Genomic DNA, 72,089 nt, shown 5'->3' with positions numbered 1-72,089 from the left:
ATGTAAAAAGGGAAGTTTGTGAACACCTGGAAGGAGAGAAGCTACAAGGTGACAAGTTAGGACTTATAAGGGCATCTTTTTGGCACTCGTTTTTGCTGCCTCTTTTGTAGCAGAATCTCCCCTTCCTTTTCTGGCATGTTTATCCGAGAAAGACAGATGGATTTGTTTCTCCCTGGATACACTCTCAACACACACACACACACACACACACACACACACACACACACACACACACACACACACACACAGACACACACACAGGTTTGAGCTGCATTACCTAAACAGTGCTAGGGATAAGCGCCCTAACCTAACCACTATTCAGGACCAGGTTTTGGTCCCTCTGGAGTTTACTACTGGTCCTGACAAAGTCAGTGTTTATGCCAGAAACACTCCTGAATAGGTAACGCATACAATCACACACAAACATTCATTGTTTTCCTCTCTCACTGTAATTCCCATGCATATATAGTTTCACATATAGGGTAAGTAACACAGAACCAGAGGCACGAAATAACTTGCGCAGGCAGGCATAGTGACTTTGGCAAACAAATAGACTCCACTGGGCACAAACTCATACACTCAGCGCTTTGAAGATGGACAGCTGTGCAAATATGCCCGGCTCTCATTCCTGGGATCTGAATGGTGCACTAGCCACAACAGCAAATATTTCCCCCTGCTGTCATCCTCTCCATTTTCTCTCCCTTACTCGTCGGAAGCGTGCCCAGGAAGTGACAGGAAAGGTTCTGCAGCTTCATGGTTTAGCCAGGATCCAGCGTATCCCTCTTTCCCCTCCGTTTCCTACCCTTTACCTCCAGGAGCCAGATGCTTGTTGGGTGTTGGGGAGGGGATGGTGGTGAGGGGGGATGCCACCAGTTCCCCCGAGGAAGATTAAATGTAAATTTTGGGCTCATTTGGTGCAGTCTGGAGCTGTCTGATAGGACCTGACTGGAGGCTTATTTGATTAGCTTCCTTCCTTCCTCACGTGGACCACTACGGCAATGTTTCTGGAGCATTTATTAAAGCATTAGGCCTACAGTTAAAGGGACACTATGTAGTATTTATGGGTTTATATTACCCAAAATCCACTTTTTTATACATATTATGTGCTCCTGCATTGTCTAGTCGCTGTATAATAGTTTTTGTTTCATTTTCGTAGTGTTTCAAAAAGTCATGTAAAATAACACGGTCGCGGACCGCGGTTGCATAGTCACTGTTAGCAGCGAGACGCCATGTTTCTACCGGAGCCTGTAAGGACAAACGCGAGAGAACAAAACAAGCGTCTCTTTACTTGTAGCAGAAGTCCCGCCTCTCTCTCTCCGCTTCATCTGCTACGGTCGCGGTAGCTCGCCCTCTCCCTCGCCTCACGAACCTCATCTGCTGACACGGAGAAAGACGACGAGTTCGACATTTGACCGGCTGCGGATACCATAGCGCTCAGGGAAGGGAGGGGGTGAGCAGAGCAGCAGGTCTTTGTTGTAAATTTCAGCCTCTCCTCTAGATGGCACTATAAACTACTTACTTCACCTTTAATGTACAATTTGTTCTGTTGAGTGACGGAACCACATGAGCGACACTGATACAACCGAGCGTTCCGTGACAAAGGTTGTGCAGTTTTGACACCTGCCCAAGAAATAACAGCGGAGCACTTGTGACTATGAAAAGGTATTAATTTATTCTGTGCTCACATGATGGAAATAACAGCCATGTTAATGTCTCTCTGCTTGAATGAGGCCCCAATTTGATGGCTTGTACAGGTTTTGTATTTCCTCATTGTGACTGATGATAACTTGCATTGTGTCCGTTCCTGTGCATGCCAGTTGAATTCCCCCTGGAAGCGGTTCATCTCGCTGTAGGTGTTAAATATAACGAGGCCTGGTGAAAGGCTTCTCTTGCGATGAAGTCATCCCACACTCGCCAACAAGGTCCATCTTTCCTCACGTCACAGGTTACATTTCACCATGTGAAAAATAGCATGAGTCACAGCAGCACAAATACAATAAAACATAGTCACGAATCCCCCACAAATAAGAAAGTATTCTAATAAAATGCAGTCATTTGAAGTAATTAATGATTTTGGTTTCTGGACAACAGGTTAAGTTAAACTGCACCATGAGATGCAGACTGCTCTGTGTTTAGGGATGGTGGTGGTGGTGGTGAAGAAACCCATTATTCTGACTTGGAAGTCCATGACTCTGCCCACCTTTAATCTCTGGCTGAAGGAGATGTTGTCTATTGTACAAATGGAACAGTTATGCCTGCATAAACACAACACACAGGATAGATTATATGAATTTGATGAAGCTATGGGGACCCTTCTTGGCACAGTGTAACATTACCATGGACACATTGACCTGCTTGGCTGTGTGGGGAGATTGTGATTAATTAATTAATTAATTATATGTCAACACTCCCTGTTTTTCTGATTTGGTGCTTTGTTTTGTACCTTTCTTGAAAAATGTAAAAACATAAAGTATGTATATTTATATATATATATTTAAAAAAACAGAACAGTAAAGTTAAACTTAAAGACAATTTTCTGATATCACAATGTTTTTTTAGCCATATAATAATAATAATCTGTTAGGGCAAGCAATTGTTTGAACAGTAACTCCATACATTACTGCTATATAATAACATTCAACCCTGAAAGATAAGATTGAATAATATATCTGTGAATTATGAGATTCTAAAACACTGGTTTATAGCAGAAGTATCACTCCAATTTTTCGTCGTGAAACTGTAATTTCTCTTTTGTGTAATCATCACAGACGATAGTAGAATAATTTAAAGAGTAATGAGTTCAGCTGTTATTGACTGCAAGACGTGGACCCAATCAAATCCAAATAAATGTGCGATCACACTGGATTGTCGCACAGAATAATTTTGAAGCCACTTCACCGAATGTACTGGAAGCCACAGAAAGAAAACAAGTTTCAAGTTATTCACTTAATCCTGAGATAAATCAAGAAACCCATGTGAGTTTGAATAACATTTAATCAACTTTTACCCTCTATGTATGTGTCAGTTCTTCCTCAGTGAAACCTTGCAATTTCCAGTCTTTATTTTGACAAAGAGAAAAAATATTGACTTTTTATTCCAGTTTTAATCCAGACTACGAATGGACATTTTAGTCCAGATTTAAGAAAGTGCTTTCAAATAACATTTTATCCTACATTAAATCTGGAAAGATTCAACAACATTAGCAAATGTAATGTAATATGTCAATCAGATAATAACTTATCCCCTTGTTGTGAAGGCACTCAATTCAATCAACTCACTGCGATCAGGTGTGTGTGGCACTGAATGGTGTTGATGAAGCCCAGGTGAGGGAAGTGTTCATATACCCTGAGTCTCCAGTGCGCTGTGCTGACTCATTGTCTCACCTTCAGAGTTAGTGAGAGGTTCTCCTGCCTGTGGCTTCTAAAGTTGTCGGTGTATCTATAAACAGCAACTCAGAACTTTGTGTGTGTTCGATGCCAATTGCCTGTTTTCCCAGTGTATAACTTGTGGTGCTGGAGAGTTTATTGACTTCAGCCTTTTGGGTTATCAAAGGTCTCCTGGGCAGCCTTTGCATTTCGTTTCGTGTTTTCTGGGTCTCCTGGACAATTCTGGTTTTGATCAGCAGCTTGGCCGCGGTGGTTTGGTTAAAGGTCCCATATTATTGCACAATCAACTTTTTAATCATTTAAATCCTTATATTTGGGAATCTGGAGGCCCTATCAGTCGGCAAAGTGTGAAAAAAGATGACTCACTCATGTTTTTGTGGTCCTCCTCAGTCAAAGTAAAGGAGATAAAACATGCAACGTTCACTTCCACACTCATTTAAGGAATAATTTTAATGAATTTTTGAAATTCAGGAAATGATCCATTTGCCCTGATGCACTTTGACAGTGAGCTGACTTTCTTCTCAAAAACAAAAAGTATCTTGGAATGACTTGAAATTTACCATCATAATAGTCGGCATCGTCCTAAACAAGGATCCGTTGAAACTATTTGCAAACCTCTTAAGGAATCATTTTAATTAATTTTTGAAATTCAGGGAATGATCCATCCATTTGTCCTGTCCTGTAAGTCTCAAAAACAAAAAGTATCTCGGAATGACTTGAAATTTAGCATCTCCCTGAACAAGGATCCGTTGAAAATGTTTGCAAACCTCTTAAGGAATAATTGTAATTCATACATACTGGGCAAAACTGTAAATTTCAGTGACAGTAAAAATATGTTAGTTTTACAGTAACATAATGGCAACTCAGCTGCCAGTTCTTTACTGTTTTTTTACAGGAACATTTCTAACAGGGATATATAGTACGACAATGTGCCTGCTAGAGCCTGCAAATTATCACTTTTCGAAATGCTAACTGCTGTTAGCTCCCAGTAGCCTCTGTGGCTGATGTCATTTCCTGTCCCTTAATTTCGTTTTTTCTTAAGTCGGACCTAAAGAGATACTACTAAACCGAGCATTCTGAACGGGGCTGTTTTGGCAGGGTGATTGAACTGCTGTGGTGCTTCATCCTTATGATATTTTGACTAAAGCATGTCACAGACATGTTCATTAGGACACCAGGGAACTAGGTTAACTTGGAGAAATAGGGTATAATATGTCCCCTTTAAGGAAGGCTTCCTTAATGAAGTGGCTCTATATACAGTTCCTTTGTTTGTTTGTTTGCTGTGATCCACCCTAAACAAATCCATGCAAAGGCTATTCGTGCCAGAACCAACAAGCCTCATCGACTGAGGCCAAGTTGAACCTGTCCCGGATACAATGCTCAGACTCGAGCCACCACCTACAATATGATAACCAATAGATAGTTGCTGACATTAAATTTTATTTAGCAGTTTAGTTGTGTGTCTTTTGCCAACACCGCTGACTAACACTCGACTTTCAGTAAGATTTAACCTATATCTGGTCCCGTTTGTTGTATACAATGCAAATAAATAATGCTACACAGCGTAGTACTTTTGCTTAATATGGCTTTATAAGTAAAGTTATGTGTCTCCTCAGGTGTGTGGTTTTCGTGCCAGTTATTTTGTAGCCTCGGGGCTTTTCTCCTGAAAAAAAAAAAAACTACACTCACATTTTCTGTCTCAGCTGTATCATGTTTGAAGTTGGTCCAAATGTCAAACCGTTCTGTTGCCATCGTGTTCTTTTCCCTTTGCTGAATGTTTTCCCAGTTCCTACAGCCGTAGTGTTTGTAGGTGCATAGTGAGGCCCCGTTGGTGCACCATTGTCAGTGTGTCCATGATTGTGTCGTGTTGAGCAGAACAAACATGTTGAGCGAGCGGGAAGAGGAATGTGCAGCACAGCCGGTCAAAGGACTTCTAGATGTTGTCTTTGTTTGAAGAAATGCTCTGTGAATTTTCATTTTGAGGAGCAGAGACAGATTCCGGCAAGTTTTTTTTTTTTTTTTTTTTTTAAATTAAATAAAAAATAATAATACTCACGAACATGTGTGTTGACGAACGTATTTTAACATAGTTTTAGTTTAGGCTGAAAAATTAATCTCCGTTCTTCCTGTACATATAATGTTCAGTTTCTCTCCTCCCCCTCTGCCCTTCCTCCTTCCTCATCCTCCTCCTCCTCCCCCTCCTCTGGCCCGCCACTCTCTCATTTGTCACATTTACAATGAAAACATCCAAATTTACAGATGCTATCAATTAATCACCTCCGTTCTAATTACAATCCAATTAACCTCTGTTTCCACGCACCATGCTGCAGGACAGGCAGCACCCTCCCTACTCAATCACGCTGCTCAGAGAGAGACAGACAGGGAGACGGAGAGAGGGAGCGAGACTGAAGAGAAGGAGAAGAAGAAGAAGAGTGGGATTTAATGAAGGAAAAACTTATTGAGACATGGAGAAAGATATTGAAGATGGCTAGATAGATATATTATATGGCCAAAAGTGGGTAGACACCCCTGTGCACATAATAACGGTCTGAGATATTTTTATCTGGGTTGGTCTAGGGCCATTAATTACAATTTAGGGAAATCTTAACATTGCAGCGCCCAGTGATATTTTAGAAAATGCATGTAATGACTCCAATCGGGGGTGAAATCCATGACAAAGGTGGAAGAACTTATCTGGTGGCTTAAGAATGAAACTTCTCTCAGTGGAAGTAGCAATTTGGAACAGTGCAATTAGCATAACATGCTATGTAGTAATAGTAAATATTATCGCAAAGCCTGCTAATTTATTATGTATTCTTTATTGTTATATGTTCTATGCAGTTGATATTGAGTATGTACCCCAATTATGTATATATTTAAATTATCATTCAAAGTCGTAATATTGTGAGAAGTTTTATGCAGTGCATCCCCCGTTCCAGAGGGGGGAGCTGTGCTTCTGGGAGCTGGTGTGCTGAATATGTCACTTTTGGGTATTGGCCAATCACAAGACAGTTGGGAAGCCGGGGTGAGAGTTGAGTCTGAAATATCGCGGCTGGGAAACGGCGTCAGAAAAGAGGATTTCTATCGGCTCGTTTACAGCAACTAGTAGGTTTTTGACCATAAAAACAAGTTAATGTATGTAAGTAGACCTCCATAACTAACATATAACAAAGCAAAATATAAATTCACAAAATGCCCCCACGTTCCTCATCTTGACGCAGGTATAGCATGACTTTTTTCTCATAATATTACAACTTTATTCTCGAAAGATTACAACTTTATTCTTATAATTAACAACTTTATTCTCATTCTAATTTTTTTTCTTATTTGCAATCACAACATCTGTCAGAAAAATTATAGTTGGATCATTTGTCCAAATTCAGCCCTATTATCTGGCCTGCACACATTTTTGGATAGAATGGAACCACACCTGTGAGCCCTTGACACATATCTCTATGCATTGTATCAATACATAGTATGCACACACTTTGATGAACAAAAAAAAATGAGAGGAGACAAGATAGGTGGCAGACTGCCAGGGAAAATAGGATCATAGGAGAAGGGGAAAAACATCAGGCTCAGCTCAAGAGCTGATATCTCAGCGGAGCATCACAGGTGTGACTTGTGCAAAGACAAAGAAGGGACACCTGGAGGAAGAGAGAGGGAGATGGAGAGAGCTGTTGCTGCTGTCGTCAGGTGGTTTGAAGAAAGACGAAAGTATGTGTCCATTACAGATGAGACTGTTCTTCTGTTCACACACACGCAAACATAACAGCAATCTATACCAAAAGTGGCTCGTGTACCTAAGAATACACACAGCTCTTAACATTTCACACGCATGCACTCACTACAAGCATGAACATCATGAACGTGTGCGCACATGCATCAGAGCAAAGACCCAAACGCACACAGACACACGCTCACACTCAAATCCAGCCCTAACACAGATGGAAAGACACTACCACTATTAGCAGCTGTAGATTTACAGTGGCCTGTCAGCCCTCAGCTTTTAATGCCATGTGGGACCTGATTTACAGCTCTGCCCCAGGGCCCCAATCGGCTTTCAATTAGCAGGTGAGCTGCAGCCCTGTTTCCAATCGATAGCCCCATACAGACAGGATGCAGGCACCCAGGGGCCCCCAGTTTGGAGGGAAGAGTGAGGAGAGAGGAGAGGGAGGAAGCAATGAACGGCTGAGGTTGTATCATGCCGTGCCGCCAGGCCAGAGGGCTGTTTGAACGGGGCGAGACCTGTCACTTCCACTCGTTCAACACATATACTGAAGAACACTGCAAGGATTACACCCACCTTGCGAATTCAGCCGTCAAATCTGCCTCTTTTTTTCTTTTTTCTTTTTTTTATTAAACAAGGAAATGCGGGCTAATAAAATCAAAGCACTAAGTGAAGAGTATTAATGCACTGTTGGCAACCTCGGAGGAGGAAGCTGCCCTCCAGTCCAGCTTAGCAAATAAAAGCTGTATTTATCAGTGACTGTGAATGGGGACTTAGACTATATTAAAGTTAAATTTAATAACCTGGATTACATATCTTGTACAAATCTAAGTTTTGCGTTCATTAATTTAACAAAGTCTGGTGTTCATTTGGACAAATGCATGCATATTTTAATGTTAGTCTCTGAGAACCCGTGTAGCGCAGCATTTCATATTATGCATCTTGAAATCTTGACTTGAAAACTGCTTAATGATTTGGTGTGTTTGTCCCCTGAAAGTTAAACTGTTTAAATGTTAAGACAACTGATTAAAAGGGAGATAACAAGGTGAAATAATACATTATGGACATTTTTGGCAGTAGATCACTTTCTCCTCTTTCCAGGGAGATCAATAAAATCAACGTGAGACTCAAACTCAGCTGAAACTGCCTGGCAAGGGCACCAACTTTTTCCTCTATATGGAATGTTTCGATATCTCTCTCACACACACAGAAATATGCATCCAGCTGTCAAATCCGTACCCTCATCAAGGCTCAGCTTCAGTCCAGCTCCACAGAGAGAAGACACCGAGCAAAACAAAATTGAGTGTTTCAATTCTTATCCACCTCTCATAGACTCCATCGCATGGCAAAATAGCCAAGTCATTTTAATTAGACCCACAGAGCACCACATGCTTTGGTTCCTACCTTCAACCCATGAAAGAGAAAAATCCCATTTCCCTTAGTGACAACAGAAAGCAAGGGGGATCTGCCAAAGCAGTCAGCTTGGCACAGAACTGGCATTTAATGAAAAACTGATTTTTTTTTTACATTACGCTGTAATGATTTCCAGAAGAGCAACCTACATCAAGCAATTTCCTGTCTCGCTCTCTTTATTTTTTTATTTATTTCGTTTCGCTTATGTGTTTTGTACCATGTAATAAGCTGGTAATAAAAAGGGAGTATGATGCACGGGAGAGGAGAAGTTGGAGAGACGATTGGAAGATACCAGAGAAGAGAAGATGAAGGGGGAAGAATCTGAGGAGATGAGTTGCGGGGGTTACTGGAGTGACACGGCGTCTTTGAAGGAACTGCAGTGTGAGGGTGGCAGGGTGGAGGGGGTTGGATTGATAGGGGAGAGAAGAGATAACCAGTTCCCATCCGACACCATGCCCCCCTCTGCCATTCTCCCTGCACCAGCTTTATTTTAGGTGGGCAATGAGGGTCTTTGAAGGCGTCCAAGGAGGAGGTGTATGATTATGTATGTGTTGTTGTAGTGTATGTGCATATGGTAACATTAACGTGTGCATACAAGCAGTCCCCGAGTAAATGAGGCTAAGTAAATGACTTCAGGTGAACGCACAGTTCTGTTCATGTACGCATGCATGTGTTTTTCTGCCTGTCTGCGTGCACATGTGAGATGGGAGAGCAGCCCGTGACAGTACATCTTACTCTGAGTGTTGGAGACCTATAGAGCCCAAGCTGCTGGAAGGCAGGCAGCTCTTCCCTCCACATATCTCTGTTCAAAGGCGCCATCAAAGTCTGGCAGAAATGTCAGTGCTGCAGGCAGGGGACCGGCCTCTGAATGTCAGTCCTTCTCAGGTCAACACTGTGAGCCAGCCTGCCTCACACAGACAGGGAGGGGGTGTGGGGATGAAGATACAAAAAAAAAAAAAACACACAAAAAAAACGCAGGGACAGTGATTAGCAAAGCATTATGAAAATCATGTTAAAAGAAACAGTAAAGGTGGAATTGTGACGCCAAGAGAGAGACACGGGGGTAAAAAAAAAAAAAAAGCAGATAAAAGACCAAGGTTTGGTGTTTGGTCATTTGTGGTTAGACTAAACGTTTTAATTCCATCAGTGCGTGTTTGTGCGAGTACACCCTCATGTCAAGCGTCTGTTATTCGGGGGAGGAAAAAAAAATCAATATCAAGCAAAGCACATGATGCAAAAAGGTCCTGGCATCTTTATGCACCTGAAACACAGAGACACACACTCACAGAGACAGATACAACAATAGGCAGACACACGGGGACGAGACAGCAAGGGAGAGCGGCGCACTCACAACAACACACACACACACACACACACACACACACACACACACACACACACACACACACACACACACACACACACACACACACACACACACACCGATGATTGTCCCAGTGCTGGCCATGAGGAGCCTGTCAGATTACAGGAGGGTAATTGAATGGTAAGGGAGCAGACCACACATCTAGCACAGCCGGACTCCTGAGGCGGCTTCCATCGTACCAGAGCTCAGGGGAAATTCAGGCCCCACTTAATAATGGATTGGAGATGGGTCAGGACCAGCAGTCCTCATTGAGACCAAAACCTGGTTTGGCAGAGCCTAAATCCTAAGAAGCTGGTTTAAGTTTAAGGCTTAGATTTAAATTGTGGTTAGGTTATGGATAGCGCTTTGTTTAGGCTGTCCAAATGAATGGCAGCAGAATGTTATTTTATTTTATTTTTTTAATTTAAAGGAAGAAAGGAAAAAAGAAAGTGTATGAGGCAGAAAACATCATAGGACCAGAGGGAGAGGAAAAACCACAAACAAGCAACAACATTTATACGAGGAGCCGAGTGTCCATCTGCCAACGAACATCTCCAAGAGTACAGCAAATTGACACGTTAGCAGTGTGAAGGAGAGAAAGAGAAGCATTGCAAAGCACTTCACGAGGAAAGAAGACAAGTTCTAAATGACTGTTGATTTTTCTCCACTTGCACTCGAATGACAAAGACTGCTACAGGTGTAATTCTATTCCCATATGAATACAGATAGATGAGCTGACGTGACATGGACAGCGTATATACACCCACAGTATGAAATTGACTGAGACAGGATGTGTGTGTGTGTGTGTGTGTGTGTGTGTGTGTGTGTGTGTGTGTGTGTGTGTGTGTGTGTGTGTGTGTGTGTGTGTGTGTGTGTGTGTGTGTGTGTGTGTGTGTGTGTGTGTACCTGGTATTCCTTATGTTGTCAGGACCTAAATCGGTTTACATAGTCAGATTATAAGGGCTTGTCTTACTTATTGGACAAAAATCATGTCCCCATTTTAGTTAGGGTGAGGTTAAGGTTAGAGTCAGGATTAGGATTAGGATTAGGCCAGTAGTAATTATGGGTAAGGATAGAGTGTGTAATGTGAAACTAACAGTTGGGGAGAGTGAGATACTAGGAACAGGAAAAAGAGAGATGAAATTAAAAGTTGGAATGATTCAGACAGAAGGAGAGAGACGGGGAACGAGGAGAAAAACAAGAAAGTCTGCTGGGTGTAAAGTTTCCCCCATATATGATATGTGGATATGGGGATGTCATCAAGCCTGTGAAGTGGAAATAATAAAGAATTAGGATTGTCTCTGAAGACGGGGAGAATTAATCCAAAATGAATTATGAAGAGGAGGAGAGGAGGGTGAAAAAAAAAACAACATCAGCTATTTCCTTTTCCTCTGCTTCAAGGCAGATAGGGGGCGGTTTGTGCGAGTACTGTGAATCCCATAAAAATTAAATTAATAACAAAGGGAACACACACACACACACATAGAAAAGAAGTGGAAAAATTAGTGGCGTGGGGGTGGAGAGAGATAGTCATACAGAGAGCAAGGGTACGGATGGGAAAAAAAAAAAAGATGAGAGAGAGATTTTAGGGAATGGAGGGCGGGCACTGTTGCTACCAGATTGCTCTGCTCTTTTGTTCCCCCTCATCTTTCTGGAAAGAGCTGCCAGTGTTAAAGAGGAAATGCTGCCGAGGCCATTGTAATAAATGCCACTTGTAAATTGTGGAGTGGAATTATACAGCTTGCAGATGGATCCATACGCCTGAGCAAAACGTGGCCAAAAAACCAGGAACGATAATTAAGACTTAGGGGGTGAATGACAGAGCCATTTGTGACGACGGAATATGGCGTCTCCCAGCTCTCTGGGAAACAGAAGGGCTCAGAGAGGCTCGGTGTCACAAAACATTACCCACACAGCTGTTGGCTTTATGAGCAGCAATGGTGTACGCCGATTCTCCCTCCCTCTCCCTCTCATCCTCCTCTGTCTTTTTTCTACCCTCTTCTCCCTTCCGACACCCCAAACCCCCACCACCCACCTACACACACACACGCACTCCCGTCTCCCTTTGGTCACCGCGCAGTGGTGCTGTTCTTTCCCAGTTTGTGCCATTTTAACTCAACAACCCCCTCTTCCTCTCCCAAACACCACCACCATCAGCTACTCTTCGCTTCATACCACCATCCTTTCCATCACTGGGGGACTAGACAAGGACTTGTACTCCATCATTCATATCCAGGGAAAGGGAGGTAGGAGGAGGCACTCCGCATGCACACAAATATAGACTAACACCCGAGCTGAAAATTCAATAAAAAGCACTGACGCTGACAGAGCTTGGTACTGTTTTGAATGGGAGTTTGGGCTTACTGGGGCTCTGGGATGACTGTAAAGTAGGAAAATCGAATTCTGTTGTTTTTCTTCTATCTCTCCTTGTAAAAAAAAAAAAAAAAAAAAACCTTTTTGTATGCCATCCCTGTGCTCACAGTGTCCACATAAGTCCTTACGTGTGCTACACTTCCTGTCAGGTTCAGGAATCATGCTTGTGCTTTGTTCACACTGTTGTGTTTCTGTCTATAATCATTAGACGGCAGTTTCTCTTCCACTCCTGGGAATTCAACGCACCTGCTCAACAAATGCAGAGACACTGTCGTGTACCTGAATGCCTCCTTTTGTTTTTGTGTCTCTGTATAAATTTTCGTCTGGAGCTGCAGCACAAACGCTGCCGAGAGAAACCCAGCCGCACATTTATTTTGCTTAGCGAATAAAGTGCGTCCCCCAAACTTTGCCCTCTAAGTCTGTGTCTTCCTGTTAAGTCCATCTATCTCTCTGCCTGGCTGGCCATCCGGTCTTCTGGTCTCGTCTGCTTCTTTGCCTCTGTCCCAAGGGCCTCCACGGCGTGCAGAGTAGTCTTAACTCAAATGAGACCCCTTCGCGCCCCGTTAAACCACCGACCTTCCTTGTCACTCCTGTCGCCCGCTGCTGCCGATGATGGGGGCCTGAGCTGCAAGCTAAGAGACCCCGAGCTCAATAAAAAATGTGGGTGATTAAACAACTCCCTGTAATTGCTCCTTTTGTGCAGGAATCAAACGGTCACTCTTATTATGAGAGCACGAAAGAGCGAGGCTAAAGCGGTCCCTTCCGCTGAGGGCCAGACACCCTCTGTGACCCTCTGCCCTCCCGTCACTACTCCCTTATCTGACCAAACAACCACTCTGCTGTGTGTGTGTGTGTTTACCAGTATGTGTGTGTATGTCCTAATGCCCTGTGCCGCCAGAGTGTGTATTAAGTATGCAAAGAAAGTCATTGAAACAAACCAAAGTGGAATAACACTAGAGCTCCCCTCAGTGGTCAGTGATTAAATGACACAAGAAAAAAGCCACGGCTTAATCTAAGCAACATGCAGTTGTGTGCCACCAGCCAGCTGGCTTTGGTAATGGGGAACAAAGCTAAACTAGGGGACCATGTCCAACATGAGGGCTGGGTTTCAGGGATCATTGTGAACACGTGAACCATACACATCATCCACTAGTCACACACACACACACACACACACACATGCAAATATCAGTACAAGAGCTCAGCCATTGTCCCTGTCAAATGGGTCAGCTTATAAAAGGGGACGGGCCCAATTACCGTAGCCACAAATACACACATAAAGTGCCTTTCAAGGGTCCGTGAGTGCTTCGGCTTTCCAATGATTATGTCCACTTTCCACACACCCAGTACTTGTTGTATACATACAAGGCCCCCCTGTGCCAAAACAGCCATCAGCCTGGACTTCTGCAGCAGCAGCAGCAGCAGCAGCAACAGCGAGTTGTGTTTTGGCTGCTTTGAAAGAGGAGAGCTTTCTGTGGTCAGAGCAACACGGGAGCGAGTGAGTGAGTGAGCAATTGGCTGGTCAACAGCTATTAGTGATACGCTCGGCTACATGTAAACACGGAGATTAGATTTGAAGAAATCGATGGGAACTTGAATCAATTTGTGATGCAATAAAGTGCAAACATTAAGATGTAGTTTTGGCCTAAACGATCCGCTGTATATGGCAGTGCGTTGAGTCGTCTCGCACCACTTCCTCCCGAGGTAAATCAATTACATTTTGCTCACTTCAATTTGCACATAACATATAGCAGAGGACAGTAGTTTATGTGCGTGATATTTCATTGTGTACTGTCAGGATGATGATTATGATGATGGTCGCACTTGTTTTTCAAATCAGTCTGTAATTACTATTAAGCCGAGTTTCTTTCTTTATTCTGGGCCGGCATTAGTGTGTCTTATTTTCACATTAAAATCAGTGAATGGGCTTCATTTTGTTCTGTGTGACTAGCACGCGTTGTAAAACTCAAATTACACACAATTAAGTGTCTATGATGTTGCAACAAGTGCAGAACATTATGTGACCCATTATGTGCTGATGGAAGATTGATTATCAACCTCCAAAATATACAGGCTAAGTTGGGATTTGAATTAAATGTATTATTATACTTATTATGGTATTGGATTGAGATTAACTATTGACCAGAAATGACAGTGTTGTGAATATGGAGGGGAAAAAGTCTGCTTTTTAATCTTCAGAGAAGACTTGCATATCACAGATGGTGCAAAGATACATTGGTGGAGTAATGGTGCCCCCTTGTGACTGAAACGCCAGCTCAGGGCGTGAGCCACGTGTAACAACAACACTATTTTCCACAAAGAGACATAAAAAGAGACTGTATGTAAAACTGTGCAAAATCAGGCTTTATTTCTTTTTTTTTCTTCCTCCTGCATTCTCACCTTTCATAATAATCACAATCACCATCATCATCATCATCATCGTCCGTCATCAACATCGTCTTTGAAAACATCACTCGCCAGAGACGGGGAGCGAGAAAATAAGATTCTCAAAGAGACTCGTAGCTCCAACGTCTTGGCAAAAAAAACAAAAAAAAACAAGACATCAGTTGTTTGAGCAGTCCTGCAACACAATGAGTCAACTGTACACCTACATCTCCTTCTTTGAAGAAAAAAAAAAATAACACCTCTGTGAGTCCTCCCCGTGTCCTTATTTACAGTTCATTCTCCTTCTGAGTGTCAAAGTCCATTCAGTAGTCAAGGGTTTTTAGTTCCAGGAAACAGTGAAAGCCCATATTAGTAGATATAATTAACTTGTTGTTGGATATTATAGTTGTCCTGGCTCCATGAATCATATTTTCCCCCCCCTTCTTCTCCTCCAGTGCGTCCACTGCAGGTCCAAGGAAAGTCCATTTTCTCCAGCTTAGGCAAACGTTGAATAAGTGCAATGTCCAGTATAATGTCAAGAAAATACAAACCCACACATACAAACATACATACGTACATTACATGACTAACTGATAAACTTGATTAAGCTATACAAGGTTGCCATTCTCCGTTTTGAAACCAGGGAGCTGCACATTAATTTACCTCAGGTGTTTTGTTAGGTCAGGGTGGAGAGGACGTGAGCTCACCAGATGTCAATGATTCTTTTTTTTTTTTCTGTACAGTTAATTTTGTAACTTGTGAATCTGATGAGAATTGTTATTCACACACAAAGGAATTTATTCCAGAATAATGATAACAAGTGATAAGTGTCTACTTGAACAAACTGGTTTTTCACTGTATGAAAAATATCAAGCTGCTCAAACCTCTCTAGTACACGTAGCACCAGATACCAGTTTTATTGTAGGTGAGTGCCATGTTTCAGCTTCTCTAAAAGAATAAATTAAAAAAATAATACATAATTGTGAAATTAAAGCGATAGTAAGTGGAACACAAGTTAATCCAAAATAATGAATTACAAGTATCTAAAAATAGGAAATTAGGTGGGCGATAATTTTTCAGAGAAATCAGTTGGTTGTAAAAGCTATTTTTAATGGCAGGGTCTGAACAAGTATATGAAGAAATTAAGGACATTTTATGACCTTTCTTATTATTATTTAACTTGTTGTGTTAAATGTCTCTCCAGTCAGATGAAAGTTGAGGGGATTTTTTTTTAAATTATTATTTGAAAAGCCCTAACCCTTCAGTCATAAACCTGTAAAAATGACAACGATATTTATTTGATAGAGTTTGTGTTTTTACATGTGTAATCAAAGTGCCTATAGTTTATGCAGCTTCAAGCAACACCTTGCTCACTGGATTCTGGCAGCTTCATCCAGGGGACAAGGACTAAAGGACAGAGCAGTACCTGTACCACAGATAATTATGTCGCAGACCTTAATTCGAGACATTAATGAGTGAAAATTAAAAGAACGGATCAGAAACGATGCCTTTATAAACACAGTAAGGGAACTATGCATGTGCATGTAAATCCAACAACCACAGAGGGATTTGTTGTTTGGAATGATTCTTTTTTCTTTCTTCTTTTTTTTTTTTTTTAACTAGAAATTCACAAAGAGAAAATATAATTACAGATCATTAAGATCTGTATAGGTGGTAAATGTCATAAACTGAGAAACGCAGACTGGCGTTGACCAAGCTACACGCGGACGGACAGTTAAATAAACATGTAGTGTGTAACCGATGAAAGAATAGGAACAAAACAAGAGAGACGGACCAAGAAAAAAAAAAGACTCTAGACATAATAATGTGCTGAAGAGCTCCCTCAGTCGCTTCATTATCACGCCTGTGGTCGTCTTGTCTGAACATTCGCTCTCTCTGCCTGTCTGCCTGTGCGCCTCCTCCAGAGAGACAAATCCATCTATGTGTCGCTGGTGAATCTCCATTAGCTGGAGTAGATCTGAGTCCCAATCACACGCATGATCTCCTTCTGAACCTTTGGCTCCTGGGTGTTGATGTTGGCATCCCCTACTTGGCCATCTTCATACCTGTGCAAAGAAAATACATACAGATACAGAAAGCAATATTTTATTTGTTGGTATAAGGGGCCCAGATGAATACAGGATTCTTATTATTATTATTATTCATCAGCCAGTGTAGACTCATCTAGTTGTTTTAGTACATAATTGGGCTCCAAACATTACCTTAAAACACCATGAGCCACAAATGTGGAATGGTCACATCAATCAGACGTGAGCACAATAAATTCATGACCGCTTTAAAGTGATTAATGAGTGATGAGGGACAACAGCAGCAGCAGCAGCATCTAGTACAATCTGTTATTAAACAGCAGTTTAACAGGTGCAACTATGCAACTCCAGTAATGAGCTTCATAATTTAAGGGTTGATGATAATGAGTTTAGTTTAACCTTCTGCCTTGTTGATGCGCCCAGTCGTAATCAGGCATACATTTTGTGAAGTCGACGAAGGAGTTAAAGGGCTCGGGGAATACTTACACAAAAAAGAAGCGAGTACAGACGTGGTCGGATACCGGACACACCCAGATGTTCCCATGTTTCTGCAGATCTTTAGATGTGATAACTGTGTAAAAACAGAAGTCAAGGCTTTAAACTCATCATCCTGATCGATGCACTCTATATTAATCTGTAAGTGTTTTCCCCAGGACACATATTTTACATATTAATACATTGGCCACTTTGATTTAAAGGAGCTGTTTGTATGAATAAATAAATATATAAGAAAAATAAAATGAACATGGTATTTCGTCAGAGATTAGGGAAACAAATAATGGCTTCACTGACAATGGTACAGCCTGTATATTCACAATTTAAAATCTAATTACCAGACTATACTGGATTGCCAAACTATCTGGCAACCTTTTGTCTCTGGGGAGTAGGGCTAAAGGTAAACGCTCTCCAACAGTTTAAATTTTGATCGCAGTGCCCGTTTTAAACTCAAGAAATAACCACATTATACATAATGGGATTTTTTCATTGAATTGTGTTCACAGAAATCGCTTAATTAGTATGAATAATAGTTAGTATACATATTTATTTTTACATTGTATGTTTTTATTACAAATCACAATATAATAATCAAATACATGTATGTGCTCGTGCTCTTACCTTCGCACAGAGCGATGCAGTTCAGGTTTCGACTCTGAAGAAACCTTGATTGTATCGGACGGCTCTGTTGACAAAACAGACGACAACAGTGTTAACGGTGACGATCAACAAAGCTGCTGCAGTAATTACAATAATCTAAGCGAGCTGAGGGTAACAATTAGACATAGCGATTAGAAGACATCTCACTGTAAACGAAATGCATGCATGCCTATTGAATAACAGCTCTCACCTCTGAATGGACCTATGTCTCTGTCCTTTATTTATATATCAATCTATAAAGCAAGTTGCGTCTGTGTGTCTGTGACGGGCATATCTCGCTGACCGTTAGTCAGATCGCCCTAAGACTTTGGATATAGGTTGAGCATGGCCCGATGGTGTGCATCCTTGATTTTCAATTTTTGCTGATTTATCACGCTACACCAGGCAGGCAGCGGCTCATCAGCAGCAGCTGCGCTGTCTGGAGCAGGGAGGTTGGAGTGAATGGGCTGTCCTCACTGTGGGCGAGACATTTGCACGCGGTTCACCGCACTGTTATACTGAAACGTCGAAGTCGTTTCCATGTCCATTCACCAATGCGCGAGCACATGCTTATTTTGCATTAGCATGCTACTACTTTCCGGCTTACTTGGCAAACCTGTTTCCAAAGGTAAGCTAGCGAGGCTACAATTAGCATTAGCATAGGGCTAACATAATGCAAACGCTTTTCGATTAGCATTAGCGTAGCTAGCTGTGTAATGCTAGATCGAAAATGAAAACATTTGCAATGAGCCAAATGCCTAATGTGCCCCATAACTGAAAAATATTCTTCAGCTCCCACTATAGGAACACATACTTCCTACGGGCACTGCACTAGTCCTCTTTGATTTTTATATACTGCTGCCCAACAATATATTACTTCTCAAATTCACTATGCATATAAGGGGTGTAGTATGTTTTTTTCTCTCACCGGTGGTATGGTGTTCATGCGGTTGTAGCGCTGCACCAGTTCATCTTTGGTGGGCATGCGGTGCTGTCCTTTCCCCATTCCTGCAAGAAAGCAGCACACAGCGCTGAGTAAACAACTCTCCATCAGAATGACCCGACCTCGAGTCAATTATGCTGTGCAAAACTCTTCCTCTAATGGTCTCGAAAGTCTATTAAAGATAAATTATTGCCCGCAGTGCTAACCTTCATATGACGTTTACTGGTGCAATAATACTACTGAATTCTGCGTTAAAAAAAAACTGAGCTGCCAAATGAATTTCAAAAATGTAGGATCATAAACAAAATTGGGCACAGCAAGTATGGCTGTTAGCATGTTTTATTAGTAAGAAGCAGCTTGAATGCACAATTGTACAATTACCTCTATTGTTTTGATAATGTGCAATCTTACACATTAATAAACTTAATCTTCAGTCCGGAGCATTAATTTAAGTATTTCATACCCATTGCTAAAGTTGAGAAACCATTGACATAATGGCAAGGTGGGCCCTGCTGACAAACATTATACTATTTTATAGGATTAGAAACCCAACCTGAATTTGTGTTTTGGTAGAAATGCACATGTATGGTGTTTTAGGGTTTGGTTTAAATCGTGACCAAACCCTGACCAACAAAAAGAAAACAATGGAAATACAAGAGCACTCAAAAAGCGCAGACCTCCACCAAGGCTTTAACACTTTGTCATCTGCGTTTTACTTCCCAACACCTGACATTGGGATCGACTGGACTGAGAAGATTTTCTGGTTCTGTATAGACCTTACCTGCTTAAAACTAGTATTATTATTATTGAATTGCCACCAGATCAGGTCCAATTGAAACCATTCTTGCATACACATACCAAATTTCATTCTAATCCAGTTTTTTGAGTTATGATTTTACAGTTTTGCCCATTATAAGAAATAGGGATTTCTTGCAAATATCACAATGTTTTGTGAAGTCATCATTAGGTAGACTATTACCAAAATTGGGTGATCATCACAAAAATTCATTTTTTTATGTATCAATCAGCCAGGAAATTGCTAACAGAAAGAGACACTTACAGATAAACCCACGCCGATGAAAACATAACCTCCTTGGCGGAGGTAAAGAAAATAAGTCAATCAAAACACCCCAATCCACTAAAAGCCTATTTGCATACAGCTACAACAATGCATGGTATGGATAGGTGGAACACAAGTTTAGGGGCCCAAAGCCCAGCACCCAAAATGGACGTACGTGTACAACACAGTGCAGCACAACAGAGACGATAACATGAGCAGTTCTCACATGTGAAAATGAAATATTCCAGGATGATAAGCAGGCCATGTCACACACAGAAAACACTTGTTAACCAACATGGCGTAAAAAAAAAAAGAAAAAAAAAAGGAGGGCCGTCGGGGCCTGGGTGATGAGGAATGAGCCGTTCCTACCTGAGTATCCAAAAGATATGCTGGAGATGGGGCTCAGATAGATGCCCTTTCCATATGCTGCCCCATGCAGCTTGGGTAAGAGCAGGAAGGAAGGATTGAGTCACCGAGCAGTGGCACAACACAACTTCACATACACACATGGTATACGGGAGTACGCTCATATACAGAGCAACACGCACCAGACACAGTGTACTTCAATCATCGTAATTCAGTGATCTACCGTAATCTTTCTGTACATGTGACCTGGCAAAGCTCACTACAAAGCAAACTGAAGACACACACACACACACACAAATAATCCAAAGATGGGGTACAGCAAAGAGCTGGAGAAACAAAAATACGATAGTGATCTCCAACAATCCGCACAATCACAATTTGTGAATGAAATGTTCAGGTAATGCAAGGTATGCTGTGAAGTCAGAAATGAGACAACGGGGGCTGGTTTGAAGATGCAATATGAGGATGATTGACATCGATGAGCGTTCACGCAAGGATGTCCAATATGGAGAAAACAGTACGCCCGCAGGTGTGACATGAAGAACCAATTGAAGGAACAAAGACAAAAATAGTTTGGGAATAAAATAGGAGGAAGATGGCGGTCAGGATGTGACAAATCGGGGGAGAAATCAAAAGGAACGATAGACGATAGACTGGTGTGATGATGGCTGGCACACCACCACCTTCTCCTCCTCCTCCTCCTCCTGTTGAACACAATGGCCTGTGGGGAGTGGGAGTCGGGCGTCAACGCTCAAGGTGAAATGGAGAGGAGAAAGAGGAGGCAGACGAGCGCTGAGGCGAGATCAAAGATTGAGAGTTCAAAAAAAGTTGGAGAACAAAGGCGGCACAAATGAGGCACGTCACCATGATACAGCACTCACGGCCAGCACTGACGTTTCACAGATCCTTGAGATTTCAGATTCGTGTTTAATCTATTTTCAAAAACATGAAAATCCAAGCTGCAATTACCCGCCGCATTGTTCTCACTAGCTCGCACTTCGTCTTTTCTTGTTTTCTTAATTTACCTTTTGAAAAAAAGTATCTTTTCAAAAAGTGCAACACCATCCTTGGTTGATCATCGTTAGACAGATGCAGGAGAACAAGGACACATTTGGAAGAAATGCACGTTTTCTGTCCTCAAGTGGTCTTGATCATTCCAATTTGTGCAATCATTTATACCCATTTAATGATCTCTTCTATGACCTGAGGCAAATTTTTGACCCAGGTCTAAATAAATAACACGTGGTGCCACTTTATTTACTTCCTCGTTCACTGTAAGCACATGGAGCGTGTCCTTTGCATCCTTCAGATTTAGACCCATCCTACTTAATGCTCTAGGATATTAACCCCTACAGGACACACAAGGCAGCCTCCTGACAGCACAGCTGACACCACAGTCCCCTCCGTTTGTCCCACAATGGGAAGAAACGTGCCGTCTGCTGCTGTCGGAGAAGGAGACAGAGAGCAGCCGACATTAGGCCGGGCAAATCTCTCAGTGTGCCCTGCTCGCTGTGGTGCCAAATGCAACGCTGCTGAAAAGGGAAGCTGGCATCCATTAACTGCAAAATGAATGACCCGGACGACGAGCCTGCTCTAACCAAAAGCAGGTTTACTGTCCAAGAGGAGATGCATCATAAATTCCAGCCAACTGTCAGGGTTACGTACCTGTAGTTTTGTATAGGAGGCATTGACTAGTCCATTCCTCAGAACAGAGTGCCAGTTCTCTATATGGGAGCCACTAGAGCAAGTAGAGAGAGGGAGAAATAAGAAGAAGAAAAAAAAAAGTCATAAAATGAAGTGTAGTGTAATATGTGGACCTCTGACGTTTATTGGCCAGAACCATGCTTTTCAAGAACACTCGTAAAATCGTACTGGTGCATTTTATCTTGTGAGCTCTAATTCATTGTACGTTCCTTCCACAAAAGAATGTGAGAAATTAGGTGTTTGAAATCTAATTGAATCAAATAAAAGCAGCTTCATGAAGGAGAGGCAATTAATAGTTTAAGTGGTGATAGAGCAGTAACAGATCAGCAAATGGTCAAATACTAAAATGCTATTCATTATTTGTATATGGTATCTACAAAACATTATGATTATTATGATATTACTCTTGTGAAAAGAGTACAGAAATTGATGTATTACGTTTGCACTATAGCGGCACTACCTTTATAATCTCTATTTATTTCATATATTGCACATCACGGTGTTTTCTAAAACCTAGAACTTGAAATTCATGAGGGGCGAGACTGAAAGATTCAAACGTCGCTACATTCAGTCTACTCTATTAATGGATGTATAGCATTTGTGCAAAGACTTTCTGTACGCCAACATCCTCCAACGTCAAATCATTTAGCATTTGGCATACAGTAGGGATGCACAATATTATCGGCACGATATCGGTATTGGCATATATTAGCTTTAAATTTGTATTATAATTTTATGTATATCTACATTTGCACTAAGCAAAATATTATGTTCATGTAACTACAGAAGAAACTAAATGGCTTCTGCATTTGGGTGCTGGGAAAAAAAAACCTATATGTACAGTATTGGTATCGGTTATCGGCCCAAGCACTCCAGATATATCGGCATAAAGGATATGGGCAAAAAGTCCAACATCGTCAATCCCTATAATACAGATTATTATTATACAGTATACATTTTTAATCTGTGTATGTTTTCTTTCTTCCTACACCCTTGAATTGTATGAATAGTTCATTGATTATCTTCTCAATCTCCCCAACTGTCATTTAATATATATTACAATTTTGATACCATTTTAAGTACTAATCAGAGAGACTGCTAACACTGTTCCATGAGTGGGTTGCACCCTGGAAGTGCCCAGATAGGCCGTGTGTATCTAAAATATTCAGCAGAGCCCCATCTGCTACAGTACAAATGTCAAACTTGCAGTCATCGCTGGCTCCGAGTGCTGGCTAAGCAAGGTGCTCTCCCAGTCCTGGCCACGGCTCTGCGCTGTTGTTTGTTATAGTTCCATAAAATCTAGCTGGAGTGGGCCCTCTGTCCACAACATAATGAGGGGGTGTCACTCTGACACATGCTTATGTGTGAACCACTGCTATGTTAAATGATGTATGTATTTTAGTAAGCATCATCATTAACATCATTTACAGGAGAAGTACATTACAATTCTGAATGAATTAACTATTTCAATACGTACAATGAAAACCATGTTGAAAGCATGGGATCTGCAAAAGTGCAAAGTGGACTCACTGGAAGGCGAAGGTGCTGCCGTATAGCTTCTTGGCAGTGCGAAAACGAGCCTCCTTAGCCGGGGGACTGCTGAGCAGCAGGAACTGATGGGAGGTGTGCATGAATTTCAGTTGCTATACCACAATGAGATCACACGGGACGAGTAAGAGCCCAAGAGAGAGAAGGACAAACAAAAAGAGAGAAAAATTGAGCACTGACCATCAAACAATGAGGCAACACCATATTTAATAAAGGAGACTTGAGGGGATGTCCCTCTGGTGTCCTACCCTACTGAGAGGCAGCTTAACGATATGCGACCTGTTACTGGAGATAATCCTGCAGGTAGAAAGAAAGAAAGAATATATTATTAGATTCATTTTGATTCTGACTATATCACATAGAAATATTGCTATTGTTCACATACACAAATAAATCAACTTTTAGTATAATGTTCCGTCTACTCACCACTGTAGCAGGGGATGGGCCAAAGGGTCCAGTTTGTCCATCTGTTTCTTTATCTCCAGATATGAGCCCTAAGAAAAGCACACAATCCACATGTTGTTGTCAGATGTTTTGTTTCTGGTTTGTGATTAATGCAGTATACCTGTGTAGATCTTCATGCATCAAAGTGGAAGCAGATACTGTCACCATGATCACTAGACAAAGCCAGCAACCATGCAGTTTAGCACTACACTCCAAAAGGGTCCTTCTACAAGGGCTGAGGTTCTACCTGGAACCATTTGCTTCTGAAAAACCCTTTCCCGAAGAAAGGGTTTGTCAAGGGTTCTTGGTAACACTAATGGTTCCAGTAAGAACCATTTTGATCCAGAGAACCTTCCCGAATAAAGGGTTTTAAAAGGGTTCTTGGTGGAACCCTCCAAAAGGGTTCCAGGTGGAATCTTTCTACCTGGAGCCAAAAAGGGTTCTCCTATGAGGACAAGCGGAAGAACCGTATATGGTTCTACTTAGCACTTTTATTTCTAAAAGTGTATGAGGGAAAAGACTAAATACAGGACTTTATAATCAACAGTCTACGGTGGACACATATTAAGAATCTCATAGCTTTACAGATCTCAATGATCCTTCCCTTCTTCCCCTCCCATCTCCCACTCGTACCTGGGTCATTTCCCGGATGGACATGACACTGTCCAGTGCTTTCTGCAGTCTCTCATAATTCTTCTTCTGTGTTCATTGGTTGAGCCAATCGTCATTGTATGCAATGAAAGAGGGAAAAACATACAGACGTTAAATTACTAATCGAGGTTTGAAACGAATGTCGCACATTCCTCAGGTGAACAGCGACAGCACGGGTGAGGTCAAATACTGGTACATGTATTGACACGGTGAGTAATCATGATTCAAGCAGAGGGAGTGCTGACCTTTGGGTTGAAGGCCAGAGTCTTGGGATCATTGGGATCAACAACTGATGGGTAAGGTTCAAAGATGATGCTCTTACGGGGAGACTCGAGAGCAGCACGACACATGGCCACAAGTAGGTCCACCACCTGGGAAGACAGATTTTACATAATTGCATTTCCTGCCTTTAGACGATGCATATGTGAAACATGTAAGGAACAAATAATCAGAAATGCAAAACATTGTTGTGTCTCCCTCTGGAGCATCAGTGTTTGACTGTTGTGTTTTGTTGTGCTCTTACTTTTTTTATCTAAAACATTTGGGAAATAACAGTCAATTACTGCGCTGTGATTTATTATCCTTTAATATCTATCTGTTGTGTTGCAGTCACCTCTGCGCCGGTGGCCACTTCCTCTGCAGCTCCGGACATCACACCCAGAGTGTAAAAGGAGAACACACACAGCTCTCTGGTGCACACAGCGGGCTACATTAACACACCCAGACAAAGAATTATGTACATTAGAAACCTGCACGGAAATTAATAAATCCTCCCACACGTAAAATGTCAGGAAAAGGTTGGTTAGTGTTTCTTTTTTTCTTTTTTTCGGCTATGTTACCTTCAGCATGGATCCATTCTGAAAAACATGCTGTTCGTCACACACCACGCAGTACTCATTGAGTGTGGGGATCCTCTGCTCTGAGTACTTCATTATCTGTCAGGAGAAAAGCACAGTGGTGTTCCCACCTCCAGCACTGCTGTATATAGTGGCAGAAGAGTAGTAACAAATTACAACTTTTCTAGCAGGCACAAACATGCAGTGTTGGCCCCCCACTCCCTTTGCAGATGCACAGTCTATAACATAAACACCCAATAAACTCGGGCCACAGGTTGTGAGACAGGATGTAATTGTCTTGTGTTTACAAAGGATATGATGTACATTTGCTTTAAGTGAACTCGCATCTCCTCAGGGTCTAACCTGCACTAAGAAGCCATACTCCAAGGTAGGGATGTTCTTGCAGTGGCCGCCCGCCTGGGATGAGAAAAACAATTCAATCAGCTGCCTCGTGGTAATCTGCGCTGGGGCCCTGGCCGCCGGGACAGCCACAGTCTGATGAGTCAAGTGAAGACAAAGCATTATGGGAAACGGCGCAGCAGCCATGGAACGGTAGGGGCAGGGAAAAAGCTCAAGTGGGAAGAGTGCAGATGACAGGTGACTGAGCAGAGGGTCAGAGTGGGTCACAGTGGATTAAGACAGACAAGAGCAATATACAGTTCCATCAAAACAGCAAATAGCTCTTTCCTCACATTTAGCACAATCCTTAATGACACTGAACCCATTATGATTGAATCAGTATCACCAATGTTACAATTTGATCCAAGTAATGCAGTGTTTTCTATCCAACTAAAGACTCCAAAAACAACAACGCTAAACTAAGGTCTGTGGTTTTACAGCTGCACAATCGTCCCGTTGGGCACTGACCTGGCTGTTTGGGGGATAGCTGAACAGTTCCCCTTTAGGATTCTTCATGGTACAAGAGATGGAGCGGTTCATCAGGCGGGTCACTCTCAGCTCAGGGACACTCAGCTTCCCTTTAATAACTGTATCTTGGATCAGGGGAAAACTTGGAGACCTGTTGAACAGCAAGACACAAAACATGTGCATCACGTGTCATCATTCAAATATCTATGAGGCAATGCTAACATTGCGATCTTTATTCTAAAAGCGGTTACATTTATTATTACATTAACAATTCAATACATAATAGCATTTCAGCTGGTGCTGATTTTGTTGATTTTGTTGACTTTCCTTCTTCTCAAGCTTGATACAGAGATACACTTTCATTCTGAGCCTTGACTTGAGAACAGGGTCTGTCCACTGCCATAGCTTTGTGCCACAATATAGTTTACAACTGATGAAGAGAAACAGCAGCATTGCGCTAGTAAAGCAAGATGATTGCAGGCAGAAGTGAATTTTACAGCTCAAAAAACCCCAGGCGCTCAGCATTAAAGATAAATGCTCCTTGGCCCCGTCTGCCCTTGCGCTGCTCGTGTATACAAACAAATGCTCCCTCGGTCAGGCGTGATAGTATTGCTTGGCAGAGCCCGTTTTCAGATGACGGACGCGGCATACAAATAATATTATTTGTTTGGTTTCTGTTCACTGAGACCAAACAAAGGCAGAAAAATAACAACAACAAAATAAATCCCCCAAAGTTACACACTGCAGCTTTAATTGTCAGCGATATTTGCAAAAACTCTGTAGCTTTAACACAGTGAGCTCAGTCAACCTTGTATTATAATGGTCATAAAGTAGGTCATTTTATATTGACGTATACTGTATTAAAGAAATGTGGTCACTCACAAGAGACTGACAATATTATACTAAATCATATTACAAGAGCCAGTGTTCACTTCCACCATCACTGTTGGACTTTATCCGTGTTCCCTCTTGATATGTGACTTCTGTCAAGTCATGACAATGTCAAGATGACCTAATGGTTAGTGAGGCCGACATCGACTGAGGACCCATAACTGTAAAATCATCCTGAAGTGAGACCGAAGCCAGGAAGATTGCTTCCCCCTGGAGGAAATTGTTGAATTTAAGTCAATCTGCACCTTGTGCTGTGTCATAGCGTCCTTGACATTGCTCATCATCTTTGTTATGCCTTACCTTTTCACAGACACACCTTCATCACTATCTTTGATTGCACTTATGACCAGATATAACACTGACTGAGCTGCATCAGAAATCCCCTGTCTCTTTAAAACAGCTTGCTTTTAAGTACATTAAATCCTATGTTGCACATTCCCAGTGTAGATGTCACAAAGATGACAAAGAAAGACACACAGACAGAGACAGGATGATGTTAAAGTAAATATATATACTGTAACTGCTTAAAAACTGTACTGTTGTGTGATAAATACATTTATATTAATCTACAGAATTTAGAAATAAATATACTCTAGAAACATTTATCATGTAATTGCTCATGCAGGCCAGTCAGAGGCATTCATTTAAAATGGGACAGGTTTGATATGATGACAGAGTGCAGAATGGCAGTGCTGCTGAATCATTTTCCCTCACAACCAAGATGGCTGCCTCTGCTGAATCACTTCTGAAGAAGAACTGCTGTACACTGCAGTCTGTTTACATTAAAATGTCACATCATTGCACTAATTAGCGTGTAAATCTGCCCGTTGACCGGCGATATCACTCCAGTGAACGTGAAAGTAAACGAGGGGGGTTCCCAGACTTATTCACAAATGCAAAATGTGCCCGGCAAAGGCAGGCTGGCATAAATTAGGGCCAATGATGAATGCAGCGATGATTTTTAAGCATCACTATCAAAGCATCATAATGAGGAAATAAATATGTCCATGTGGGACAAAATGGCCTGTATCATTTTCCAGATATTGTCAAAATATGATCACGTGTTGCATCCGTACTTCTGTCAACACAGCACAGAGAATACAATGAGAGACCTACTTGGGTATGGGGGAGAAGATGCTGAGCCCTGCACGGAACTTCTTGATGGTCCCCCCGGCTTTGAACCAGCTGTGCCTCTTCTCCTGCTGAGCCTTGAGGAACTCATTACTGAGGTGCTTCCACTGCTGTGAGGTGAACGTGCTCAGGATCCTAAAGTGTTACAAAACAGTCAAGCAGGTGGGAAAAAAAAGTGAGCAGAACTGGCTGAGCTTCTGGTTTTTCAGTAGTGTGCATTGTTATCTTGTGTAAGTGGACCGGGCCAAGTACAAGATTACAGGACTAAACATTAAATATTCATGCATGATTCATCTATTCTGTACATTGTTTGGTGGTTTCTATTTCTCACGCAAAACTTCTGAATTTGCACTGTTATTTTGTTTATAGGAAACTGAGGTTAACCCTTTTCACCGAGCGTATGGTTTCTAAAAAGCTGAGAAGTTGCACGTTAAGCATGTGGTTATTATGGTAATTTCGCTCGTGCTGTTTCAGGAAGCAGGAGAATCAGCGTCTTTGTCGCCAGAGAGATGAGAGTGGGAAGAACACCTGCACGTAAATATAGTTTCCATTTTTCGGGCCTGTTTTGCACATTGAGAGACATAGTCTTAAATAATGTTTCTGTAAATATGTTGTATACTGTTCCGATTTCAAATTGAACACACACAATGTGTGTTTTTCTAAGTATTTTTTTTTGTTTTTCTTCATTTTAAAGGTGTATTATGTAATAAATTTAAAGCAACTGGCCATAAAATCCTCCTAATATGTCACAGAAACTCAGGAATAATATTCATATAACATCCTGAACTCATCAACAACAACAGTACAGCCAAAATATTCACATTAAAAAAAAATCTTTTGCAGACCGCTAATCATGTTTATGTTTTGAAACCATGTTTTGGCATGTGGCGCCACCTACCGCCGTCTACCGAGTCTCAGCTGCCGAGCAACCACGGGTTGCCAGTTACGTCTGAGCTACGAAAACGAAACCTAAAAGACCAAGGTATTTTGAATTTGAGTGTCGTAACATTACATATGGCGCCTTTAAATTGTTAAAACTGTAAATTGTAAGTACTTCTGGAAAAATGGACAAAAGCACTTACTCACAGGACATTTTCTTGGCCTTTTATGGTTAAATTAAGTTAAAGAGAAAAAAGTCCAGGGGGACATTTTGAGGGTTAGGTGTTAAAGGGTAAACTCGTGAAATCTTCAGTGTGTGAAATCGCAATGAAGGGTGATGGGGGGGGTGTTACACATAATAAATGACATAACTTACTTTTTGAGCTGCAGGCCCAAGCTGAATCCTTCTTTATTGGAGGGCTGGAACACTTCTACTGACGGCTCTGAGTGGAGATGACTAACATTATTACAAAGTGAACAGATTCACACTTTTCCTCTATCATACTGTCTTTCACTCTCCCTCTCGTGTAGCACATAGTGTACTCACCTCCCACGCTCAGTGAGTAGCACACATATCTAAAGTCCCTCCCAGAAAACCAACATCCACACTGACATCTTTTACTCACCAGGTCCATCGAGGTACTGAGAAAGAGAAAAGCGCAGTCTCAGAATAATGGGCTCTGTTCTGATAACTTTCCAAGCTGTCGCAACCTCCTCCTGAGTCAGACACACACACACACACACACACACACACATACACATACACATACACATACACACATACACATATGCAGAGTTAGGACCCTAATTAAGGCCATTTCTCATTATATAAATAAGTGATGAGCGCATGCTGCATAATAAATGATGTGTTACTTTGCAAAATGTCATTAGAATAGTAATGGGCAAAGATGGAGGAGGCATGTGCACAAGAAGAATAATGCCGACTCACATCTAAGAAACCGATGTTAATGTGAAGATCGATGTCCACATCATCAATGGTTCCATACTCTCTGTTCAGGGAGACAACAAGAGATACAGCCTATTTATCAAAAGTAAGGAGATGCAGCACACTCTTTTGCCTAATTAACCCTTTAAGAGGAAAATACTGTGTATTGTTCTTGTTTTCACCAGATAGTGAGTACATATTATAAATTAATGTGTACTCTTTGTACCTCTCCTTTGTGTATTATACTTTATAAAAAAAAAATATGTTGCATACAGTTAGTGTATGTTAACTTGTATATCTTTGTGACGACCAAAAAAATATATTTTGGCTTCTCCTTGCATTTTGCCACACCTTAAAGCGTGTATTGGTCGCTTTGTGAGGACCAACAATTGTGTAAAGCATACACTATTAGAAATAAAAGTGCTGAGTAGAACCATATAAGGTTCTTCGGCTTGTCCTCATAGGAGAACCCTTTTTGGCTCCAGGTAAAGGGTTCCACCAAGAACCCTTTTAAAAACCCTTTATTCAGGAAAGGGGGTTTTAAAGGGTTCTCTGGATCAAAATGGCTCTTACTGGTACCATTAGTGTTACCAAGAACCCTTGAAAAAGCCTCTCTTCAGGAAACAGTTTTTCAGAAGGAAAATGGTTCCAGGTAGAACCTCAGCCCCTGTACAAGGACCCTTTTGGTACCCTTATTACTAAGAGTGTAAGGAGTGAGGAATTTTGGCTGGTCCTCACCTCTTTAAAGGGCTTTTTGGGGGCTAGGGAATGGATTATGTCTAATCTGAGGGTCTTCACTATGAATGAAGAGCAATCGTGCGTGTGTGTGCGTGTGCGTGAGCGTGAGCATGTGCGTGTGTGCCTCATACCTGACAGAGACAGCACTGTCAGTGTAAATGTCTTTCACTGCCTCAATGTCTGCATCCAGTTGAGGGTGACGGTACAGGTCAGCGGCACAGCTCCCCTGCAACAAACAGTATATATTTATCCAAATGTGGTCTGTTTTTTTTTTGTTACACACAAGTAAATAAACACAAATATTTATAAAAAAAAACAAAAAAAACCTGTCCTTGCTTAATCGGTCTGGTTGGTGTGAGTGAAGATTCCAACTTAGAGTAGTGTACAGTTTTATTGTTTATTTTTAGCAGTTGGTTCTCACCATGTATCTGTTACATTTAGCCATTTAAAAAAAAGCAACTGTATTACTCAGTTCAAACTTAGCAATTGAATTAAACTTATGTTTCTACAACAATTTGAGCTGCTTTCAGCTGAATAAGCAAAATTTGCGCTTTATTCCTAACCTTGAACCATAGTCCTTAGCCATAAAGCACCACCTCTTAACTGGTTATAGTTATATTTTTTACCCAATTCTTAGTTGGGAATACTGAGTTAGTGAATCGCTTATCATCATAATTGTTGTGACCAATGTCTCTTCCTACATTACTTAGCTGGTTCCAAAATGTAATGCATAATTTCATTCATCATCATCAACATTTCAACCTGTTTTCTATTATTCGACAAGCTATTGCTTATTATTCTAAATGTATTCTTTGTAGAGAATAAGATAAAAGTAACATTCAGATACGTGCACCATCATTGTTACTACCAGTGACAACAACCAAATCTATCTTCTTCGTTTCACAGATTCTCATGGTTTTTGACATAAGATGGTTGTAAAATAACTGAATTATCTTTTACAGGATGTCCAGTTCAGCGTGGCTTATAATTCAATAGATCTGGTCAGCATTAGTCATCAGCTGTGACGCAACACCAAGCACATCTTATGTCAGCAATAAAATCAGACAGTTGCATAGTTTACAATGTGCCATAAAAAGAAGACCCAAGGAAGGATAACACCGGAAGCAAATCCATATTTGTAGATCACAGTTTAATCTGGTTACTTCTATAAAGAGCATTTTGAGTATTGCAGTCGTGATTGTTGACCCAAGTCTGTCACACATCCTCCTGGTGTCTTAACACTCATTTCCTCAGCTTCCTATGAATAGAGCAGATCCCACATTTTCGTCCTTATCTTCTCTCCACTGCTTTTATGTTCTCTGAGTGCATAGAAATGAGCTTTAAGCCCCTGACTGGATTTAAATTTCAATCACAAGTCTTGGAAGATAACAGTAAAAAAAAAGGGATGACTAACAGATTAATATCTCCATTTGGAAGTGAGGCACTGAACTTAACGAGATGAAATGATACATTAAATGGTGGCCATAGAAAAACGGATTTGATAGGTTTGCTTGTGATAAATGCTTAAGCTGGCGTAAGGTAGTAGCACTAAAATAGTACTGTGGCTCCTTGAGAGAATATGTTAAACTTTTATTCCCAGGAGCTGATTCATACTTCAGTGTAAAAAATTATATTTGACAGTTTTCTACACATACACATTTCTATTTGCATCAAAGACCCAGAACCCTGATATATGCATCCTAATGCAAAAAGGCATCAGGACGGACATTTTGATGTCTCATCTTGTACTGACCAAACTGCAGTGAAAAAGTGCTGTCTGACTTATTGACCTCCGCCATGAGATGTTTTCGCCAGTTTGTTTGTCTGTTTTTGTCTCTCTCTTAGCACATTACTCGAAAAGTCATGGACAGAAATGTCCCCAATGGGACCAGGAACAAGTTACATTTTGGACGTGATCCGTACATGTGGCATGTTGTATTTTGTAGGTTACTGAGCTGCCCTGGTGGAGGTCTGCGCTCTCCGAGTGCTTTTCTAGTTGTCTAGTACCACCATCAGTTTAAAATGATGTAAAATGACTGGTTATTCATGTTTGCAAGAAGGTAAATAAGTTGTGTCACCATCGGTTTAATATGAAAAAATATATCATAATCTATATAACAAAATAGTGATAACACTTTTTATTAAATCTGTTGTATATCTGCTTTGGTCTCTCTCTTCTATCTCTACCTCACCTCCCTCTTGTCCTCTCTCTCCCCCCTTTCTGTCCCCCACCTTTCCTCTGTCCCCCATTTTTCCTTTCACCCCAACCAGTCGAGGCAGATGGCTGCACATCTTAGAGTCTAGTGCTTAGTGCTTGCTCATTGTGTGAATTGTTGGGTTTCTCTGCTCTCGATAATGATGCTGTCAATGTACAGTGACTTGAGATAATGTATGTTGTGATTTGGCAGTATAAAAATACAATTGAATAATTGAATTATAATCCACAGATTAAAATTATACATATTTATCAGGCTTGAATAATACTATCATCTCTGAGTTAGAATGAACACCTCTGCCTCAACAGGCTGCTCATGGCTCTACAGATATGTTAGTATGTTCTTCTTGTCAACATTTTACAGTTGAGAATAATAATAATAATCTTATCCATAACAAAATCCTAATGATGAACAAGTTTCAGCTTACTGCAATGTTTTTTTTGTTATGCAAAATTGATTCTTACTAGTGCAGTGCCCGTAGGAAGAATGTATTCCTATAGTGGGAGCCAAATAATATTTTTCACTTATGGTAATGCCTGATTAGGAAAACGTAAAGGCTGACAGTCACAAAAAAGCTAGCTACGCTAATGCTAATCGAAAAAATTAAATTTCGTGTTGTGCCTAATGAGGTTGCACAGTGTTTGTATTGTGTTAGCCCTACACTAATGCTAATCGTAGCCTCGCTAGCTTACCTTTGGAAACAGGTTCGCCAAGTTAGCCGCAAAATAGTGACATGCTAATGTGCTCGCATATTGGTGAATGGACACTGAGTTCGTCGTTTGAGTATAACACCATGTTCTGCGGTGAACCGTGTGAAAACGTCTCACCCACCACGAGGACAGCCTCTTCACTCCCACCTCCCCGCTCCAGACAGCGCAGCTGCTGCTGATGAGCCGCTGCCTGCCTGGTGTAGCGTGATAAATCAGCGAAAATTAAAATTACTCCAAAAAACTGTAGGATGCACACCATCGGGCCATGCTGCTGAACCCATATTCAAAATCTTAGGGCAATCTGACTAACGGTCAGCGAGATATGGCCGCCACAGACAGACACACAGACGCAACTTGTTTTATAGATATAAATAGATGATATTATAGATGACTGCAATGTGTTAACATTGACTAGTATCACTTCTAAAAGCACATCATGTCATAGAGATTTTAGAAGGGTAATAGCCTCCTCTGTACCTGAATGCCATACAGGAACTGCTCCGACTCATTCTCTCCGTCCGACTCCTCGTCTGTCCAACACTGGCCTTTGATGTCCTGTGGGCCCACAGAATGTGAAAAGGCCATTATTGTAGACCTGAAAGAAAGTGCACAGTCGTTCCATCATCCCTTCATCTCACATCCTTTCTCACATGTCCATATTTAGCCTCCTGATCAAGGGCATCAAAACACTGCTTTATTTAGCATCTCAAAGTGAGAGACAGGGAGGCAGGATTTATTTTCAAAAGACATGAATTCAGCCTTTAAACAAATACTCAACTGAATTAAAAGAAGCGTCCAAATTAAAAATAACTATGCCTGAACCCCAGATGTCAAGTCAAACAAATCGACAGTGCTTATGTAATATATTTAGATGAGGCAAATTAAATTTAGTCTGCATGTCCGTTAGCATTTGATCCACCACTTTCTAAATCTTCAGCAAACCATATATGTTTGAACCTGCGTAATCATACACAGTAATTACAGCGATACAATCCTGGCTGTCTTACCATTGAGTCTTGTGTTCATAGGGCTCACTCAGACAGGTTTAGGCCTTAGAACACTGCCAACCATTTCAGCCTACTTCCAGGATGAAGGAGCGTGAACAGAAAAACCAGAGAGCTCCGTCTCTCTGTCTTGCACCGTGAAGGACTGCACAACCTCGGGAGAAACAGAAAGTAGAAAGAGAATTTTTTTTAAATGTTGAAAATGTGAAACAAAGAGACCATACCCAATGATGCCATGCTTTGTAAATGGTGCCCTCCTCCTCCCCCTTTAAAATGTCTGCAATTCACCTTGCCATGTATCCTAGCAACAGCCATCTCTGCCTCAGTTCAGAGTGGCATTAATCACTGTGGTGAGAATGTGTGGGAGATATGTGCTGTACGTTTAGGATCCAGGCAAGATGTCTCCATTTCTTTGTTTTGTATTCCCCCCCACTAAATTCATTTCTTAATCCTGAAGTACAAAAGGTTGGCCGAGCTATAGAGATGTGCAGAAAAAACAACACATATGCTGATGTCAGTGCATTATTAAACTGTTGCTTTTTATGTGCCTGGCAAAAAAAAAAAAAAAAATACAACAATATTTTTGTGATGCTAAATATGCTTTGTAATTTCATGTGTGTCCATAAGGTCAGTACAATGCAACAACACTATGTTAAGTAAAATAACAAATAGATATAAATTATGAAAAATTACCAAATAAAGGAACAGTTATACTTTTCATGGATTTTTAAATATATTGTGTAAGAAAAAATACAAGGGTAAATAACATCACTGATATAACATAGGCACTAAAAGTGCACTCTGTGTTTTATTGCGGCCCATCACATTAAGCGTCAGACATGTACACAACGCATCTGATGTCATTTCAACAAGACACGAAGATGCAGATGAAGAGATGCTTATTTCTTACTTCGCAGCTACTGCAACGTCACAATGCAAATTGCATTTTGCACATTTTAGTGCATATCAAGCCAAGCACTATACATAATTTATTACACATATCAGGACCGGATCCTGAGACTGAATAGCAACATAGCTCAGCACTGTAAGACAGAATGGCTGACATAACAGTCACGCATGAAATACACTATAATTAAAGAAGCCTTAATGATCCATTTTGACTTTGCGTCAGCATTTCGATTTTTTTAGGACCATGGGCTCAGGCATATTTCTACATGTCTAAAAAAAATATCCCTTTGTTTGAAATGTCTCTTTTTATGCCGGGAATAGGCTCGCATCTTTTCCATAATCCCCCTTTCACTGAACCCAGCTCGACATGGCTTCCTTGTCATTAGTACCTCTTTCAGATTAGCTCCTCTCCTTTTCTTTCCTGTTTATGTCTGCTGCTCAGCCATGTTCTCGACCCAGCTAGCATCTACATCCCTCCACCCCCCCCCCCCCCCCCTCGCCTCGCCATCCCATGGTCTCCATCGTCGTACATACCAATAAACTCCAACCCCCCAATCACCACCACCACCACCACCGCTGTCCCCATTCCTCGTTCTGATAAACATTTAACACAAACACAGACGCATTCAGGCGGATTACCCCCTCCCCCAGTGCTCTGCACCCCCGACCCATCCCTGAGCACTTACCTCCACAGAGGATGGAGACTCGGATGCTGTCCTTGCCTCAGCTGCTCCCCCTCTTAAAGGGCGCACCTGCCTCTCTCTCCCTCGGTGGCTGTTTTCCACTGAAACGGTAGATGAGAGGAAGCCCATTAAAATGAGAAATCAGAGAAACCAGAGCCTCAGTTTCCCCCAAATCTCGAGCGTCGGTCTCTCAGTCTGTGGTCCTGTGTCTGGGAGCAAGAAATCTGGTTTGTGTGAGCCTGTGTGTTTATCTATTGCAGATCTCCTGCTCCTGCTGCTGCTGTCTTATATTTTGCCTGACAACACTGAGGGGTCTGAGCATGCTCACTGAGAACAACCAGGCCAGTCATGTGACCTGCAGCTGACTGCACTGCTGCTGAGAAATAGGAAGAAAAATGGCCCTGCTCCTGCATTAGCCTCGACTTGCATGTATTTGTTGTGTGTGTGCATGTGTAAGACACACATAGAGAGACTCTGATTCAGGGTCTATGATTGGATTATTGCAATTTTTATTTAAATTTGTCTGCGGTCTATGTGTTTAAATATTGCTGAAGAATATAAACCAGTTTATTTCTGTTACATATAAATGTTATATTTATTCCAATAATATAATTATGTTTCATAACTACCATCTGTATCCATGATACACTGTCATCGCAACTAGGTTGTAGGCCTTTGAGCTAATCAGTATTAGCTCTATTGTCTTAAGGTATCAGTAAGGACTGACATAAAGAGCGGGCAGATTAATGAGCAGGTGTTAAGCCAACTGTCTGTGCACAGGAAACCAGAACAGCTCTTCAAACATGTATCTGGGAAAACACAAAGGTCTGTGGTATATGTGATGTTTACTCATCCTATATCTATAAAGCAGCAGCATCATGCTATTTCTAGATAATCTGAAGGATGCCGATTGAAACATAAATACTGTCAACCACTTGGAAGTAATTTAACTTGTTGCACTTCCATTTGATAGCTAAATATGCACCACTGAAAATACTGTTACAGTTACCAAGTATTATTCTCATAATATAATCATGATCTAATCTTGTGCTGCTTTGGGCCTTTATTTTGAAGATCACTACCAACAGCAGTTTCACTAGGGCAGTCATGACACGCTCAGAATTGGGGCACCCTGTCTCATCTCTGTGAGATTTATCCAAGGATATTCCCACAGTGTCTTACAGTACCTCATGGCCCGCGGGTAAACGGCCATTAATGCTGACTGACAGTCTGGGGGCTTGGCCTACAGACAGGACATCTGTCCCTTCCTCTCCTGATCAGGCGTCAGGTATCCTGGAGTGGAGTGGATCCAGACAGGCTGCCAGCAGGCAGTGAGACAAAAACATGGGCAGTGGAAGCACCACAGCTGCAAACAGGTGAGAGCAAACATGTGAGCGTGAAGGAAGGAATGTAGGGTTAGAGTTATCGTAGGCAGCGAGCACACCGTAGGCCACGATGAGCCCAGAAAGAAAGCAGTGCAGGTTAAAAGTGTGTTTACAATATTAGTATTAGTCTAATCACATGCAGAGTCTGGATATTGTGAATGAACAAATGTCACTATGGCTGAGACTTTGGTTGGTATGTGTGTGTGTGTGTCAAGGACGCCTGACAGCTCCTTGGCACAGCTGATTATCAGTGCAACAGAGTCTATTATGTCTACACTGGGCACACTACCACTCTGACTGTCGTTATTGTCCATCACTAATGTAATAGCACATGTCAATAATGAAAAGCAAGACTCAGGAAGTTTCTCTCAAATGAAATGACTTTGATATCCACTCATTTATAATTGTCTACATTGGAGTGGATTTCTTTAAAACAGCCATGTATATTTTAACTTAAATTTTAAGATTTGAAAAAAAAAAAAAAAAAGCTTTGTTTTTTCTCAAATCACAATAATAATCATATTAAACTTCTTAAGACAGGGGTGTCAAACTCATTTTCACTAAGGGCCACATCAGCATAATGGTTACCGTCAAATGGCCAGATGTAACTGCCTTACAGAATAAATGTAACTAAATGTAACCAAATATAATGTAAACTAAATGTAACTACTCCGTAACATATTGGTAACTAACTTTCTGTATTTATTACTTATTCAAGTTACAAATATTATGCATTATAGATGTAACCCGGTCCGTGATGGTGTTTCTTGACAAACTAACATTTTTAAAAGTCTGTATCTGGTCGAGGCAGACCTGCTCACACACCTTCAGCATGCACTGCTTCAAAAACGCACCCTCAGAAAAAGACTTTGAAGCACGGGCGATTCTGCTGCGATCACAGTCTCAATCTCAAATTTCATTCGTCGCATGATGCATATACAATGATACACTGCGATCTAGTGGCGGAATGCCGTCACTTTGCGGCTAACGCAATCGCCATGCGTTGTGGGAAATGTAGTTTATGGTCAACGCACGCCTTAAAGCAGCATAGACCTATTTTATCACCGATTTTTAAGATCAATTAATCACTCATGGGCCACATTAAATGACGTGGCGGCCACATCTGGCCCCCGGGCCTTGAGTTTGACACGTGTGTCTTAAGAGTAAACGTGGAACAATGTGTTTTTTTTAAAGACAGGTAAAATGCATTTAATAAATATAATCAGATGTCATGTCAGTCATGTCAGTCATATAACTGTGTGAACTTAAAATGTGTCATTTTTGAAATACAAAAAAATAATGTTCCTACACATCTAAAGTTGTTACACCACCTTTTCATCGCTAGAGGGCAGTATGGACTCAGACTCTGTGGTGAGGTGCCATGAGGAATCAAGCGGCTGTGAACACAGACAGAGAGCTGTCTTTGAGGGAATTTTACTTGGTTTGTTTTCCACGTTTGTGCCACTTTTCAAACGCTTACCAGAGAGATGTCACGTGACACTTACTGTACACGACATAGATCCCGTAAACCATTTCGGCAGCCGGTGATTTGTACAGTACATCCACGATTAAACGAAAACAAACAACAACAATGTGGCAGCTTATTACACTACGTCACAATACGTGACACAGACACACACACCGGCAGCAAATGAACCCAGTAATCCTTGATAAAACCACTCGGATGTTCGGAACTACATCAACAGTCACATGTTGTGCTCATCTGATGCGTTCAAGCGCCACGATTGGCTCCTTCACTTCACCCAGCACTTCCAACCGCGTCTCTGTGGATCCTTCCGCGTCCTTTTTTCTCCCATTTCCTGATCACGCGCAAGCGTAATACTATTATATAATAATACTTGTAACTTAATACCATATATAACTTAGTACTACTTTTAATACTTAATGCACATATTTGAATAGTGGATAACATGCATGGCTGATTAGATGGGTCGGATTAAATGACATATAACACATATTTGAATAGTGGATCATATGAATGGCTGATTGGATGAGTCGGATTACATGGGCGGATAAGAAAAGCAGAGTTGCTGTGTGATTTTGTCGTGTACTGCTATCATCTCGGACGGATATGTCTCAGCATCCCTAGAAAGTAGTTCCGCGGAGTGAGTGGGTCTAGCAGAAGATCACCTTGAGCAGCCACGGTTACAGTGGTCCATTCGAGCTGCACTGACTGAAAGGTAAGGTGTGTGTCTGCAGTTTCTGCGGTTTACCAGTCACACGGACTGACCTGATAGCGTGTGAGGCTTCTGAGCTGACGTTTTACTGCGTTAACCGCTTTGTTGTTGTTTTTTTTACTACTTTTGCAGCAACATCCTGTGTACTGTTCATACCGGGTATATGTGGCTCGGTCGTAATGAACCTGTTGTCACTATTAACCACATTTTTTAATCGAAATGACATGTTTTAAATACAGTACATGTAATTTTAAACTAGCAGTAACATACGCAGATGTATAATTTACGTTCCTTGATGTCGGCACAGTGCGACATCGCGGTGGTTTCTAATGCCGGTCACGGATGCATCGATTACAGTTCTTTATAATGTATTGTATCGTTTCCTTTTTTTTTAATCGATGCGAATACAAGTCGTACAAGCGACATACACGATGCGACAAAATGTGATGGGTGAAGTGTAGAACGTTGCTGAGTTACTTCCTGTTGTGGGCGCGGGGGGGTGGTCGCTCCTCGCTCTCCCATTGGTCCGTCACCGTGACGTGTACAGAGCAGGGAAAATGTGACGCAGGATGAGAACGTGATCTGTGGCGCATCGTCTGTGGTTAACGGCAGCGTGATATGATATAAAAAAAATTATACGAATTCACCCGAGATAAAAGTCGTATTTTTTTTTATCTATCTATGTAAAACAACATGATATATATCATGCATGTATCATGTTAATTAATTGATCTGTCAGAAACACTGTTACAGCCATTGTGGTTGTGTGTTTGTGGAAATATCCATGTATATTGACTGTGATGTGCCGTGTTGCGTTGCCTCAGCAGCGTCACTGCAGTGTCGGTGCTGCTGCAGTGGTTACTGCAGACGATGACATCGGATATTCTCATGTATTCATTCACTGGCCGCTGTTGGGCACACAGGTCACCCAATGAAGTGGCAGATTCTTCTGCTCCTGTGTGACCCATCTGCTTCAAGTTTCGACTCGTGCATTGACATACGTCTATACCTGCATGTGTTGGTTGTAACAAGTGGTTACCCATATTACAGTTGCTGTCGATTGCTAAATAAATCAATAAATCCGTTTTTTTTTTCACTATTAAAACAAGTTTTCAGATTTGTCCAGCTTCTTAAAAGTGATTAATTTCTGGCTTCTTTGCTCCACATGACAAGGAAATCATTAAAACTGAATAATTTTGGTTTGTGGACAAAACAAGACATTCAGTGGTGTCATCATTTCCAGGTTTCCAGATTTGAAAAACATCGATCGACATTTTTTGACGTTTTATGGACCAGATGAGTACTTTATTATAAAATAATACAAATAATTGTTAGTTGCAGCTTAACAGTCTCCTCTAACCTCTGTTTTTGTTTTTAGTTTTACAGTTCTTTGAGTTTTATTGAACAGGTGTACCTAACAACATGGCCAGTGAGTGAATGAGAAGCCATGCACATATCTTCCCAATGAGGTTTCAAGTAGTTGTGTTCAAAGCAGAAGGAAGATGAAATGTAAAAAATGTGCTCGTTAACATCACCATGTCAAACTGTTATGTGTTGAATACACGCATAGATTCAGTAGCACATCCCTACATGATGATAGGGATTTGTGCATCGTAAAGTTCTGAAGACTTGCCGAGGGCCTTGTTGACAAAATGAAGTGTATAATCCCAGGGAAAGATTCAGTTCCTGTAAATGACTCAGTGTCATAATGCCTAATACATACAGTTAGGCTGTTGATTAGGACTAGTAAGTATTCTCAGCAGAATACTAAGCCTTGGTTGTCTTAAATTACACCACATTTCCAGCTGGATCTTTAATGTCTTAACAAATTTGATTACACCCCTGGTTTCTACATTTTTCAGCAAACTCTGCTGTAAGGGCTTCATCCACATTTGGTGAAAAGAACAGTATATAAGCACTCGTCCACCGAGTTACCCTTTTTGATGTTCTGGCTGATTGGTTGTGTTGTAATTTTAGTAGCTTTTTTTTGCTTTTTGTTTCGTCTACTTAAAGAGGCAGCTGGGCGTCTGCAGATGGAAAAAGGATGAAAGCACTACTCGGTTTATTGTCTGTTTATGATGGAGGTCTCCTTGACCTTCTGCTGCTGCCTGCTGCTGCCTGCTGCTGTTGTTGTTAAACTAGTTCTTGTGCAGGAGAGTTGGCATTTTGCAGATGAAAGTACTTCCATGCAGTCACACCCCAGTGAGCTGCATTGTTTAACTAAGTGTAATTGTATATTTGTATCTAGTCATTCGTTGGAACACTATCAATCCTGGTATTTCCTTGTCCCTGCTGATGCATATGACTGCACTGAATCTATTAAATACATATTAAACTACATTTTAGGCCTAGTTTACAGCTCTACATTATTTACATAGTGTAAGTGCCATCATACACTCTGAGTCTTAGGTGTCTTCAAACGGACACTGTATGCTGTGTGTTATAATTAGTCAAGTCTCTGTTTTTAGACCCTGGAGGGTTGTATGACCTTGGCTTGTGTAATATTGGTGGGACACTACTCTAGTGAGTGGTGGTGCGGTCTCATGCGCGTCCGTTGTATCAGATCATGGCGATTGCCTGCTCAGTGCAGGTATCCTCCATGTCCTTTATCCTCGCTGAAAGGATTTACTCTTGTGTCATACGTATGTATGCACGCTGCCCGGTGAGGATTGCTGTTGCAGGGAGTATTCCGGTCATCGGCATTACAGGTTCCAGCGCACTGGGTGTGTTGTTGAGGTCCTTGGTCTTACCATGCCCGTTTATCCTCGGAAGTAGAAGGAAAATCTACTGGGGGTATGTATGTAGTGCGTCCTTCAAATGGTGGCTTGGTTGAGTGAGACTGATGAAAACCCTCATACTCTGAGCTGACCTTGGAATAGCCCAGTGTTACATAACATCTATAGCAGATTATGCCATAAATGCATGAACGTGACTACTAGTATTGCTAATGATTGCACCGGCGTATTTCATGATCACGATAAAGAGTTACAAGAAGAGTGTGTAGTGAGTGTAGATGCGTTGGGAAGAGATTGGAGTGGATTACTAGCAGCCGGTTCTAAAGTTAGCCCTGTGGTGGGGTTACTGTTGTTGACCTGTGGCTGCTGCTATCCTTGTCTTCAGTTAACCGTTTTAGTCAGTGATGTCATTTTGTTTCATAATAACAACCTGGAGCTGGCAAATTAGTTTAGAGCTGTTGATGTGAGGTCATATTCCCTCACACTACAAAATATTACCTTGCATGAGGAGCTAAACAATATATCTGGTCGATTTGCCATAATGTGACATTGCAATAATGCAGACTCTGACATATTGGTTACATTTGATCCCTGCTTTAACACAGATCATGACACGTGGAAAATGGTACAAAAATTAGTTAAACACTGAATGTGTGCAAAGTGGGTGCAATGGTTAAACATGTAAGGAGCACTGCTTGAAACTTGATCTCTGTCCTTTTCTTTTTCAATTAACAGTCAGTAAATCAGTTTAAAATGTCATTATACACGGAAGTTAGAATTTCTCCCCCAATAATTTGATAGTATTTAAATGTGTATCTTAAATGGTTTTAATCTAATTGGTTTCTTTGAAAATTTATCTTGTAGAAATGATTACTGAGCAGAACTAGACATCATATAGCGTAAGAGAAATCTACTGGAACTGACGGCACTCCCAGCTCTTAACACCCCTCTCAAATCTTTACCCGTGGTTTCCCCCGTGCAGACATGCGAGCCCCCTCTGTCCTTTTCATGGTTGTGTATTGCACTACTCTGGATGTGACGGGGCTCACGTAGAGCAGTGGCAGTGGCAGCGGCAGCCCCATTGACTCAGTTGTTACATCATCAGTCAGTGGCACAGTGGCTGTTCCATGAACCTCCCACCATTAGTAGGACGTGATGAATAAGAGGAAATTGGGCCTCTAGTGATAGTGGCATCTGCAACAGATGGTTTGAAGCAACCATGGTTGTGTTTTTAGTAGTTTTGTCCTTGAGTACCTTGGGGGACATTTTTTTTTCGTAGATACTGTAGTCCTTTCAATCATAACTGATAATTCATGTGCAAGAATTATCATCAGATGCCCTAGCCTTGACATGCTGTTGCTTGTATTCCAAGAGAGCCAAAGGATTTAGAAAAGGACAGGGGTGGTTACGCGAAAGAGATGTCGAATGTTAACCTCATGCTATTTCACTTCACCTCAGCCATACAGTATGCCTTGATGGGAAATTTTGTTCATGAAAACATGTAAATGGTGGCAAAGTGTGCGATGCTCCCCATATGTTCACAGTTGCATAACCAGTGCAAATCAGTGTTATGGGGATGTAGCTGCATATTTGCCTAAATAGGTCTTGGATTAAATTATTGCTTGAATCACACACACATTCCCATTCACATCACCAGTTGTATTGTTCACTCGAGCATTTTCCATCTCTGTCTGTTCGGTTATGCAGTTATGTAAACACATCCGTGGCTGCTCTTTCAGCAGTAGCTGCATTCCTCATCATGAGAACGCTTCACCCTGCTCAAATACACATCCACTCTGTTTGTTGAAACATGCCTTGATGGCATGTACAATACCTCTGATAAGTCTCTCATTGTTAGACCAAAGGATAACAAAAATAAAAAAAAATAAAAATCTCGCAAGTCACACCTCAATGCACTGTAGGGATGCATGACATTATAACATATACTACTTATATTCTATAGAGCACTGACTGCTGTTCTGTCTGGCAGAGACACAAGGAGGGGATTCTCTGGGGAAAATCACATGTTTGTGTATCTTGCTGTTCTGGTCTGGTGAATTACTTTGGTGATGGTGCTGTTGCCATGGGTGACACGCGGGGAGACGTGCGAGGGAACAGAATGTACAATGAAGTTAGGGCTGTGTTGCACTATATCAAACGTATAACTGTTAAATATCATACATATAACTGTTAGTTCTTGCTAAGTCCTTGCATGATAGTACAATGCCATATATTGGCATAGTTGTGCAATGAGTCAGTGCTCCCTAGATTCACTTTTACATTCAGTATCTGTGCAACTCCCTCCCTTACACTCACGTGGGCATGGCATCAAAGAGATACTGCAAAGCAGAGACTGGTGAATTGAAAGTTAAAGGTCCCATATTATTGCAGAATCAACTTTTTAATCATTTAAATCCTTATATTTGGGACTCTGGAGGTCCTATCAGTCGACAAAGTGTGAAAACTGCTGATGAACTGCTGTGGTGCTTCATCGTGGTATTTTGACCAAAGCATATCACAGACCTAGATTAACTTGGAGAAATAGGATATATTATAATATAATATATTTAACTCACCTGGGAGTATAGTGGCCTCCTTGACATCTCATTAACTCATTCTCAGAAGGTTCATGTATTGTATGGGTATTCTCTTAATGTACTATTTATTCCCCATTTGTGTTGCAGGACTAATCCAGGAGCACTGTTCGCGATGCCTCAGACAAAGTCTCAAGACATGGGCTCTGCCTTCATCCAGACACAGCAGCTCGACGCTGCCATGGCCGACACCTTCCTCGAACACATGTGCCTGCTGGACATCGACTCTGAGCCCACCACTGCACGCAACACTGGCATTATCTGCACCATCGGTTGGTCCGCACGCACGCACACAAAACAACTCCATAAACCTTTATTCACACATCAGGAACGTGACACTGTTGCAGATTGTTTCCCAAGATGCGTAGTCAAAGCATATTCAACAAAAGGTTGTTAATTTAAATTAAAAAAAATATATTTCTTCATTACCTGACAGTTTAATTACTGAGACATGAGGGTGATAATAAGTGATCATCAGTCATTGTATTTCATTAGACTCCTCAACTAAGACTGTTTTAAATGATAAATCAAAATTAATTGGTTATATAATTTAATTTATTGAGAAACAAGTTTGCTGATATGTATACTTTCCAGTTCCACATGTGAATATTTATTTTCTTCATTGGAAAATCTACCTACATGTACAAATAAATTACTTTGTTTTTGGTTTGTGGACAAAACATGAGAATTTTGGACATTGTGAGTTTGATGTTTCAGAAATGCCAATCAATATTTTCAATGAGAATTACATTTTTTCATTAATCATGAAAAATATTTACCGTTTATATCAATTGAAGATACATTTTTGGTGGAGGCCCAATGAAAGTAAGACTGGACAGGGCGATACAGCAAGCATGTGACTGAATCAAGTAGATCTATATACAGAAAAATAAACGTAATGCACTTCATTGGATGATCTTGATTTCTGAATTAAATATCAGAATTTCAATCAGGTGTCCGTTGTGATTGTGAGATTGTATGGTTGTTGGTCTCTGTATGTGTCGCTCTATGACAGCTGTGATTGCCTCCAGCGGTCCCGCGACCCTCACGTGTAAGATAATGAATGTCATCCCCCCCCCCCAACGACTGCAGGGCCGGCTTCCCGATCTGTGGACCTGCTGAAGGAGATGATCAAGTCTGGAATGAACATTGCTCGCTTGAACTTCTCACACGGCACACATGAGGTGGGTCTTTCCGCAGCTCTCTCCACTGCGAAACACGTCTGGTACACTTCGACCAGTCGCACTGTTAAAGTCACGTTTGAACTTTGCTCATAGTTTGCATCAAACATGGCTCCGTGCTTTATCGTAGAATTCCATTGGTTGGTTTGCTTATGTGGAAATCTTTGCTTCCCCTTTTGTTGGGTGAATTTTCACAAGGTTTTTGCTTAAAATAAGGATGTTGAAAGAAAACGGTTAACAAAGCCTATAGTAACTGAGCACGTAATTCAGTGTGAAATGCAATCATGTTGGTGCGTTCAAACTAAACAAAGACACACAATCATGAATGAGACAAAAAAAATAGTAGGGCTACTTTCATAAGATTTGAAAGGCAAATGTCAAAGATTCTTTGTGGACTATACCTTTTATTATCTTAAAAATAGACAAATAAGATTAAATAAGAAGTTTCTCCGAAAGCCAGATATGTTAAAAGAGGCAAAATGTATGAGTAAGTTAACTTTGTGGACACGCCTCACAGATACTTTGAAAAGGTTACAGAATAAGTGTAGGAAATTTGATCCATTTAAACAAGAGTTAACAATTGTTATTGTTGGGTTGAATCAAGAAAGAAAATGATCACAACTGTTTGACATATTTCAATGTTTTATGGTTTGTGTGGGTGCAGTTCTTTATACAGTATCAAAGGTTAGTCTAGGTTCAGAGAACTGCAAAGGGAACTGGAAGCTTTGTTGGCTGGGGGTATAATAAATGTGTCAGTTGTAGCGACCGGCCCCACCTCTTCAGCAGCGAGTATTCCTGGACTCTGAAAGTAGAGTATACATGAAAGTCCAGGAAGTCCTATGTTTTAAACCAGTATAAATGATGACCGTGTGAAAGGAGAATTGACTGCATCAGGTTACTGAACTTTTGTAGCAGCCATAGTACAGTGTTGCCAATATAAAAGACCGTCTTCAGTTACACTCTTCTGCATGTTCATTAACCAACACTTAAGAGTGAAGATGGCATTGTAAACACTAGTGCAGTGACCATAGGCAGTATGTTCCCTATAGTGGGACCTGAAGAAGATTTTTCAGTTACGGTAATGCATGATAAGGAACGTAAAGGCATGGTTGACAGTCACAACAGCAAGCTAATCGAAAATTAAAACATTTGAGTTGTGCCTTAATGATGTTGCAAAGTGTTTGTATTATGTTATCCCTACGCTTATGCTAATCGTAGCCTCGCTAGCTTACCTTTGGAAACGGGTTTGCCAAGTTAGTGGCAAAGTATTAGAATGCTAATGCAAAAATAAATTTGTGCTCGCGTATTGGTGAATGGACTCATCGTTTCAGTACAACACCATGTTCAGCGGTGAACCGGGTGAAAATGTCTCACCCACCGTGTGAATAGCCTCTTCAATACCCACCTCCCTGCTCCAGACAGCACAGCTACTGCTGATGAGCCACTGCCTGCCTGGTGTAACATGATAAATCAGCGAAAGTGCAGCGTGATAAATCAGAAAAAAATTTAATTCCTGAAAACCAAGGTTGCACACCATCGGGCCATGCTCAACAGATATCCAAAGTCTTAGGGCGATCTACACAACTTGCTTTGTAGATAGATGTTCCTGTTTTCTTTATTATATCCTACTTTCAATACTTCCTACATCAAAACGCTTGGCTCATTCAGGGAATTTTTGCACCCATTTCTCTTCTTTGTTTTCCAGATTTTTGTATTTAATTGTTCCAATTGATGTCATGCCACTCTCTGACTGTTTGTAATTGTGTGAAGTGTCATATTAGTATATGTTTTTGCTTTGTTTTTTGCCTGCTTTATGAAGTTTATAAACTTTTACTTACTTACACACCAGTACTACAGACAAAGCGTGACTTCTTTTGATTATTATGTGTATGCATTTTAGCTGAGGATTGGATAGAAATAGTGTTCAAAGTCCACTGGTTCAAGGTTTCTTTTCCCCCTTTTTATAATATGTTACTTACTTTTTTTACTTTTTCCCCCCTTTGCAGTACCATGCAGGGACAATCAAGAATGTCCGTGAGGCGTGTGAGAGCTTTCAGCCCGGCAGTATCCAGTACAGGCCTATTGGCATCGCTCTGGACACCAAGGGCCCAGAGATCAGGACTGGCCTCATCAAAGGAGTGAGTTTAGCACCATCTCTCACTCTCGACACCAAAAATATCGATAATATAATGTATGAATGTTGACTTGTAAAGTAAAAACAATGCCTTTTTAATGAAACGACAGAGTGGAACTGCTGAGGTGGAGCTGGTGAAAGGCAACATGATCAAGATTACTTTGGATGACGCCTACGAGGAGAACTGCAGTGACGAGATCCTCTGGCTTGACTACAAGAATATTCCCAATGTGGTAGAACTCGGCAGCAAAATCTACATCGATGACGGCCTCATGTCCCTGCAGGTTAAGGAGATTGGTGAGTTGAGGACCATACATATAACAGTAAATAAGATTCATGCAATCTCTTGTGATCCATTACAAGGTTTAGAAAATGGTGTCCACATGCCCAAATGAAAGTGTCCAGCTCATCAATATTTCATTTTATTTCCTTCAGGCTCCGATTTCCTCATGTGCGAGATTGAGAATGGTGGCACTTTGGGCAGCAAGAAGGGCGTGAACCTCCCCGGTGCTGCTGTGGACCTGCCTGCTGTTTCAGAGAAGGACGTCATGGATCTGCAGTTCGGTGTGGAGCAGGGAGTCGACATGGTCTTTGCCTCCTTCATCCGCAAAGCAGCAGATGTGCATGCAGTCAGGGCAGTGCTGGGAGAGAAAGGCAAAGACATTAAGATCATCAGCAAGCTTGAGAACCACGAGGGTGTACGCAGGTGTGTGTGCCAGTCCGTTCATTTAGATATTTGAAGTTCCATCTGTGATCAATTACCTTTTATCAGTTGTAATCGTAAACTGTTATGAATATAATGTGTGTGGTGCAGATTTGATGAGATCATGGAGGCCAGCGACGGCATCATGGTTGCTCGCGGTGACCTGGGTATTGAGATCCCCACAGAAAAGGTCTTCCTCGCCCAGAAGATGATGATTGGTCGCTGCAACAGAGCTGGAAAGCCAATTACATGTGCCACTCAGGTCAGAAACTGGCAAAGCATGTTCTATATCATATTGGCCTATACGATATTCTTGCTATATAGTATTTACAGCTGAAACAATTACTCAATTAATCGATTACTAAATTAATTGAGTCTTTTGTCATGATTAAAACAAGATTTGTGATTTGTCAGCTTCTTAAATGTGAATATTTTCACATTGTGACATTTTACGGACCATACAATTACTCGATTCATCGTGAAAATAATCGACGGGTTAATCCAATATGAAAATAAATGTTAGTTGCGCTCTTGTTGACATTTGTCTGTTGTCCTCTGAATTGCCACCACTCAGATGTTGGAGAGCATGATCAAGAAGCCCAGGCCGACCCGTGCTGAGGGCAGCGACGTAGCCAACGCCGTTTTGGACGGAGCCGACTGCATCATGCTGAGCGGAGAGACCGCCAAGGGAGACTACCCTCTGGAGGCAGTGCGCACACAGCACATGGTGAGTTGAAGAATATCATACATGAGATATTACTGGAAACTGTATCGGGGACCAATTGATTAGAGTAATGAGTACATTCTAAAATATTGCACGACTTATTTTGCATGATTTCTTTTTAATCCACGTAAACTTATCTGCTGAAAAGACATTTAATTTTCCGCTTCTTCTAAACACACATTCTTTTTAATGCACCATTGGGCAGCCAAGCCTAATGGTGCATCTCTTCTTCCACTTGACCCAAGAGCTGCTTAAACAGAGAAGGAGTGCTGGGCCAACTGGAAGTGCTTATCATTTATCCAGTATTCACTGTGAACACATTTGTTCCAGTTGTGTGGATTTTTAAATCACTGGCCTCCTACGTAATTTCCAAAATGTTGCAATAATAAGTGTTTTGTACAATAAGAGAACAATAAAATGATAAGTTAGAATGTTTTGACTCTACACCTACTAGAACTGATGTAAATGCCTGTTGCCTGCATCCCTTTATTTAATAGTCACTCTGATTATATTGTTTGTATTTATGTGTATTCTGAACTATTAGTCAGGGATAGACTGAAGTAATATAGGTTTTCATTTTAGAGATTTTATTTAAGGGGGACATATTATGCAAAATCAACTTTTTAATCATTTAAATCCTTATATTTGGGACTCTGGAGGTCCTATCAGTCAGCAACGTGTGAAAAACGATGACTCACTTATGTTTTAGTGGTCCTCCTCAGTCTAAGTTCACGAGATAAAACACGCAATGTTGACCTCCGCACTGATTGAGACGTCACAATTCCTGGAATTGTTGTCTCGCGGAGCTCAGGTTTATCCGTAATACACGAGAGAGAGTGCTGGCGAAGGCAACGGCATCCTAAAACCGGAAGTCCGCGAAAAGTTCTATTCTTGGCTCCACAGTGCAGCACAGAGTCCTACACAAACTTCCAGCCTCAGAGGATTTATCTGTCCAGTGGATACATGTTATATATGACAGCAATGTGCCTGCTCAAACCTGCAAATGATCACGTTTCCAAATGCTAACTGCTGTTAGCTCCCAGTAGCCTCTGTGGCTGATGTCATTTCCTTTCCCTTAAGTTTCGTTTAAATTTTTTTTTTTTTAAGGTGGACCTAAAGAGATACTACTAAACCGAGCGTTCTGAACAGGGCTGTTTTGGCAGGGTGATTGAACTGCTGTGGTGCTTCATCCTTATGGTATTTTGACTAAAGCATGTCACAGACATGTTCATTAGGACACCAGGGAACTAGTTTAACTTGGAGAAATAGGGTATAATATGTCCCCTTTAAGATGATATTCTCAATCAATTATTATGTGCACAGATGTTATAATTGGCTACTGCAGCTTGCATGTCTTCCATTGTTCAGACCTGTCATGGCTAACCTCCCTGGTCCTCAGCCACACTCAATTGTTTGTACTGCTATGCAGACGCAGGATTGACTCTGTCTTCCTGCAGCTTCTGCCTCTGAGCTCATTGCATGGATCGCTGCACATACTTGACTTTCAAGGCATTAAGGACTCACCCTGTTAATGCGATCGAGCGTAATCTTTTTCCTCATTCACTCAAGTCTTTCCAACACCTTTTCTGTTCTTTCCTACTATTTTGAACCACCTATTTTCCTTGTGACGTGCATAGAATGTTTGCCTTTTATCTCCACTAAAACACTTGTGTGTATACATATTTATGTGGCTACATCATGTCAGTACGCCGACATGTACCCACTTGTTCACAGTCTAGGGAATTATGGGAATTTAGAGACGTGGTCTGATTGTAAGATATGTTTTAATGTCAAATTGTATCCATTTCCCACTCTAACTAACTGCACACCCTCATTCCTCTGTTCACCCTCCATGTCCCTCCTATTCTTTCTGTGTGCGTGTGTGTGTGTTTGTCTCTTTCACACATTGTTTACCTGGTTTCCATGCTCCTGTTCTCTCTCCCCCTCCCCTCCTCCATTTATTCTCGTCATACACCTGCATGTGACTGTTGTGGGTGTGTTGCTTGATGCATTTTGCCCTCACTTGTGCCAGATCGCCCGCGAAGCCGAGGCAGCCATGTTCCACCGGCAGGTGTTTGAGGACCTGCGTCGCTCCACGCCGTACTGCAAAGACCCCGCCGAGGCTATTGCGATTGGCGCGGTCGAGTCCTCCTTTAAGAGCTTAGCCTCCGCTATCATTGTGCTCACGGGCTCTGGAAGGTAGGCGGGTTACCTGATCCTGGCAGGTCAATGAGGACACGCTCATATCGGGTTTCAAGCAGTCTTGAGATAGGGAGAGTAGGGCCAGACAGGGACTGAAGTAAACTGGGTGAGCCTAGCAAATACATTGGGCTGACAACTAGTTGTGAACAAATTTCAGAGAGCAAAATACTGTCTGGAGAGGTTTAAATATGTAATTATTTCCATGATTGAGGTTTTTGGGCCTCTCTATATTATGAAAATAATAATTTTCCCAACTTAACTAGGAGTCTAGCTCAGTATTTGCCAGTCTCTCCCAGTAGGGTGAACGACATAGCATGCTGTAGTGGTGGTGGTGTGTGTGTGTGTGTGTGTGTGATTGATTGAGAGTAACTCAAACCCCCTCCACATCCTTCCTTTCCTCCCTCGACCGGCCCCTCTGGTCCTCAGATAGCTCGAGAGGCTGAGGCAGCCGTCTTTCACAGACAGCTGTTCGAGGAGCTGAGGAGACACTCCCAACTGACCAGAGACCCTACAGAGGCTGTCGCTGTCGGAGCCGTCGAGTCCTCCTTTAAATGCTGCGCTAGTGCCATCATTGTTCTCACCAAGACTGGGAGGTAAGAAAGAGAAGGACGGAGGCGAAAATGATCCGGTCCTGAAGGTAAAGGATGCATCGGCATCGAATGTGGACTTTTCAGGTTTCTTCTGATGTTTGCGTGTGCGAGTGTGCTTCTGTCTGTTGTGCTTTAAAGTAGTGGCTGAATAGAATGGTGAGAATGGGTTATTGGCTCAGTCCCAATGTCTCCTCTTCAGTTTCCCTTGATGTAGCTCAGGTGTGGAAATGGAACTGGACAAGATTTACTTTACTCCCATTCCATTTCATGTAATATCAAGCCCTGCTCGATACATGTGTCAAATCATACCAGCAGATTATTAGAAAGCCAATAATGGGGGGGGGGGGGGGCAACAGAAGTTACACACTGTAGCTTTAAGATAGATATGTATGCATTTAACATGTGTTTACTAAGGCAAAATATTAATGGCAATATTAGTTTAAAAGCCCTACATATAGGTGCAATATTATTTTATCTGTATAGTTGACAAAGTAGATTTGTGTCCTTGGCTGATGCTGTTATAATCACTATTTGAAGCAAAGTAAATGTTCAAATGTGAATGAAATGAGCTCAATTTTATTTCCATCTGTGCAGGTCCGCCCACCTGGTCTCGAGGTACCGACCTCGTGCCCCCATCATCGCTGTGACACGTAACGCCCGCACAGCCCGTCAGGCTCACCTGTACCGCGGCATCTTCCCTGTACTGTACACTAATCCCTCCCATGATGTGTGGGCAGAGGACGTAGACATGCGTGTCAACTTTGCCTTGGATATGGGTAAGTTACTTTTGACAGGGTGGTTTTAAAATGCATCAGAACAAGTTTATATAAGCACAGGTTGGTTGATTTTTGTGTGTGTGTGTTGCAGGCAAAGCTCGTGGCTTCTTCAAAGTGGGAGATGTTGTCATCATCTTGACCGGTTGGCGCCCAGGCTCCGGTTACACCAACACCATGCGTGTGGTTCCAGTGGTCTAAATAACCAATGGGGGACTGCTTTGCTTTCTCTTTTCACCTTCATCTGTCTTTCAGTGTTCCCTACCCCACACTCCAACTCGTAGCCTTTCACATCCACTCTCCAGGATCACACATTCCAACCACTGATGATCATTTAGGCAAAAAATTAATTATATATAAATAGAAAGAGAGAGAGAGAGCAGTCTTCAATATAATTCCACTTTGTCTCCATTCCTTTCTCACCAGTCTTCAGGCCTCAGAATAACACACCTAACTACAAACTGCTGTATTTATTCATTCAGACACTTGTATTGTCAGAAGTGAATCCGTTCCGGAGTGAATGCTTCCTGGTTTTGTGTGCATGTGCATACTTGCGCCTATTAAGGTGGGGTTGTCAGTGGGGGCGGCGTTATCATGATAGAGCTCCGTCAAGAGTTTATTTATCCCACTCCTCTGCCAGCCTGAGAGAACAAATTTGTTGCATTCAAAATAAATCGGAAGAGCTTCTCCTGCAGCGCAGCCTCACCTCCCCTCCAGCAACAGCGTAGTGTCGTCTGTGTGAAATGTCCTCTCCATAAATGCCAGCTATCACTGTATTTAAGTGTATCTGTAAGTGTTGCACTCCTAATCTACTCCAGACAATGTTACACTATATATATATATAAATATTATACTTGACTTTTGTGTCTTGTTTCGGGACATCCAATACTACTTATTTTTGTCTGACTATAGAGAAATGTTAGTTTTGGATGTCCTTTCCGGAGGTGTTTGAGATAGTTACTGTATTTGTGTTATTAAATGTGTCGAGGCTTTTAAATTTCTTTGCATTCGGACCATATCTCAGTAAGCACTTAAAACATTTGTGGGTCAAGAAAGTTGTCTGATATGAAAGAGCACTTTTAGGTTTGTTTGTTTTTTTTTTTTCTCTCTCTAGAGGTTACTGGTGCAGGGATGAAGCTCAGTTCTCCCAGACCCAGTGGGCGTTTGATAGAACTCCCATCAGTGATCCACTGTAGCTTTCTTTGTGCATCGAACATGCTGTTGATTGTAATGCTAGAGTCCAACATCTAACTAAATGTAAGGGTGTATTCCATAAAATGACTAGCAGGGGTCCTGATGTGTCCAACAAGACTGGATTTCCATCAATAAAAGAGACGATCACCTAACTTCACTCTGCCTACTTTTGTTGGATAGCGAGTCATCACAATTTTAGTTGTGGCACTGCAGTAAATTTTACATGAAGCAAAGGACTCAATTGATAAAAATCAAAATAATGCACGTCAAATTTTATTTCAAATAATCAACAGTGCATTGAGGTTCTGGTTGTAGTTTATCAACGTCAAAGTGCTTATGTTCCTCACCATTGACTGAAGAACTGCAAACGATATAATTGTCTCAATTTTACCAGCATTCATCCTCACAAAAAATGTGAATGCGCATGTAAAATTCACTTCAATGCAAATTATTCTACATCCTAAACTTGAGGTAAACATGTCTGGTCCTGGTCGTACACCACCCCCACCTGCCTCCGGATCTCATCCTCCACCTCAGCCAGCAAAAGAGAGTCGTCATGAGACATGACTGCACTCTGCTTCAGCCCTACATGGAGAGAAAAAAGCATGGTGTGAGAATATCATACAGTGTACTGTACTATGAAGCCTGTGTTATAACTGTAAATGGCTATTAAGAGTTCAGTGTTTCTGATGCCACCATGTGTTGGAAGTATGTATAACAAGCATCAGCCCTGAATGCAAAGAAATCCACGTTAAATGTGGCATAAAAATTACAATAATACAATGAAATGAACCTGAAAAACAACACAATATGGAAATATGAATAATAATAATAATGTTATAATTACTTATAATACTGAACATATAATAATAATAATGCCCCCAGAATTATATTACTGTAAAAGTGATTACACACTGGGGTAAACGAATACAAATTTCCTTGTCATGTTTCATATTGTGCACATATTTGCATATTTGTTTGTCTTAGAAAAACTGGTGAATTGTTTTGATATGAATGCCGAGTGAAATCTGTCAAACCTTTGAGCAGACACTGTCGAACCTCCTCCGCTTCATAGCGCATCCCCGTGCTGTTGATGAAGTTGAGAGGCAAATACGGCTCCGGCACCGGGTACTGAGTCTCCTCACCATTCACCACCAACGACGTGGGACACCACATGTGGTCAGGGACCTGTAAACGGCAACAGTAAAGGTCATTAAAGCTTATACAGAACGGTGTATACACTGTGCAGTAGACGTCCTTGTTCTACTACAGCACTATGTAACCATTACGGAACATATTTTTGACAAAATGCACCTTCCTAAATTATTATTATTAGGACATAGGAAATACTATGTACTATAATACATAGTATTTCAAATGATGCTTTTAATTTGATGATGTGGCCCCAGTGATGACCTACCCTGATTGTACCCTTTGTGCCTATAATAATGGCATCGTTGGGCAGCTGTATCCTTGAGGAGCAAGTGAACACCGCAAATCTGTTCTTCGAAAACTTCAGAGTGACGACCACAGTCTCGTCGACTCCTGCAATTGAAAAATGATGATGCATTTTCAATAAATAGGTTGATAGGAGAGGTTTGGCACAGTGTTTCCAAAACATTCTAAACAAACATAATATCAAAAATACGATTATTTAAAAAATAAATACACTACATAATCATAGGAGGCTCTTGATAATAAGGAAAAAAATGTCTTCAATAACCCCCAAGCAAGTTCAGCTCTTTTTATATAGCACTTGTGAACGCCATGACCTGGATGACTGATAACGTTTACAGAGTTTTATTGTGCCCATTGACACAGAAAAGAAGCGTCAGCCACGGGTTCAAAGATAAGTTTTATTGTGCACATACTGTACACTCCCTTGTTTTAGAAATTCCATTACTGGCACAAATGAGTAACCCAAACAAATGGAAAAACATTCTAAACTTAATCTTAAAATAATCCGTCAATGTTGATTCTGCGTTGTTTTTGCTTACCGGTCTCCCGGCAGACTCCCGTGGCTTGTATGCTCTCCGGCTTCTCTCCGTTATACACCATGCATATGAACTGCAGGCAGTAGATGCCGAGGTCTAGCATCGCTCCACCACCCAGTTCCTTCTGAACCGATCGTGGCACATGCATCAAAGGGACACCAAACTCTGATCGGACCATCTGCACCTCCCCCAACTGCTCCTGGGCCAGGAGCCTTCTGATCTCCACAGAGGCTGGGAAAAAACGGGTCCAGACAGCCTGGAGAAAAAGGGACAGGACAGGACAGGAGGTAGTTCATATGGTTACCATTTTCATTCATGTGCCAGGTTTTTTTTTTTATTATTTGCTTGTTTTGTTATATTGTGACTCACAAATCCGACCACACCTTGCATAACTTTAATAAGGATTTTCAAGGACCAATCCCGTAAAATTCAAGGATGGAATGTGCTGACACAGCTTAAGATGGGAGGGGAACTTTAAAGAACCACTTCTTCCATCGGCGTCCACTTTTATTGATTTGCAGCATCTGGCCAAATGATTGTCCTTGAGATATTGGTCAAGTCGGTCTTTGTAATTTTCTTTAATGAGCCAGAGATCTTGGACTTTGAATTACTCAGACATCACGTCATTTACTCTCTCTTTTTGCTGTACAGTGTACACTGCTAGTAATTTGCTAGGACTCCACGTTTGTTCTGCGTAAGCTTAGTCAAACGTACATCAAGCAATGCAACTTTTACCAAAAATGTCATGTGATTGTAGTGTGTTTTGGTTGCCATATTTCCACAATTATCATAATAGTCGAAGGAATTATTTTTGACATGAAACTGTCATATTGTCCAATCCCTATGGACAGTCACACACTTGTGTTCTCGTCTGAGGTCGCCTCCACGCGTACCTCCATGAAGAAGACGTCGTTCTTCTTGGCAGAGGCCAGGATCTCCTGCACCTCTGTGGCGTTCATGGCCAGCGGCTTCTCACAGAGCACGTTCTTCTTCGCGTTGGTAAAGAGCAGACAAGTCCTCAGATGGTAGGGATGGATCACTCCAACATACACGACATCTGCACACACATGGAGACAAATGGAGCGGACGGAATCTGAATTCAATTTGTAAATGAATTGGAGATTGACCCTGTCAGAATTGTAAAACAGGAAAGTATTCAAAGAAATACATCAAACTGACCGATATCTGGATCTCTGGCCAGCTCTTCGTAGCTGCCGTATGCTCGGGAGACGCTGTGCTTTTTGGCAAACTCTTGTGAATCCTCTAACTTGCGAGCTGCCACAGCCACAACCTGTAAATACAGGTTCACATTATTTACATTTTGCAATCTGTAATGTGGCAGTGGATAAGGCTGGTACTTTGATAGTTAACGTTCTAGAGCCTTATTTACAATTTCCTACAATTTTAACTGAACATCAATAAAAACTAAAGTGCGAGTGCACAAAATCAAAATGCACAATACAATAAAAGTGAGTTTTTGCCACTTTGAAGAAAAGAAGCCACAACCAAGTCATAATTATGAGATACTAAGTCATAATTGTAAGATACACCATAATTACTGGACTTGAACGACTCTTTAAATGTGTGTTTTGCTGTTTCGCCGTGATTGACTTCATGTAAATCTGTATGAGTTCATAATTTACTCAGAGTTTACTTTCATTTTAAACGGATATCAACGTCACGTCTCGCTCAGACCCTGCAGATACCTGGTGTTCTTCAGCTGACAGAGTTTTCAGAGCCACAGTGAAGTCGTGACTGATCTTGCCCGCGCCGCAGATTCCCCACCTGGTGGTGTCCATGTTGAACTCTGTGGAACAAGGAAGTATCATGGACGCAAGTGTGGATTCGTCGTCCGGATGTTGTCAAAATGCGTCACCGCATCGTGACGCGAGCTGTCCTATCCTGTCCATGGTCCTGTCCCAGTAGATCATGGATGTAGAGCTGGGTGGGAGATCAAAGATCCCCGCAGGTGTCATGGATGTATTATAAGAACTGGATAGAGCACCGCCCCCTCTGCCTTGAAGACAATGTTGTCATGGTGGCCACTCCGGGTACTGCAACAAAAAAAATACTCATTGGGCCCAAAAGGCAATTTTACCATTGACCGCAATAGTAAAAGAGGCGCCTGTAAAACTGTCCACAGGAGACATGGAAGTAGGATTTTATAGATATTTATATTCTACATGTTTAATTCATGGAGTTTCACATACTATGCCGTCCAAAATGTGACCATTTTTTGAAAAAAAAAAATTGGTCCAAAATTGGACAAAAACGTCATACTATACTATGTCGTCCAAAATGTGACCATTTTTTGAAAAAAAAAAATTGGTCCAAAATTGGACAAAAACGTCATACTATACTATGTCGTCCAAAATGTGACCATTTTTTTGAAAAACAGTTTTTTGGTCCAAAACGTGACAAAAACGTCTTACTATACTATGTAGTACGTCATACTATACTTTACTATGTCGTCCAAAATGTGACCATTTTTAGAAAAAAATTAATTTGGTCCAAAGTTGGACAAAATGTCGTGCTATACTATGTCGTCCAAAATCTGACAATTTATTTGAAAAACATTTTTTTTTGGTCCAAAATTGGACAAAAACGTCATACTATACTATGTCGTCCAAAATGTGACAATTTATTTGAAAAACATTTTTTTGGTCCAAAATTTGACAAAAACGTCATACTATACTATGTCTAAATGTCTACATCTCCCTTAATGGGAGGCATAGAGGGAGAGAATGACAAACCGGATCAGCCACTCGACGCGGGATTCGAACCAAGGCCACCTGCAGAGGGGACAAAAGCTTCAACATATGGGGCAGGTCTGGTGCTCTACCATTTGAGCTAAACTGCTGTTGAACAGTTTTTTTAAGTAAGATTTGTGCAGTCGAATATTTGACAAAAACATCATACTATACTATGTCGTTCAAAATGTGAACATTATTTGAAAAACATTTTTTGTTCCAAAATGTGACAAAAATGTCATACTATACTATGTAGTACGTCATACTATACCATGTCGTCCAAAATCTGACAATTTTTTTGAAAAAAAAGCTTTGGTCCAAAATTGGCTAAAAATGTCATACTATACTATGTCGTCCAAAATGTGACACTTTTTTGAAAAAAAAGCTTTGGTCCAAAATTGGCCAAAAATGTCATATTATACTATGTCATCCAAAATCTGACAATTTTTTTGAAAACATTTCTTGGTCCAAAATGTGACAAAAACGTCATATTATACTATGTAGTACGTCATACTATACTATGTCATCCAAATTGTGACCATTTTTTGAAAAAAAAATTTGGTACAAAATTGGACAAAAACGTCATACTATACTATGTCGTCCAAAATGTGACAATTTATTTGAAAAACATTTTTTTGGTCCAAAATTTGACAAAAACGTCATACTATACTATGTCTAAATGTCTACATCACCCTTAATGGGAGGCAGAGAGGGAGAGAATGACAAACCGGATCAGCCACTCGACGCGGAATTCGAACCAAGGCCACCTGCAGAGGGGACAAAAGCTTCAACATATGGGGCAGGTCTGGTGCTCTACCATTTGAGCTAAACTGCTGTTGAACAGTTTTTTTAAGTAAGATTTGTGCAGTCGAATATTTGACAAAAACATCATACTATACTATGTCGTTCAAAATGTGAACATTATTTGAAAAACATTTTTTTGGTACAAAACTTGACAAAACATCATACTATACTATGTAGTACGTCATACTATACTATGTCGTCCAAAATCTGACAATTTTTTGAAAAAAAAGCTTTGATCCAAAATTGGACAAAAACGTCATACTATACTATGTCGTCCAAAATCTGACAATTTTTTTGAAAAACAGTTTTTTGTTCCAAAATGTGACAAAAACGTCATATTATACTATATAGTACGTCATACTATACTATGTCGTCCAAAATCTGACAATTTTTTTGAAAAAAAGTTTTGGTCCAAAACTTGACAAAAATGTCATACTATACTATGTAGTACGTCATACTATACCATGTCGTCCAAAATCTGACAATTTTTTTGAAAAAAAAGCTTTGGTACAAAATTGGACAAAAACGTCATTCTATACTATGTCGTCCAAAATGTGACAATTTTTTTGAAAAACAGTTTTTTGGTCCAAAACTTGACAAAAATGTCATATTATACTATGTAGTACGTCATACTATACTATGTCGTCCAAATTGTGACCATTTTTTGAAAAAAAAGATTTGGTACAAAATTGGACAAAAACGTCATACTATACTATGTCGTCCAAAATGTGACAATTTTTTTGAAAAACAGTTTTTTGGTCCAAAACTTGACAAAAATGTCATACTATACTATGTCGTCCAAAATGTGACATTTTTTTAAAAATACAGTCTTTTTGTCCAAAAAATTGACGAAAACATCATATTATACTATGTAGTACGTCATACTATACTATGTCGTCCAAAATCTGACAATTTTTTGAAAAAAAAGCTTTGGTCCAAAATTGGACAAAAATGTCATACTATACAATGTCGTCCAAAATCTGACAATTTTTTTGAAAACATTTCTTGGTCCAAAATGTGACAAAAACGTCATATTATACTATGTAGTACGTCATACTATACTATGTCGTCCAAATTGTGACCATTTTTTGAAAAAAAAGATTTGGTACAAAATTGGACAAAAACGTCATACTATACTATGTCGTCCAAAATGTGACAATTTATTTGAAAAACATTTTTTTGGTCCAAAATTTGACAAAAACGTCATACTATACTATGTCTAAATGTCTACATCTCCCTTAATGGGAGGCAGAGAGGGAGAGAATGACAAACCGGATCAGCCACTCGACGCGGGATTCGAACCAAGGCCACCTACAGAGGGGACAAAAGCTTCAACATATGGGGCAGGTCTGGTGCTCTACCATTTGAGCTAAACTGCTGTTGAACAGTTTTTTTAAGTAAGATTTGTGCAGTCGAATATTTGACAAAAACATCATACTATACTATGTCGTTCAAAATGTGAACATTATTTGAAAAACATTTTTTTGGTACAAAACTTGACAAAACATCATACTATACTATGTAGTACGTCATACTATACTATGTCGTCCAAAATCTGACAATTTTTTGAAAAAAAAGCTTTGATCCAAAATTGGACAAAAACGTCATACGATACTATGTCGTCCAAAATCTGACAATTTTTTTGAAAAACAGTTTTTTGTTCCAAAATGTGACAAAAACGTCATATTATACTATATAGTACGTCATACTATACTATGTCGTCCAAAATCTGACAATTTTTTTGAAAAAAAGTTTTGGTCCAAAACTTGACAAAAATGTCATACTATACTATGTAGTACGTCATACTATACCATGTCGTCCAAAATCTGACAATTTTTTTGAAAAAAAAGCTTTGGTACAAAATTGGACAAAAACGTCATTCTATACTATGTCGTCCAAAATGTGACCATTTTTTTGAAAAACAGTTTTTTGGTCCAAAACTTGACAAAAATGTCTTACTATACTATGTCGTCCAAAATGTGACAATTTTTTTGAAAAACAGTTTTTTGGTCCAAAACTTGACAAAAATGTCATATTATACTATGTAGTACGTCATACTATACTATGTCGTCCAAATTGTGACCATTTTTTGAAAAAAAAATTTGGTACAAAATTGGACAAAAACGCCAACTATACTATGTCGTCCAAAATGTGACAATTTTTTTGAAAAACAGTTTTTTGGTCCAAAACTTGACAAAAATGTCATATTATAATATGTAGTACGTCATACTATACTATGTCGTCCATATTATGACCATTTTTTGAAAAAAACATTTGGTACAAAATTGGACAAAAACGTCATACTATACTATGTCGTCCAAAATGTGACAATTTTTTTGAAAAACAGTTTTTTGGTCCAAAACTTGACAAAAATGTCATATTATACTATGTAGTACGTCATACTATACTATGTCGTCCAAATTGTGACCATTTTTTGAAAAGAAAATTTGGTACAAAATTGGACAAAAACATCATACTATACTATGTCGTCCAAAATGTGACAATTTTTTTGAAAAACAGTTTTTTGGTCCAAAACTTGACAAAAATGTCATATTATACTATGTAGTACGTCATACTATACTATGTCGTCCAAATTGTGACCATTTTTTGAAAAAAAAATTTGGTACAAAATTGGACAAAAACGTCATACTATACTATGTCGTCCAAAATGTGTCAATTTTTTTGAAAAACAGTTTTTTGGTCCAAAACTTGACAAAACGTCATACTATACTATGTAGTACGTCATACTATACTATGTCGTCCAAAATGTGACTATTTTTTGAAAAAAAAGCTTTGGTCCAAAATTGGCCAAAAACGTCATACTATACTATGTCGTCAAAAATCTGACAATTAAAAAAAAAAAAAAAGTTTTGGTCCAAAACTTGACAAAAACGTCATATTATACTATGTAGTACGTCATACTATACTATGTCGTCTAAATTGAGACCATTTTTTGAAAAGAAAATTTGGTACAAAATTGGACAAAAACGTCATACTATACTATGTCGTCCAAAATGTGACAATTTTTTTGAAAACCAGTTTTTTGGTCCATAAGTTGACAAAAATGTCATATTATACTATTTAGTACGTCATACTATACTATGTCGTCCAAATTATGACCATTTTTTGAAAAAAAATATTTGGTACAAAATTGGACAAAAATGGCATACTATACTATGTCGTCCAAAATGTGACAACTTTTTTTGAAAAACAGTTTTTTGGTCCAAAACTTGACAAAAATGTCATACTATACTATGTAGTCCAAAATGTGACACTTTTTTAAAAATAGTCTTTTTGTCCAAAAAATTGACGAAAACATCATATTATACTATGTAGTACGTCATACTATACTATGTCGTCCAATTTGTGACCATTTTTTGAAAAAAAAATTTGGTACAAAATTGGACAAAAACGTCATACTATACTATGTCGTCCAAAATGTGACAATTTTTTTGAAAAACAGTTTTTTGGTCCAAAACTTGACAAAAATGTCATATTATACTATGTAGTACGTCATACTATACTATGTCGTCCAAAATCTGACAATTTTTTGAAAAAAAAGCTTTGGTCCAAAATTGGACAAAAACGTCATACTATACTATGTCGTACAAAATCTGACCATTTTTTGAAAAAAAAAGTTTTGGTCCAAAACTTGACAAAAACGTCATATTATACTATGTAGTACGTCATACTATACTATGTCGTCTAAATTGAGACCATTTTTTGAAAAAAAAATTTGGTACAAAATTGGACAAAAACGTCATACTATACTATGTCGTCCAAAATGTGACAATTTTTTTGAAAACCAGTTTTTTGGTCCATAACTTGACAAAAATGTCATATTATGCTATTTAGTACATCATACTATACTATGTCGTCCAAATTATGACCATTTTTTGAAAAAAAAATTTGGTACAAAATTGGACAAAAACGTCATACTATACTATGTCGTCCAAAATGTGACAATTTTTTTGAAAAACATTTTTTTGGTCCATAACTTGACAAAAATGTCATATTATACTATGTAGTAGGTCATACTATACTATGTCGTCCAAATTGTGACCATTTTTTGAAAAAAAAATTGGGTACAAAATTGGACAAAAACGTCATACTATACTATGTCGTCCAAAATGTGACAATTTTTTTGAAAAACAGTTTTTTGGTCCAAAACTTGACAAAAATGTCATATTATACTATGTAGTACGTCATACTATACTATGTCGTCCAAATTGTGACCATTTTTTGAAAAAAAAATTTGGTACTAAATTGGACAAAAACGTCATACTATACTATGTCGTCCAAAATGTGACAATTTTTTTGAAAAACAGTTTTTTGGTCCAAAACTTGACAAAAATGTCATATTATACTATGTAGTACGTCATACTATACTATGTCGTCCAAATTGTGACAATTTTTTGAAAAGAAAATTTGGTACTAAATTGGACAAAAACGTCATAATATACTATGTCGTCCAAAATGTGACAATTTTTTTGAAAAACTGTTTTTTGGTCCAAAACTTGACAAAAATGTCATATTATACTATGTAGTACGTCATACTATACTATGTCGTCCAAATTGTGACCATTTTTTGAAAAGAAAATTTGGTACAAAATTGGACAAAAACGTCATACTATACTATGTCGTCCAAAATGTGACAATTTTTTTGAAAAACTGTTTTTTGGTCCAAAACTTGACAAAAATGTCATATTATACTATGTAGTACGTAATACTATACTATGTCGTCCAAAATGTGACTATTTTTTGAAAAAAAAACTTTGGTCCAAAATTGGCCAAAAATGTCATACTATACTATGTCGTCCAAAATCTGACAATTAAAAAAAAAAAAAAAGTTTTGGTCCAAAACTTGACAAAAACGTCATATTATACTATGTAGTACGTCATACTATACTATGTCGTCTAAATTGAGACCATTTTTTGAAAAAAAAGCTTTGGTACAAAATTGGACAAAAACGTCATACTATACTATGTCGTCCAAAATGTGACAATTTTTTTGAAAACCAGTTTTTTGGTCCATAACTTGACAAAAATGTCATATTATACTATGTAGTACATCATACTATACTATGTCGTCCAAATTATGACCATTTTTTGAAAAAAAAATTTGGTACAAAATTGGACAAAAACGTCATACTATACTATGTCGTCCAAAATGTGACAATTTTTTTGAAAAACAGTTTTTTGGTCCATAACTTGACAAAAATGTCATATTATACTATGTAGTAGGTCATACTATACTATGTCGTCCAAATTGTGACCATTTTTTGAAAAAAAAATTGGGTACAAAATTGGACAAAAACGTCATACTATACTATGTCGTCCAAAATGTGACAATTTTTTTGAAAAACAGTTTTTTGGTCCAAAACTTGACAAAAACGTCATATTATACTATGTAGTACGTCATACTATACTATGTCGTCTAAATTGAGACCATTTTTTGAAAAAAAAATTTGGTACAAAATTGGACAAAAACGTCATACTATACTATGTCGTCCAAAATGTGACAATTTTTTTGAAAACCAGTTTTTTGGTCCATAACTTGACAAAAATGTCATATTATACTATGTAGTACATCATACTATACTATGTCGTCCAAATTATGACCATTTTTTGAAAAAAAAATTTGGTACAAAATTGGACAAAAACGTCATACTATACTATGTCGTCCAAAATGTGACAATTTTTTTGAAAAACAGTTTTTTGGTCCATAACTTGACAAAAATGTCATATTATACTATGTAGTAGGTCATACTATACTATGTCGTCCAAATTGTGACCATTTTTTGAAAAAAAAATTGGGTACAAAATTGGACAAAAACGTCATACTATACTATGTCGTCCAAAATGTGACAATTTTTTTGAAAAACAGTTTTTTGGTCCAAAACTTGACAAAAATGTCATATTATACTATGTAGTACGTCATACTATACTATGTCGTCCAAATTGTGACCATTTTTTGAAAAAAAAATTTGGTACAAAATTGGACAAAAACGTCATACTATACTATGTCGTCCAAAATGTGACAATTTTTTTGAAAAACAGTTTTTTGGTCCAAAACTTGACAAAAGTGTCATATCATACTATGTAGTACGTCATACTATACTATGTCGTCCAAATTGTGACCATTTTTTGAAAAAAAAATTTGGTACTAAATTGGACAAAAACGTCATACTATACTATGTCGTCCAAAATGTGACAATTTTTTTGAAAAACAGTTTTTTGGTCCAAAACTTGACAAAAATGTCATATTATACTATGTAGTACGTCATACTATACTATGTCGTCCAAATTGTGACCATTTTTTGAAAAGAAAATTTGGTACAAAATTGGACAAAAACGTCATAATATACTATGTCGTCCAAAATGTGACAATTTTTTTGAAAAACTGTTTGTTGGTCCAAAACTTGACAGAAATGTCATATTATACTATGTAGTACGTTATACTATACTATGTCGTCCAAATTGTGATTTTTTTGAAAAAAAAGATTTGGTACAAAATTGGACAAAAACGTCATACTATATTATGTCGTCCAAAATGTGACAATTTTTTTGAAAAACAGTTTTTTGGTCCAAAACTTGACAAAAATGTCATACTATACTATGTAGTACGTCATACTATACTATGTCGTCCAAAATGTGACTATTTTTTGAAAAAAAAGCTTTGGTCCAAAATTGGCCAAAAATGTCATACTATACTATGTTGTCCAAAATCTGACAATTAAAAAAAAAAAAAAAGTTTTGGTCCAAAACTTGTTAAAAACTTCATATTATACTATGAAGTACGTCATACTATACTATGTCGTCCAAATTGTGACCATTTTTTTGAAAAAAAAGATTTGGTACAAAATTGGACAAAAACGTCATACTATACTATGTCGTCCAAAATGTGACAATTTATTTGAAAAAAAAGCTTTGGTCCAAAATTGGACAAAAACGTCATACTATACTATGTCGTCCAAAATGTGACAATTTTTTGAAAAAAAAGCTTTGGTCCAAAATTGGACAAAAACGTCATACTATACTATGTCGTCCAAAATGTGACAATTTTTTTGAAAAACTGTTTGTTGGTCCAAAACTTGACAGAAATGTCATATTATACTATGTAGTACGTCATACTATACTATGTCGTCCAAATTGTGATTTTTTTGAAAAAAAAGATTTGGTACAAAATTGGACAAAAACGTCATACTATATTATGTCGTCCAAAATGTGACAATTTTTTTGAAAAACAGTTTTTTGGTCCAAAACTTGACAAAAATGTCATACTATACTATGTAGTACGTCATACTATACTATGTCGTCCAAAATGTGACTATTTTTTGAAAAAAAAGCTTTGGTCCAAAATTGGCCAAAAATGTCATACTATACTATGTTGTCCAAAATCTGACAATTAAAAAAAAAAAAAAAGTTTTGGTCCAAAACTTGACAAAAACTTCATATTATACTATGAAGTACGTCATACTATACTATGTCGTCCAAAATGTGACAATTTTTTTGAAAAACAGTTTTTTGGTCCATAACTTTACAAAAATGTCATATTATACTATGTAGTACGTCATACTATACTATGTCGTCCAAATAATGACCATTTTTTGAAAAAAAAATTGGTACAAAATTGGACAAAAACGTCATACTATACTATGTCGTCCAAAATGTGACAATTTTTTTGAAAAACAGTTTTTTGGTCCAAAACTTGACAAAAGTGTCATATCATACTATGTAGTACGTCATACTATACTATGTCGTCCAAATTGTGACCATTTTTTGAAAAAAAAATTTGGTACTAAATTGGACAAAAACGTCATACTATACTATGTCGTCCAAAATGTGACAATTTTTTTGAAAAACAGTTTTTTGGTCCAAAACTTGACAAAAATGTCATATTATACTATGTAGTACGTCATACTATACTATGTCGTCCAAATTGTGACCATTTTTTGAAAAGAAAATTTGGTACAAAATTGGACAAAAACGTCATAATACACTATGTCGTCCAAAATGTGACAATTTTTTTGAAAAACTGTTTTTTGGTCCAAAACTTGACAGAAATGTCATATTATACTATGTAGTACGTCATACTATACTATGTCGTCCAAATTGTGACCATTTTTTGAAAAAAAAGCTTTGGTACAAAATTGGACAAAAACGTCATACTATACTATGTCGTCCAAAATGTGACAATTTTTTTGAAAAACAGTTTTTTGGTCCATAACTTGACAAAAATGTCATATTATACTATGTAGTACGTCATACTATACTATGTCGTCCAAATAATGACCATTTTTTGAAAAAAAAAATTGGTACAAAATTGGACAAAAACGTCATACTATACTATGTCGTCCAAATTGTGACCATTTTTTGAAAAAAAAGCTTTGGTACAAAATTGGACAAAAACTTCATACTATACTATGTCGTCCAAAATGTGACAATTTTTTTGAAAAACAGTTTTTTGGTCCATAACTTTACAAAAATGTCATATTATACTATGTAGTACGTCATACTATACTATGTCGTCCAAATAATGACCATTTTTTGAAAAAAAAAATTGGTACAAAATTGGACAAAAACGTCATACTATACTATGTTGTCCAAAATGTGACAATTTTTTTGAAAAGAAAATTTGGTACAAAATTGGACAAAAACGTCATACTATACTATGTCGTCCAAAATGTGACAATTTTTTTGAAAAACTGTTTTTTGGTCCAAAACTTGACAAAAATGTCATATTATACTATGTAGTACGTCATACTATACTATGTCGTCCAAATTGTGACCATTTTTTGAAAAGAAAATTTGGTACAAAATTGGACAAAAACGTCATACTATACTATGTCGTCCAAAATGTGACAATTTTTTTGAAAAACTGTTTTTTGGTCCAAAACTTGACAAAAATGTCATATTATACTATGTAGTACGTCATACTATACTATGTCGTCCAAATAATGACCATTTTTTGAAAAAAAAAATTGGTACAAAATTGGACAAAAACGTCATACTATACTATGTTGTCCAAAATGTGACAATTTTTTTGAAAAGAAAATTTGGTACAAAATTGGACAAAAACGTCATACTATACTATGTCGTCCAAAATGTGACAATTTTTTTGAAAAACTGTTTTTTGGTCCAAAACTTGACAAAAATGTCATATTTATACTATGTAGTACGTCATACTATACTATGTCGTCCAAATTGTGATTTTTTTGAAAAAAAAATTTGGTACAAAATTGGACAAAAACGTCATACTATACTATGTCGTCCAAAATGTGACAGTTTTTTTGAAAAACTGTTTTTTGGTCCAAAACTTGACAAAAATGTCATATTATACTATGTAGTACGTCATACTATACTATGTCGTCCAAATTGTGATTTTTTTTTAAAAAAAAAATTTGGTACAAAATTGGACAAAAACGTCATACTATACTATGTCGTCCAAAATGTGACAATTTTTTTGAAAAACAGTTTTTTGGTCCAAAACTTGACAGAAATGTCATATTATACTATGTAGTACGTCATACTATACTATGTCGTCCAAATTGTGACCATTTTTTGAAAAAAAAGCTTTGGTACAAAATTGGACAAAAACGTCATACTATACTATGTCGTCCAAAATGTGACAATTTTTTTGAAAAACAGTTTTTTGGTCCATAACTTGACAAAAATGTCATATTATACTATGTAGTACGTCATACTATACTATGTCGTCCAAATAATGACCATTTTTTGAAAAAAAAAATTGGTACAAAATTGGACAAAAACGTCATACTATACTATGTCGTCCAAAATGTGACAATTTTTTTGAAAAGAAAATTTGGTACAAAATTGGACAAAAACGTCATACTATACTATGTCGTCCAAAATGTGACAATTTTTTTGAAAAACTGTTTTTTGGTCCAAAACTTGACAAAAATGTCATATTTATACTATGTAGTACGTCATACTTTACTATGTCGTCCAAATTGTGATTTTTTTGAAAAAAAAATTTGGTACAAAATTGGACAAAAACGTCATACTATACTATGTCGTCCAAAATGTGACCATTTTTTTGAAAAACAGTTTTTTGGTCCAAAACTTGACAAAAATGTCATACTATACTATGTAGTACGTCATACTATACTATGTCGTCCAAAATGTGACTATTTTTTGAAAAAAAAGCTTTGGTCCAAAATTGGCCAAAAATGTCATACTATACTATGTTGTCCAAAATCTGACAATTTTTTTGAAAAACAGTTTTTTGGTCCAAAACTTGACAAAAGTGTCATATCATACTATGTAGTACGTCATACTATACTATGTCGTCCAAATTGTGACCATTTTTTGAAAAAAAAATTTGGTACTAAATTGGACAAAAACGTCATACTATACTATGTCGTCCAAAATGTGACAATTTTTTTGAAAAACAGTTTTTTGGTCCAAAACTTGACAAAAATGTCATATTATACTATGTAGTACGTCATACTATACTATGTCGTCCAAATTGTGACCATTTTTTGAAAAGAAAATTTGGTACAAAATTGGACAAAAACGTCATAATATACTATGTCGTCCAAAATGTGACAATATTTTTGAAAAACTGTTTTTTGGTCCAAAACTTGACAGAAATGTCATATTATACTATGTAGTACGTCATACTATACTATGTCGTCCAAATTGTGACCATTTTTTGAAAAAAAAGCTTTGGTACAAAATTGGACAAAAACTTCATACTATACTATGTCGTCCAAAATGTGACAATTTTTTTGAAAAACAGTTTTTTGGTCCATAACTTTACAAAAATGTCATATTATACTATGTAGTACGTCATACTATACTATGTCGTCCAAATTGTGATTTTTTTGAAAAAAAAATTTGGTACAAAATTGGACAAAAACGTCATACTATACTTTGTCGTCCAAAATGTGACCATTTTTTGAAAAAAAAAATTGGTACAAAATTGGACAAAAACGTCATACTATACTATGTTGTCCAAAATGTGACAATTTTTTTGAAAAGAAAATTTGGTACAAAATTGGACAAAAACGTCATACTATACTATGTCGTCCAAAATGTGACAATTTTTTTGAAAAACTGTTTTTTGGTCCAAAACTTGACAAAAATGTCATATTTATACTATGTAGTACGTCATACTATACTATGTCGTCCAAATTGTGATTTTTTTGAAAAAAAAATTTGGTACAAAATTGGACAAAAACGTCATACTATACTTTGTCGTCCAAAATGTGACAGTTTTTTTGAAAAACTGTTTTTTGGTCCAAAACTTGACAAAAATGTCATATTATACTATGTAGTACGTCATACTATACTATGTCGTCCAAATTGTGATTTTTTTTGAAAAAAAAATTTGGTACAAAATTGGACAAAAACGTCATACTATACTATGTCGTCCAAAATGTGACAATTTTTTTGAAAAACAGTTTTTTGGTCCAAAACTTGACAAAAATGTCATACTATACTATGTAGTACGTCATACTATACTATGTCGTCCAAAATGTGACTATTTTTTGAAAAAAAAGCTTTGGTCCAAAATTGGCCAAAAATGTCATACTATACTATGTTGTCCAAAATCTGACAATTAAAAAAAAAAAAAAAGTTTTGGTCCAAAACTTGACAAAAACGTCATATTATACTATGAAGTACGTCATACTATACTATGTCGTCCAAATTGTGACCATTTTTTGAAAAAAAAATTGGTACAAAATTGGACAAAAACGTCATACTATACTATGTCGTCCAAAATGTGACAATTTTTTTGAAA

At 39.2% G+C, this 72,089-nt stretch overlaps 3 protein-coding genes across 5 annotated transcripts; 1 reads left to right on the top strand and 2 right to left on the bottom strand.

Annotated features, from left to right (window-relative positions):
* Positions 1 to 16,613: 16,613 nt before the first annotated feature.
* LOC310936740 (protein mono-ADP-ribosyltransferase PARP6) lies at positions 16,614 to 34,347 on the bottom strand (the record flags this gene model as incomplete). Its single annotated transcript, XM_083900874.1, has 21 exons — positions 16,614 to 16,716; positions 17,185 to 17,269; positions 17,815 to 17,878; positions 18,761 to 18,840; positions 20,205 to 20,274; positions 21,867 to 21,939; positions 23,436 to 23,548; positions 23,702 to 23,750; positions 23,880 to 23,947; positions 24,531 to 24,596; positions 24,794 to 24,919; positions 25,162 to 25,254; positions 25,388 to 25,483; positions 25,748 to 25,879; positions 26,252 to 26,402; positions 28,259 to 28,408; positions 29,529 to 29,595; positions 29,779 to 29,869; positions 30,102 to 30,162; positions 30,968 to 31,062; positions 34,240 to 34,347. 21 exons carry the CDS (start codon positions 34,345 to 34,347, stop codon positions 16,614 to 16,616), a joined length of 1,941 nt encoding a protein of 646 aa, XP_083757000.1.
* A 5,506-nt stretch (positions 34,348 to 39,853) lies between these two features.
* Positions 39,854 to 54,913, top strand: pkma (pyruvate kinase M1/2a). 3 transcript variants are annotated; one of them, XM_083901036.1, is made up of 11 exons: positions 39,854 to 39,944; positions 45,361 to 45,542; positions 46,363 to 46,454; positions 48,458 to 48,589; positions 48,696 to 48,882; positions 49,021 to 49,291; positions 49,400 to 49,550; positions 49,863 to 50,015; positions 52,641 to 52,807; positions 53,399 to 53,580; positions 53,672 to 54,913. In XM_083901036.1, the coding sequence occupies exons 2-11, from the start codon at positions 45,386 to 45,388 to the stop codon at positions 53,776 to 53,778; spliced, it is 1,599 nt and encodes a 532-aa protein (XP_083757162.1). In that variant the 5' UTR covers positions 39,854 to 39,944; positions 45,361 to 45,385; the 3' UTR covers positions 53,779 to 54,913. The 3 variants fall into 3 exon arrangements, with proteins under 3 accessions (XP_083757162.1, XP_083757160.1, XP_083757161.1); XM_083901034.1 differs by lacking the exon at positions 39,854 to 39,944 and adding an exon at positions 42,466 to 42,734; XM_083901035.1 differs by lacking the exons at positions 39,854 to 39,944; positions 52,641 to 52,807 and adding exons at positions 42,466 to 42,734; positions 52,045 to 52,211.
* Positions 54,914 to 55,192: 279 nt separating this feature from the next.
* On the bottom strand, positions 55,193 to 58,569 carry dhdh.2 (dihydrodiol dehydrogenase, tandem duplicate 2). The gene is made up of 7 exons (XM_083900804.1): positions 58,472 to 58,569; positions 57,945 to 58,056; positions 57,659 to 57,822; positions 56,769 to 57,021; positions 56,192 to 56,316; positions 55,809 to 55,959; positions 55,193 to 55,356 (listed from the first exon to the last, which is right to left on the bottom strand). The coding sequence occupies exons 1-7, from the start codon at positions 58,562 to 58,564 to the stop codon at positions 55,232 to 55,234; spliced, it is 1,023 nt and encodes a 340-aa protein (XP_083756930.1). The 5' UTR covers positions 58,565 to 58,569; the 3' UTR covers positions 55,193 to 55,231.
* Positions 58,570 to 72,089: the final 13,520 nt, after the last annotated feature.

The sequence above is a fragment of the Microchirus variegatus genome (genome assembly GCF_963457635.1).
Source record: "Microchirus variegatus genome assembly, chromosome: 14".
NCBI classification, from domain to species: Eukaryota; Metazoa; Chordata; class Actinopteri; order Pleuronectiformes; family Soleidae; genus Microchirus; species Microchirus variegatus.
The sequence above is the reverse complement of the archived record's forward strand: the minus strand, read 5'-3'. Positions and strand labels throughout refer to the sequence as shown.

Coding starts and splice junctions, on each gene's coding strand:
- pkma (XM_083901034.1), top strand. CDS start 42,508: ATGGCGATTGCCTGCTCAGTGCAGGTATCCTCCATGTCCTTTATCCTC. Junction 45,543..46,362: donor TGGCATTATCTGCACCATCG/GTTGGTCCGCAC, acceptor CAACGACTGCAG/GGCCGGCTTCCCGATCTGTG. Junction 53,581..53,671: donor CAACTTTGCCTTGGATATGG/GTAAGTTACTTT, acceptor TGTGTGTTGCAG/GCAAAGCTCGTGGCTTCTTC.
- dhdh.2 (XM_083900804.1), bottom strand. CDS start 58,564: ATGGACACCACCAGGTGGGGAATCTGCGGCGCGGGCAAGATCAGTCAC. Junction 57,022..57,658: donor ACGACGTCTTCTTCATGGAG/GTACGCGTGGAG, acceptor CTTTTTCTCCAG/GCTGTCTGGACCCGTTTTTT. Junction 56,317..56,768: donor GGGAGTCTGCCGGGAGACCG/GTAAGCAAAAAC, acceptor TTTCAATTGCAG/GAGTCGACGAGACTGTGGTC.